Raw genomic sequence first — 72,089 nt, 5'->3', positions numbered from 1 at the left:
CCGGCATAGTACCCAATTTTCCTGCATTAAATTAAATTCACATGTTAACATAATATTAACAACAATAAATACCCATGTCAAAAGAAAAACTCGTTCATTCCTAATTTATGTGACACAATTCGAATTTCGATAATCAAATTTCTTTATTTTAACCGTGCATCTAAACATATAAAACCTTCAAGGTTTCTAAAAAATAATTTGGATATTAAAAACTACATAAAAAGTAGTACTCAAATCATACTGCTCCCTCCGTCCCCTTTTTTATGTGAGTGTTTTGACCGGAAATAAAATTTAAGAAATAAAAGAAAATTTTTAAAACTTATAATCTAAAATAAATCATATGGCTAGAAATCATTTCACTAAAGATAAAAAGATAAATTTAAAGTTTAATTGTTACTATAGAAAAATGTCTTTTTTGGGGACGGACTAAAAAAAGAGGGTCATGTAAATTTAGACGGATCACTAATAATTAACAATTTAAAATATTCAAAAGGCATAGAATAAATCGTCAAAAATTTTCTTGTTTGGCTCACAAAATAAACTCTCAAAAAGAAAAGTATCACGTAAATCAGGAGAGAACTGGGTATGCATAATTCAAGCTTAAGTTTACCTGGGTAGGAACATTTTTGGCATTGGTTTCAAGATTAGCAAGACGATACTCATGCATAATCCAATCAGTTCTACAACCATGTGGAGGCTTTCCTTTATAGAAAACAAGAGTTTTCTTCATACCAACAAGTTGTTTTTGGCCTCTAGAACTCACAATTTGCTTGTCAAGTCCAGTTGCTTTCCAATACCCTGAGTTAGTTGCTCTATTTGACCTGCTCCCGTTTCTATACTTCACTTCCCTAGTACTAAAAAAATACCTTTCTTGCTCCAAATTACCTGGAATAAATTTCAATAACATACAAACTTTAATTCCCCTACATAAAAAATAAAAAAAATAAAAATTGCTGTTTAAATTGTAATGGGAAATTGGGAATTGTAATGTAATGGTACCAGGTAAATCCCAAGGATCAGATTTGTGAAGGTCGATGTCAGGTATAATAGAAGCTGGCAAAGGACAGGAGAAGACCTTGCGCTTTAAATATTGTACCACAAGTTCTTCATCAGTAGGATGAAATCTAAATCCAGGTGGCAATCTTAGTACACCGTCTTTCACAAAACTAAGCTTTTCCATACCCATAACTTAATTTAATGACAACTCAAAGTGTGACAAAATTAAGAAAAGCAAGAACAAGAGGGAACAATAACAACAATAAGAATAGAGAGAGAGATGTAGTAATAGTGGGGGATGGATAAATGAGAGGGAAAGTGAGGGTTCTTTATAGTAAATGGAGAGTTGAAGAATTTAGAAGGACAAGGGGAATAGAATAAGGACGAGCTATTTTGCGTAAAATAGACTCAATCTCCTTTGCTTTGACGCATCTCTTTCCAATTTAAAAACAACAACCCCCACAAAAAGAAATTAAAAAAAAAGGTGGGGTTTGGGGGAGCGGGCGGGGGGGGGGGGTGTTGTACAACTGCATTGCCTTGTTTCTCTTCGAAAAGGTTAACTTTTTTGCTAGGAAAAATAGAAAAAAGGTTGTGTCTTCACAAATTAGACAGTAATTAAAACAGCTAAAACTAAGCTTGGCTGTTTGTAATATGGGAATAACCGTAGCTGTTAATACCTTAACCTCTACCTATTCCTAATTTCTCCCCTGCAAATTTGCACTTCTTTTGTTGGCTTTTTTAAATGTCTGCAGTTTTGTTTGATTCCCTGTTTTACATTCTTTTGGGCTGATATTTTCAAAGTAGTTCTTACTCCATTAAGGGTAGGTTGGTTACCGATCAGGAAGTGGTCAATTCATGTATTAAATTATGTATGATTTATATTGGTAGTGTGTTTTTGCTATGTATAAAATTTAACATACCAAATATAATGTTTGGTTAGCGATTTAGAATCTCGTATAACTAATTACATCATTACATTTATAGGTTGTGAGAGAATCTATCTATTATTTTATGTAGAGTAAAAGATGGAATAATTAAAATCTGCATAATTAATTCGAGCATAACTCTAACCAGCAACCAAACAACACAGTTTCCCAATTATAGACGTAGCATTACTCTTATGTTAGATTTTCTATTTAGATCAGACACTACAAGAAAATATAGAAATCGCAACAAAAATTTTTATATTCGGCAACAACTTATAGCCTGTTTGGCCAATTAATTTAAAAAGTAATTTTGAGCAGCAATTAGTGTTTGATCAAGCTTTTAAAAAGTACTTTTATGTGTATTTTTCTCAAAAGTACTTTTTAAAAAAGTGCTTTTGGGCAAAAGCTATTTTTTTTAACTTCTAAAAAACTGTTTCTGCTACTCCCAAAAAGTATTTATTTTCTCCCAAAAGCTTGGCCAAACACCTCACTTTTTTAAAATAAGCACTTATTGAAAAAATAAGTACTTTTGGGGGGAAAATAAGCTTAGCCAAACAGGCTATTAGTTTTATTATTGGCAAATATTTTTTTTATTGCCAAAGAATTTAATTTTGTTGTCATAATATTGATTATTATTACAAAAAGTACTTTTGACAAAAAAAAAAAAATTGTTGCACATTGTTGCAATAACAGCCGTTAGAAAAAATTCATGCAACAATTTTTTTTTATTGTCAAAAACACTTTTTGCAATAATAATCAATTTATGACAATAAAAAAAAATATTGCCAAATATATTTTTTCTTGAGATGGTGAGATATGAGGCCTTAAATATACTAAAGATTCACATCAATTGTCATAGATAACATGATAGTTTTTTCTTGTTTGTGATTATAACCGATCAAGTTCTCTAGTTCAAGAATCTACACTTGTATTTAGAAAGTCGTTTCTAATTAAGGAGCCAGCAGCACACTGTCCAACAAGTTACGACTTAAATCGCTCTGGATAGTTGAAATTCTAGTTGTCATCAAGGTCACTGTCCTATTCAAATTAGGAGTCCGGAATCAAAATGACCCAAAAAAATATTTTGAACCAAAATATTCTAACAAAAAAAAATTATCAAAGTATCTTTAGCGTAGTAAAATATTGCGCTATAGCACTTCACAGAGACGGAGCCGTTAAGTGCTATAATGCAATATTTTACTGCGCTATACAAAAATTTCTCTCACCTATAACACAGTAAAATACTACGCTATAGGAGTCCGTCATTTTCAATAACATCACATTTTTACTCCTCTTTACGTAGTTTGTCTTTTTTACGTAGTTTAGCCGTATATTAATCATGCTTTGAGATTTCGGAACTTCAATATTTTATATAGAACTCTAGTTATATTTGTACAATTAATAAAATAGGCTCAACACATCAAGAATACGCAATACTTTAGATTGTCATTTAAGGCGAAGAAGATGATCAGAAAAGGGTATATTTATCATCTGGTTCGGATACAAGACTTGGAAGCAGAAGCACCGACTCTTCAGTCAGTCCCAGTGGTTAATGAATTTCCAGATGTATTCCCAGATGAGCTTCCAGGTCTTCCCCCGTTAGTGGTTGAAAAGTACTCGAAGTCCTTTTTTATTTAAAGATTTGTAGTCATTAGCTTTAAGTTATTTATCTTTTAGGGTTTCGTCTTAGTTTTAAATTAATGCTTAACTTTATTTCGAATGTGTCACGTTTTTCTTATTATCAAGTTAGGATGTGAAACTATAAAAAATAACAAAGACTAAGATAATGTTTATAAATATGCAAAAAATATATAATATTTACGATAAATTGTACAACACTAATGTATATACACTATCGAGGATGGGTCCCACATGTAGTATGCCGGAGACTATCCCTAGGCCTAAGGCTCATACCATCCCCACCGCCCTCGCCATCGTCTCCATCACCCTTTTTCCTTTTAATAACCGGGCGCTCCAAGTCATGATCATCTCCTTTTCCCCTAGCCCTTGCGCCCTTAACTAGAACGTGTTTCTTCTTGGGATCTAGTCCTGCTGGCACGCTCAGAACCTCAGGCTGAGCTGGGTCTGGAAACTCGACCTCTTCCTCGTCGGGAGTCGCCACCGCAGGCGTCGAAGGATGAACCTGAAAAGTATATAAATATTAGTACAAATTCTTATTTATATTGAATACATTAACATTATTTATTTAATTAAACCTGTGTGTCAACGGGCGCTTGAGTAGGCTCCTGAGATGGGTCTGTAGGCTCCTGAAATGGGTGTGGTGGTGAATATGAGGTAGTCTCCTGAACGAGATGATGTTCGAAGTCCAAGTAAAGGTTATAAAAATTAAATAAATATTTACCTTATATTGAATAAAATTAGTTTTAAGTAAAAAACTTACATGCGCCTCAGTAGTCTCATGAGAAGACACCTCTGCCTCAGCAGGCTGATTAGAATGCTCCGGAATGGGCAGCTCCTGTGGACCCACTGGCGCCGAATCCTAAAATATGAAAACAAATGAAATAATAAGTACTTTAAATGATCAAATATGTATATTAAATATTGACCTTATATTGAATAAAACTAATTTTAATTAACAGCTTACATGTGACTCGACAGTCACATGGGAAGACATCGCTGGCTCGGCAGACCCATGAGAAAATGCCTGAGTGGGTGGCTCTGGTGGACCCGCTGGCTCCGAATCCAAAAATATAAAATAGTACTAAATAATGAGTAACATATATATATATATATATATATATATATATATATATATATATATATATATATATATATATATATATTTAAAATAAATAATTTAAATGAACAAATAAGTATTTTAAATACTAACCGGGATCAAAAACTCATCGAAGTCAAGAATCCGGGCTCCCTCTAAATTCCTCACAAGCCGCTCATTAGCTAATGAAGCGCGTAACGCCGCCCAATCAACGTTATCACGCTCCTCCATGTATGCATTCTGGCTCGGCTGTGATGAAGACCCGGGTATCTCAGCAAGTAAGAGCGTCGTCGTCCTTTCAAGAGGTTTGTTGACAATAAAGGAACGCACACTTAAAATATTACCTGGAGAAGAGCAAAAATCCACACACATCTCTGAAAGCACCAATAGCTGCTCGGCACAAGCATCTATAAAGATACACCAAAACAGCACCGCCCCAGCTATAGTCTCCTAAGCGGTCCAGATGCTCCAAGAAAATCAAGTAACGTAAACTGACAAAGGCACCCGATGAATTCGGGAACAAGATGCCCCCGAATATAATAAGCAGGTACAAACGGGCATGACGATCAACATCGTCCTGCGGGGTGTCGTCCACAACCGGATCCAGACCCTCCAAATAAGTGCAGAGTGCACTAAGTTGAACCCGACTCTGTCCCGATATTTGGACCGGGCATCAGGCACGAAGTGGGTGAGCCTAGTCAACTCTGTCACCTACGTCTGGCCAGGAGGAGACTCGTACCGAGTGTACAGTGGCTCTCCATCTACCCGCAATTCAAAGAGGACCTCCACATCCTGAAATGTAATCGTGGCCTCACCAGTGCGAATATGGAAGGTATGTGTCTCTGGCCTCCACCGCTCAACCATGGCCGTGATGAGCGCCCAATCATGCTGTACCCGACTAACGGACACGCAACGGTAGATGCCGCCCAGAAACAATATCTCCAACAAGCGAGGGTGTGGGGGGTGCTCGTGCAAAAGAGCCCACGCTCTCTGCAGCCTATGGGGACGGAGCCTAGTAGATATCCCTATAGTACCGGCCCATAATAACTCTAACCTGTGATTGTCTTGCAAAGACAATATTGATCTATCAGCGGGCCCCAGGTGAACAGCGGGCCCCGGGTGAGCTTCGGGCGCCGGGGGAACATCGGGCCCAGCGGGAACATTCGGATCTATGAAAGAGTCCGGTCTGTACAAACTAAATTAGTCATTATTCTTGAAATGAAAGATAAATTATATTAACTAATTAATAATTTGTAGGGAATATGTGAATTATGTAGTATTATATCTTGTGAATAATTAACATGGGATATGCACTAAATTTAATATGTGATAGTAAGGACACATATGTGATGACAAAGATTTTTAAGTTAATTACTTTTGAATTATGTGATGGCAAAGACTTGTTAAGTTAATTAGTTTGGGAATCGAAATTCAGCAGTAATATTTGTTTGGAACTCTATTTTGAATATGTGATATATTTTTAGTTGACCAAATAGCCAACACAACTACGATAAAATTAAACTAATAGAGTATATTCGTCGACCACATATTTTCCTACAAACTTTACATTTTTTCGTTAGATTATGTATTTATGAAAGGAAAAACTTTGACTATTCTTTTTAAGATAATATTTTTTATTTAACATATATATTCACGCTTTTAAAATTATATAGATTAACATTTCATAATCATTTACAACGTGTTTGGATGGTTGTTACCTGTTGTATTATATTATGTTGTTAGTTTAAATAAAATGTTTGCTTTGATTGCTACTTTAATTTTATTGTTATGTAACGACGAAAGGTCCTATTTTATGTAACTACTGATTTGGTCCTATACAATACAACACAATACGATAAATGTCAAAACAATACATAACAATCATCCAAACAAAGTGTTAACAACATAATAATTCATTACCAATCAACTTCTTTCAATTCATAAAGAATGTTTAACAAATACTCAATTAACAAAATAATAAGTCATTAACAATTCATAAATAATTAACAAATTAACAACTCATAAACATATAACAAATTAACAATTCATAAACATTTAACAAATTAACAATTCATAAACATTTAACAAATAATGAATTAAAAAAAAAAACGGAACAGTGGCATAAGCCACTGCTCAGCCCGATCAAACAAAAAATAAATGAAATTTGATTATTTTTTTTGAAAATTAACGATGATTAAATGTTAAACATGCATGCAATATAATGTATATAAAAAAATAATAACAAAAGTTCATAGTAGAAAACCTTAATCGAAGATTTTTTGTAAAGTTATTTTAATCGAGTTGTACGTCGTTTTTTCTCAAAATTCGAACTTAGAATCTTGTTCCTTGACTTGAATATACCGAGAATCTAAACTTTCCGGACGAAATTTAATAGAAAACGACGTTTTTTGGATGTGGGGACCACCTTGGCTCGCCTCCAATGGCGTTTTCAATTTTTTTTTGCCACTAGAGGGACCAGTGGTGGAACCCGATGGGGTTTTAGTGGGGTGATATAGCGCAATATTTTATTGCGCTATAGGTGAGAGACAAAGTCCTATAGCGCAGTATTTTACTGCGTTATAGGTGAGAAATTTTTGTATAGCGCAGTAAAATACTGCGTTATAGCACTTAACGGCTCCGTCTCTGTGAAGTGCTATAGCGCAGTATTTTACTGCGCTAAAAGTACTTTGATAACTTTTTTTTTGTTGGGATATTTTGGTTCAAAATGTTTTTTTGGGGGGCACTTTGGTTTCGGACTCTTCAAATTAGTCAGTACCCTAATGTAGCTGTTACTTTCCGTTTAAAGTTTAAACATTTCAACAATTAGTTTAAATATTACAGCACTAACTGTGAGATTAATTTTATATAATATTTGGTAGAAGATATAAATTTATTCCGGGATAAATTTATACTTAGTACCAAACAAAGTATAAAGTGCATCTCAAATTTAAAGATGGGATATCCCATTAATCTTGGGATTATTTTATCCCATCTCCTAGATGGGATAAATTAGTCTCAAGAGATGGGATAAATTAATCCCAAAATTATAATTCTGGGATAATTTTATCGACGTACCAAACGACCACTGATCAGTTCCTATTAACTACAACAACAAGAAGCCTTGTCTAATCCCACAAGTGGAATCTAGAGAGAATAGAGTGTACGCAGATCTTACTTCTACCTTGATAGATAGATAAGTTGTTTCCGATAGACTATCAGCTTAAGTAAAGCAGAAATAGCGCGGTAATAATGGGATAGTAAGAAAAGTGAAGCAGAAGAGACAACAAGCAGTAATAGAAAACTAAGAATAAGGAATACCAGAATACTAAAAATAATAAAAATGACGAAAATAATAACAATCCTATTGGTAATGAAAAACAAAATGCATATCTACTAATTATTTGTCTTGTACCTTAATCATAGACCTCCACACCCTCGTATTTAGATTCATGTGCTTGAATAGGCTGAAAAAGAGTTCCTATTAACTATGGAAAATCATTATTTAGGTAAAAGAAAAATGTGGGGAGAAATTAGTGGACGGTGGAAGGGGTAATTTAGACTTTAACACAGGATAAGAAGTGTGGTTAATGTGAGTGAAATAAATTAGGCCAACCAAAAAAACGTGGGCCGGGGGAGTGGTGAAAGGAGAGTTGCGGCCTCGTAAGGGTGAAGTCACCATATGTCACGCCACTTACAGCTGGAGCTCATCCCACACGGACGTTTCATCTTAATTACACAACCCCTTAAATGTGCACTTTTGCCCTCTCATCTTTTGACTTGTTACTTTCAGACACCTTATAACTTACAATGGCAGAATATACATTAACATTCTCTTAAATTTGGTGCGTTTTATTAGATTCCTTTTAAATTATCCTTGGTCCTAGTTATCACCTTCAAAAGAAAAATGGTAAAAGAAGAAAAAATTGATAGTTCTACTTTAATGGAGTAAAAGATATAAGGAACGAGATAAGAAAGTAGCCGTTGGAATGACTATATATAAAAGTAAATGACATTTTATATATTTTTTACACATCAAATTAGTATGATGCAGTTATTATTTTAAACTATATGCATCAAATATCACTTGAAACACTTAGGGATCTTAGTAGTTCAGTTGGTTGGCTACCTGAAATTTCACCTTGCGTTGTAATCCCCTCTCCCATTTTCCCTTCCCCTAACCCCCTATGTAATAAAAAAAAGTTAAAAAAGAAAAATTATATAAAAAAAAAATCAAGTAAGGGAGGGGGGAGGGGTTACAAGGATAAGCTATTATTTGAGGGAGTAAAAAAAAAAAAAGTACAGGAGGGTAATTAAGACCAGACATAATTTAAGAGAGATTTGAATAAAACGAATCAAGTTTAGAGCTTTTTTAGGTATTCTGCCATTTTACAATTTCTAAATTTTAGATTTTATTCTGAGTTTCGGTGAGTACTGCTTAAATTTCTCTTGTAGTACTATATTAATTGCGGGGCTAGGTGGGATGAAAATTTAAAAATTGTGGGGTTAGGGGTACGGTTGCTAACTCGTACTCGTAGACTTGCTCTATGGAAGTAAATTTATTTTAAAATTTCATACCAACCATTTCAGACTCATAATAAAATTTGTTCACTCAAGTAGAGGTTTCCGTCTAATTCTTGACCTTGATTTCAATTTTTTCCAGCTACGTACTACTTAGTTTTTCTAATGAACTGTAGAGACGGAAGGACACAATTTTAATGAATTGCCTTCTAAAAGGTTATATAAATCAACGTAGTTGATTTGAGAAGTTTTTCTTTCTTTGTTCTTGCAATGAACATGTGAAATATATTAATTATCTGAAATCTAAGAGGAATCGTTACTTACCCCAGAAGACTCTGCGTACGAGACTGGTTTAATTTTATATGGTTTACATAATGGGCTAGCTAGTTAGATAGTTGGAAAGAGTCTATCATCAGGTTCATTAATAACAAATGCTTTGTATGAATGAGTAAAGCTAAATGACGGTGAAACAAGGCAGAAAAACAAAACGTTCACGAAATAGGTATTTACCAAAGGTAGCAAAATCGTGTCCATCTCTAAGGAACAGCTTTGGCAACAAAAAAAGTGGGAGAGGCAACGCAAACACCAACTTGTTCATTCATTCATTAATTATAAGAATCTTATTGGGTATCCATCTTTCCATGTCTTCTCCATCTCCATCTCCATCTCCATCCTTTTCTATATGTTTTTTTTTTATGATAGGGACCCGCAGTTGTTATTCTTTGGGTGCCTATAGGATAAACACCGGTCTTGTACAATAGGACTCAAATCACACAGGAAAGATAACACATACTAGGCAAAGTTCTTTGCGACCAGCTCGATCCAAAAAGAAATTCTCTGTTATTGTAGACATGGAATTTCAAACATGAAACCTTCATAATGGAAGTCTCATGCTCAACCACCTGAGTCACCCTTTTCCTATATGTTTTTTCTTTAGGAGGAAAGAAGTTTACTCGGATAATTAAATAGAAGATTTTGAATCTTTAGTTTGGGACCAGGCCAGGGATGGGGACACTCTATTCTTTTTTAATCTTCCTATACTGATCCCTTTGAGTTTCCAAGAGTTGGAAATACCACAAAAACTTCACATTAGCTAGCACACCAAACCAACTACTATTACGTTTTCATTAGGATATAATGAATCCTTTTGTTTTGTTCTACTCGATATCCACTTCCATTATTGCTTAGTGCTGCTCGCCTTTGCCTTTCATTCGTTTCACTTAATCAATTATTGTATTGAATGGTCATGACTCATTAGGAATCTTAAGTTGCATGTGGGGAGCCCGAAACAAAAGCCAATCAAATTCAAATATATTAAATACTGTACCATTTATATAAAGAGAATAAAGATTAATCTTAGTTATATACTTCTTTGATGTTAATATATAGTGGTTGTTAATAATTGCAAAAGAATTTTGATTTCTCCACTCTCTCTTTTCCTGATTAGAAAAAGTAACATGTATGATAGAGCCTTCTCTCTTTAGCCGGAATCATGTATACAATTGTATATAGAAATTTACTTCATCCAACAAGAATTGTAAGCAGCAGAATTTCAGTTCATAAAAACTTAGGGATATTTCAATTATAATCAAATAATTACCGAGATGTCACAACTGGGTAATAGGAACCTTCAAATGTGGATGCACGTCGTGTTGAAGAGTTGAGACATGCAACATGGTATATCATCTTTCTTTCTTGTTGATGGGACTCTCTAGTCTTTTCTCATGGATGCACATTTGGACCACGCAAATTTGTGGATAAGACTGCAAATGATCACTTCAATAACCGCTATAGTTCTTGCCTTTTGTTATGTATCAAGACAGAATTATATTAAACACTATTACAGCGATTAATACTTTTATAAAGTTTTTAACACTTCTGATGCAATTAATTAAATATTACATTTTCGATTAATCAAAAGATTTTCATTGAGTATTGACATAATTCAAGCGTTGTTATTTCTCTTTACAATCCAGTAAAGTGTCCCTCTACCACCTTAATTTCCTCCACTACCATAGAAATTTTACAACATTACAACGTTTGAGATAGGATCAAGATTTGGAATGGCATGGCGGAAATTGGAATAGAAGAAAATGATAGAGATTTTATTAAACGTACTAAATTGGTTGAGACAATAAAGTTATGGGGGAAAAGTAGGAGCTAAATATGCTGTAATAGGTTAAGTCAACTCAATAAACTAGAATTAATCATATGATTAAGATGTTTTGTAAGAGGCAAGCTAATGGGCGGATTTGACAATCTCTACACTTTTTTATGGATTCCATTGACACCTTTATAGTTGATGCCACACGGTTAAGATGCTAAATACCTTTTGAGGCATTGGTGGACTATGAACTGGCATTAAGTATTTAATTCGTAAAAGTAAACTTTAATGAGGGTAAGACCGAATCATTGTATAAATGTTAGCATTACTTCATGCAATGTTTCTTGATTAACAAAACTACTGAAGCTCAATATTGGTCTATCACGTAACTTACTGATACATTTCCTCAATAAACAACAACAACAACAAGCCCACTGAAATCCCACCATGTGGGGTATGGGGAGGGTAGAGTGTACGCAGACCTAACCCCCACCTTGAAAGGTAGGGCGCCTATTTCCTCAATATATATACACACACACGCGCTATTTTAAAAGCATAAATATAAATGCTGGTTGACCAAAATATCCTTCAAATATTGAACGACTTTTATACTCTTTTACTCTAATTCTATCATATCTCTAATAGCTATTTTAGTAAATAGAAAAATATGACAGTAAAAATAGAGTTTAAAACAAATACTACTTTTTAATAGATTTTTAAACCAATTATACTTTTGAGTTCCGATTCCCAAACTAATTATATAATTAAATAATCTTTGCTGAATTTAAACGGATTTGGACAAAAAAGAAACTAGAATTTCAGTGAAATCTAGAGTTATAAGGTAAACATAATTTGTTTGTTGGTATACTTACGAAAATGAGAATTTTAGAATTAAATTATGTAGGGGTCCGAACATTTATACAAATAGGCCACTATTCAATACTTCTTTTTTCTCTAAAAATTTTCTCGATCATCTTATGCGCTTGTGATTGACAATCTTTCAATTTTACTTTATTGTCTAATTTTAGTCCTTTTCTGCATATGTTGTGGTTGTAGGATTGGTTTTTTTAAATAGATTTTCTAAAATATGTTGTGATTGTAGAACGATACATAATAAAATATCCAAGACACTCAAATCAAATTTGGTTGCATCACACACTTGTGTGTGTTCTCTCTTCCCATCCGATCAGTAATTTTGAATTATTGGAAACAAACACTTTATATTTATGCATAAACACTATATTTTATCTTACTTTTCCAGTTTGTTATGTTTCAAAAATAACTAAATTAGATTATAAAGTGACTTCAAATTTTTATTTTTATTTTGTGCCCCTAATATATACACGTTACAAATGCAAAATAAAGACATTGTAGACATCGGATGGCAAAGCCTCACATTAAGGTACTCTTGACACCCTATCTGTTTTATTGAATTTCAATGCGAAAGGTTAGATTGACGAAAATAACTTATAATGCTAATAAAGTTCATATCTTTCAAAAATTAAGTTATTCCTGGAAATAGAGAATTCCCAAGTTGGATAAAAGTATATAACATGTAGGACTTTGAGTTCAGTTATGAATCTATCACTTCCAATTTAAGTGCAATATTTTAACGGTTTATAAATCAGCCATTATTGCAAATATTTTGAATTTTCATTTATGAAGTAATCCTAACCTATTTTGACATTAACAGAACAAGTATAAAATTCTAAAACGTAAAGGGTATATATCAAAAAGAACATTTAATGGAAGTATTAAGTGGTTATGATCAAATCATATTTTTGTATCTTATAAAATAAATAATATGTAATTGTAAATAATATTACCTTACATTTTTTATAATTGACAGGGAATAACGTGCGAGGCACATTCATTGTTTGAGGACATTGTTTTAATATAGTATATCTTAAAAACAAGGGAAGTGATTTGAGGACATTTATTTGGGATGGGACTAGTGTAAATATTTACCTCAAAATTAAGAAGCATGGAAAGCACAAGCAATTTAATTATAATACATTAAAACATGTAGACTTACTTGGAGAGGGACCATTTATATTGTTTCTCACAATACTAAGAAGCATAAGAATCGAAGCCTATTACAAAGCACTGTATAAGTCTTATATAATATTTTTACATAGTTAACAGGGAAAGGAGCTAATAGTGAAAAAATGTTTGGCTGTCAATAACATACCATTCGAGTTGTGATATCTAATGAATCATTTTTTTTTCTCGCACGAAATAAAATTATTACTGTTATAAGAAAAACATACTTAGCTGATTTTACGAGGACGATCAAATTCAGAGTATAACACTGCCGGTTAACTAACTAGACCTAACTATTTTAAGCTTAGTATTGTGAAGTTATCGCTAATACGATTGACGATTTTAATTACTCCCAACTACAAATACTTAAGGTTGAAATAGTTAGATCTAGTATCCTAATATACAAAATCCGCTGGGGATTCTTCAGAGAGAGAGACAGAGAGTATTGGTTCAGCACCACCCTCATAATTGTATAATCAGCGACTTCTGGTTATTTTTGTTTTTATGTAGAGTATCTCTTTTGCTCACTGGTGAAATTTAACTAACAATAGCGGTAACTATTTTTCAATTTGGCATACTTGTTATTATACGTCAACTTAGCCTAGTAATAATGTAAAAGATTTGTACCACAAAACTTAATCGTAGATTTAAGAGTGATTCTTCTTCACTTATAGTCTGTTTGGCCAAACTTATTTTTCTTCAAAAGTACTTATTTTTTTTTAATAAGTGCTTTTTCTTAAAAAAGTGAGGTGTTTGGTGTTTACACAGAAAATCGTTACAGTTGAATGTGTGTACGTGGTCAAGGACACATGAATCAATGTAACCAACATTATGAAATAGCAAGTAATAATTAACAAGACAAATGAAAGTAAAGCGTAGCTAGTTGTGTAGTTTGGACCTTGGAGAGGCTTTGAGCTAGAGTCTTCGAGCGGTGAATCACTTTAAACGCCACGGATTAAGCAAGAAAGAGCAAATGCTAAGAATAATATGAATACTCTGTATTGTTGTATATTGTTTCAGATGCCTTACAATAGAATGAGTACCTCTATTTATACTAGAGTTATGGGGTACAGATTCCATGAATCGTGCCGCCTCAATTACAAATATTAATGTTGCAATAAAGAGTAATAAAGGCTGGAAGAAACTTGGGGATTTTCTGTAACGGTTCTGCACTGAATGACGTTTGACCGGTGAGTTGGCACACTCCTCCGGACCATTTGTAGTTTCAGCCTCCGGAAGTGGGTTACCAAATTACTTATCCGGAGCTTCGTATGCTTTCGCGGAACCCCTCTTCGCTGACTCAGATCTGACATGTTGCCTCGCCACATGTCACCTTTTGATACGTCCACTTGGTGTCTATGGATTTTGCTCTATACATATAGTTCCCCCACTTTCTGGTTACTCGCTGAGATGTGACCGGGAAGTGAAAGATTTTTCCCTTCTTGCCTGGAAATCATGTAGTTACCCTCGCGACTGCCTCATTAGAAACCTTGCCAGAAAAACCCAATTGGAACAAAAACCGGGCGAAAGGAAAAAGAGTGCAGTACTTAGGGATTCATGTGATAACTCCGCCACTGGTTCTTCTCATCAACAGCCAGTTGGTGCTGAAAAAGTACCACCACCACAGAAAGCTTAATCTCGGGTCTATAGTGTTCACCCGGAACTTCTAATCTTTGAGTTTTGGCTCTTGGTTTTTAGTTTTCCCCAAAAAAAATTAGTGTTTGAATTTGACTCTTGAGTTTTTAGTTGTACGCGAAATTTTTAATTTTAGAGTTCATGACTCTAGGGCTTTTAATTATACCCAAAATTTTATGTCCTCGCAACCTTAGAGGCTAGGGGTGTTAATGACCAGGAATTTAGATCTTCTTATTCTGGTAAAGTCCGAAATAACATGTCTGGTTAACTTTACGATCGGGAATCAAAGCATCCGACTTTGACCATTTGACTGGATGACTTTATAAGAGAGGGCCCTTTTATTTCGGTGCTTATGAAGAGGACGTCTCCTGTTCATTTAGGGACAATTGTTCGGATTCGTAATCCTTATTTGCTTTTAAGCGTGAGCAAATTTAAGAATGGTTTCGTTTCATTCGGACGTATATGAGAATATTTAGAAGGTGCAAAGTTTTGCTTCATTCCATTCCTTGAACGTACACAAGTGTTTACAACTTTACATATACGACAATTTATAAAAAAAAATGAACAAAAATAGATTGCAAGAGAACTATGGCAGGGCTGACATCTATTAGGTCTAGCCGGTTCCTTATCCTGGTTCCTTCTATTTTTTTCGGGATTGATCTGGCAACCCCCATTTCTTTTCTTTATTCCGGAGCCAATTCGGGCTATCTCCGGTATGATGTCCTTGTGGACAATGTTTTTTTTATTGTTCCAGAGCCATCTCCAAATGCTTCTGGTACTTATTGTTGTATTTGCTCTACTTTGACGTGGCATTCCCTAATGTTCGTAGACATTACTGTTCTTCAACTGAGTTGTTTTCTGGTGACTAGCTCCGAAAATGCTCGTGCCTTCTGTCAGTCCGTGGTCATGACGGGTATGGTTCAAACAGGTGTCTTGAATGCCTCAAATCAAAGTTCAGTTGACCTTGATTCCGGGTCGTCGAAGATGTCGATATATTTACCTAATCATCTTCTACGCGAATCTTCGATTTATACCGATTGTGAACATTTTCCAACAGTGTTGCCTGGAACTCTAGAAACTTTTCCTTGAGTTTTCGTGAAGCATCTGAACTCAAAGGGTTGAGACCCATAGTGAAAGCCTCAGCTTCCCATATCCGGAACCATGGGCAGCAACATCCTTTCCTTCTAGAACCGGGTGACAAAGTCACGAAGCAACTCGGTCTCCCCTTGCATTATGCGGAAGATGTCTACCTTTCACATTCGTACCTTCCGGGCTCCAGCATCTGCCTTGATAAACATATTTGTGAGCATAGCAAATGAATCAATAGAGTGTTCAGGCAAAAGAGAATACCAAGTTAAAGCCTCTTTAGCCAATGTCTCGCCAAATTTCTTGATCAAGACCGATTCGATCGCATTCCGGTTTAGGTCATTTCCCTTGACAACCATGGTGTAAGGCGTTATGTGCTCCTGCGGATCTGTCGTCCCGCTATACTTGGGGATGTCAGGCATCTTGAACCTCTTTGGGATCAATTCCGGGGCAACCTTTAGTTTGTAAGCTAACTAAGCGTACTTTTTTGCATCCGGACCCTCAAAGACCGGTGGAGCCCCCCGGATTCGATCCATATAGGCTTGAAGCTTCTTAGCGTTCTTTTCCGCTTCCTTAGCGCTTTTGTTCACCTTATCAGTGATGTCTTTCATAAATTGCAAGACTTGTGCCCGTAAGGAATCATCTGGGACGGACTCGCTCCCGAATGCGTCTTCAATCCTAACGGTTCTACCCTCCATTCGGTCTCTACTGGCTATATTTTTTTCGACAGTTGGTGTCGGAGGAGCCCCCGAGCCTTCTGACTGCGAAGTTTGGATTGCTAGAAAGTGCTGAGATAATCTGCCACATGAATTTTATCTCATCCATCATTGACCGATGTTGCTCCCTCATGATCTGCATTGCTTCTTGGGGGGTTTCATAGGGGTGGGCGTTCGGTTTTTCAGTTCGGTTTTATCAAACTTCGATTTGGCTATTTCGAGTTCGATTTTTTGAAGGTGGACACCGAACACCGAACCCAACTAGTTCGGTTCGGTTCTTTCGGTTTGGGTTTCGGTTTTTTCAATTCGTTTTTTTTGATATAATATTAGAAGCGATTTCATTGACACTAATTCATATTCTCAAAAGCAATAAAACAAAAAACTGATAAATTGAAATCAAAATCAAACAAATAGGATACACAAGAACAGAAAACTATAATCATGATATAGGATTACTAGGTGTTGTATACATACCGTAAGAATAATTAAGAAAACACATAAAGGACATACATTAATCCTAAAGACACATCCTAGTTACCTTTATGTTTTAAGGATATTTGATTTTCTCAATTGAAGTGGAAAATTAGGCATACAAATGCAAAAGAGGACTTATTACAATTGAGTTTTTTTTTGCTTTAAACTTAATGGGCCTGGACTATTTTTTTTTTTGGGTAATGTGTTAAATTTCGGTGCACGTTCGGTTTTTCGGTTCAGTTTTATCAAACTTCGGTTCGGCTATTTCAGTTTCGATTTTTTTACGGTGGACACCAAACACCGAACCAAACTAGTTCGGTTCGGTTCGGTTTGTTGAAGTTTCAGTTCGGTTTTTCGGTATTTATGCCCAGCCCTAGGTTTTATCAGTAGCGTTATTTCCTCTGTAATATGCTGATTTAGATCGTTTCCGGGGGGCAGTTGCTCCATCATTATTCCCGATAGTGAGATGAGTTTTGTTATCAGCAGCGTTTGTCATATTTGAAATATATGTTCCAACAAAAAAGACTTCAAGAGAATTAATATAAGAAAGTGGGTCACAATGATACCACGATTGTCATTGTTTACACGAAAAATAGCTACAACTGAATTTGTGTACGTGGTCAAGGACACATGGATCAATGTAACTAACATTATGAAATAGCAAGTAATAATTAACAAGACAAATGAAAGTAGTGTAGTCTGGACGTTGGAGAGGCTTCGAGCTAGAGTCTCCGGGCGGTGAATCACTATAAACACCACGGATTAAGCAAGAAAGAGCAAATGCTAAGAATAATATGAATACTCTGTATTGTTGTATAATGTTTCAGATGTCTTACAATAGAATGAGTTACTCTATTTATATTAGAGTTATGGGGTACAGATTCCATGAATCGTGCCCCCTCAATTACCAATATTAATGTTGCAATAAAAGACAGTTAAGAGTAATAAATCCTAATAAAGGCTGGAGGAAACTTGGGATCTTCTGTAACGGTTGTGCACTGAATGGCGTTTGATTAGTAAGTTGGCACACTCCTCCGAATCCTTTGTAATTTCTGCCTCCGGAAGCGGGTTACCAAATTACTTATCCGGAGCTTTATATGCTTTCCCAGAACCCGTCGTTCGCTGACTCAGATTTGACATGTCGCCATCGACACGTGTCACCTTTTGATACGTCCACTTGGTGTATACGGATTTTGCCATATACATTTAGCCAAGCTTTTGGGAGAAAATAAGTGTTTCTGGGGAGTAGCAGAAGCAGTTTTTCAGATGTTAAAAAAATAGTTTCTGCCCAAAATCACTTTTGAGAAAAATACACTTAGAAACACTTTTTAAGAGCTTGGCCAAACACAAATTACTGTTTAAAAGTGCTTTTTAAATTAATTGGTCAAACACAAATTGTTTTTCGTCAAAAGTACTTTTTTTTATAAGTACTTTTAAAAAAATACTTTTCAAAATAAGTGATTTTAAAAGCTTGATCAAACATACTATTAGTTTCAAAACTTGTTTTAATTATGAGAGGTATACTCGATCTAGTTGTCTCCAAAATGATGGTTTCACACGTCAAATACACAAAGGGTCACTAACGAATAAGCCAACTTCAAGACATGTCCCATTTGGAGATTCCCAAAATCTTTGATTGTCTCACTATTATTACTCGCTCACAAGTACTAGTTTTGGAGAAATCGTCAAGCTTCATCTCACCTTAATTTACTCTTTTCTCCCTACTCCTTTTCTTCTTCACACGTCTCTTGCCTTGCGCTCATTTTTTTGCACACATTATAATTTAACAATTTTTCACTTCTTCTCGAATCAAAAGCTAAAGATTATATTTCTAAAGAACTAATCAACATATAATGAATACAGCAACAACATACCTAGTGAAATCTCACAAAGTGGGGTCTGTGAAGACAGAGTGTACGCAGACCTTTTCCCTATCTTAGGAGGTGGGGAGGTTGTCCGATAGACCCTCCGCACAAAAACAAGTAATTCAAATCGGTATAAAAAATCATGGCTATAGACTCCCTGTATTTTAAAATTGAACACTTACACCCATGTATTATGAAAATTTCTACACCTACGACTTCTTTGTTAGATTACTTTATTTATAAGCTGATAGCGCATATTTGCATCCCCCAATTTGATAAGAAAGGGAGTTGGGGTAATGTGGGAATTATATATCTGAGATTCTAGATATCGAGGGACCCCAAATATTGACAACTGAAGAAGCTGGATTGCGTAGGAAGAAGGGAAACTAGAAACTAATATTTCTTGAACTTGTCAAATTTCAACAAAAATAAAAGAAATGGTAGAAATTAGAGAAAAAAATAGTATTACAAAAAAAAAAAAAAAAGGAAAAGGAGAAGAGATTCCCACAAGCAAATGGCCTTAGCCAACTTGGGTTAAATGCTTTCGTAAGCCGAATTGCGGTTGTGGGTTTCCATTTTCTCTCTCAACTCTTTCTTTTTTTCTATTTTTTAATTAAAATATTCCTTTTATTTAATGTTTTTTTGGGCTGAGAGTCAAAATAGGAGTTTGCGTGTGAGTGTCGCAAAGGATATCATCAAGAAAGAAAGAAAGAAACGTCAAAAGTTGCAATTATTGTCTTTCCAGAAAAAATATGTTGTCCGCTTTAACATGTCTTTGTGCTATTTTTAGTCTAACAAAGTCCTCTCCAAGCACATCACCTCCTTCCTTCCACCTTCCCTCTCCTAACACCTTAATTCATTGTTTATATTAGCGGGCAGGTTAATGTTGATTGATTCTGCTTGTTTATCGCGAAAAGCTCGTTTAATGCTAAATTTAAGAGGTTAAAAGTGTGGTATGATTTTAAGTTAATACCTTGTCTATGTAAAATGTGCTTTCCTGTGGTTTTAGAACACAAATAATGTCTCTTTCACTTTGATATGATTTGACAAACTTGTTTGTATATTGGCATAGTTGTCTTTCGGTGATTTGAACAATTTTCACCTTAAAGTTACTTTTTAGGATAGTTATAAGGCTCAACGTTTGTTTTTTACGTGGTAGTAGTCATATACATTGTTATTCTTGATTTACTAAATGCAGACCGTGTTGTTCTCGCTCCAGATGTTTTTGGACGTGAGGGGGAGTTGTTATATGATTTTGAATAATTTTTATTTTTTTTGGGCTTGTATCAAATGAGTGGATTAGGCTGAATTTGAATGGATCAAAATATGTTGATCAATGGAGCAGGTCGATCATTAGCACGCCAAAATGATTACTTGGGTTGAGATAGACTAGTCAAGAGCTAACTAATGGATCATAATCCAACCCCCAACTCTTCTCAAGTTTTAATTTCTTTGTTTGTTTTATTATAATTCATTTTTAATTAAAATAACTATAAACTTTGTATTATTATTATTACTATACAGACCATCTCAAACAAAGAAAAAAAATCTTTTTAAAATTTTGACAAGATTTCTCATAAGTCAATTTGAGCCACATATTTAGTCGAAATCAGTGGCGGAGTCAGAATTTTCACTAAGGGGTGTCAAAATATAAAGAAGTAAATTCACGAAGAAGCCAAACAGTGTCAATATGTAATATATATACATAAGAATAAAAAATTTACCTAACCACATAATGTAATTTTTTGACGAAGGGGTGTCCCCTCAACTATATGTGGCTCCGCCACTGGTCGAAATCAGCCTAACTTTTAGATGAACCTAAATGGGTTGAGTTAATAAATGAATTAATTAACCTAAACATGGAGGATCGTATTTTCATGAACTAATTTTCTTATCCCTCCGTTTTAAGTGATTTCTAGCCTTTTAAATTTTGTCCAAAATAAGTAGAGTACGAGTAATATTTTAAGAAACCAGAAAGGAGTAATATGGTTAATCCAAATTACCCTTATCTAATAAAAAATTGAACAAATTTCTAGTAAATCTCTCAAAGATAAAGTGTCTTTTAGTCAAATATTTCACTTAATTAATATTATTAATTGATTTTCTTAATCGGTGTGTCAATCCATTAAACATCCCTTAAATGGGAGGAGGTAGTATTAGATTTGAGGACGTAAAGACGTCTTTTTTTAAGTATAATTAGTCTAGCAATTCAAATTGTTAAGCTTAACAATCTGAACTTGGTATAATCTAATTAAATTACAGGTTTTCTTTGATACTTAAGGAATCGTAGAAATGGTTACAACTACTGATATACGGGTAAGTAGAGTAAAATTCTAACACATAGCAAATGACCAGATTAAGGACGAATAGTGTTTGCCGTAAGATTTCAAAAAAGAATTGCCAACCACTTACTATTAAAAAAATAATAGCAGCAATATCAACATCCTACATTCTTAGTGTTTTATCTTAAGATAAAGAAGTAATATACTGATTGTCCACTAATTAAGTTAGAAATGGATGCTACTTGGGGGAAATAATTAAGTAAAAAGATCATACAAGTAAAAGAGAAAATGATGTTGAACAAGGAAAGCTCTTCGTATTTGTCAATCATTTATGCATTATATCCTCTTTTTTCTCCTCATTCCATCATTACTTTTTGTTCCAACTTTCAAATGCTGTCTTTATAAACATCATGATTCATGAGTATCATTTCCATGTCAATGGTTTCACTAACAAGCAACCATGGACTTTCTTAAGAGAGATATCATATATATACATTGAGTATCAAACATCCTAAAACAATTTAATGTTATTAGTTTAGCCCCTAAATCTCATCTTCTTATTATGCATGTAAATACTTACAAGAAAAAATATATATACTATTTTTAATACGTTTGCGTAGAAATTAATTGATCATTCATCGCTGGAAGACATTAATATTGCTATACGTAGACATTTATGTGGTTAAGTAAAATCATATTTTAAGAGGATTTCTAGAAAGAGGCATAAAATGTCAAAAGTGGCAATGAAATTCAAAGTTGACCATGAAATTCATTGTTGTGGACAGACATTATGCCTTTTAAGGTTTATAGCTCGATTCATATCATTTGGAATATTAAAAGCTACTTTTCTTTGTTTTAACGCTATTTCTATTGATTGTTGACTAGCAATACAAAGAACTCTTTTAGTGTGAGGTAAATATATATTTTCTACTAAATAAATAATTCAAGGATAAAGTTGAGACGTTTTCTTCATTTATCGGTGATTCAAGTTTTGAGAATACTATCAAATGTAATTATGTAAGTAAGACAATATCCATATAAGATGTTTGAGTATTGAGGAGAGCAGATTTCTTGGAAGAAATGTTGATTAACTCAGACACATGTGCTAACAGAACAAGGAAAGGTTTTCATTGCACAATTTTCGTTTCTTCATATATCGATCGGTTATGTACCAATAAAAAGAAATATATCGATCGGTTCCCAGTTATAATTAGGAAATGAATGATTAGACCCTCATATTCCCAAGTAAAAGAAAATCAAATCAAAAAGAGAATGTCTTGAATCTCATTAACATGTTTATCAGTCTAGTTCTAGATATCAACTTGATTGTTAAGCTTTGTTAAAAAAGTTAAAGTAATATGTAACTATAGAAAATTATTCTTGAATATCAAGCTTGCATCCAGAGACGAATTTAGGAATTTAAGTGACTGCAACATATCATATGCATTTACTTATTTCTGTGAACATAGATGTAAACTAAAATAAAAGATTTCCAACTTTGTATATATAATTCTAGCCAAAGTGGTTGTGTTCCCACTCAATTGTAAAGAAGTGGATCGCCCATGCCCCATGCTTTCACCCGGCCTGTACCACAAACACAGAGATATTTTATGTAAAATATATGATGTATTATATGTGAACCGATGTTATTAGTCATGGCTAGTGAGTTGAGTTATCACATTTTGTGAAAGAATATGTTCATGATATTACTTAACGTGTACCACAAAATCATACATCTTCAATATTATATACGACGTTAATTAAGTTGAGTATCTTCAAACAATATGTTTAGCATTCAACATATATGAGCTCTTTATGTAATAAAAAGAGATCTGGCGCTTGATGTAACCAAAGTTTTTTGAAATTTATGATTACCACAACTGAAAATAATCACGGAAAAGATGATTTCCCCTTAAATTTACAAGTAAAAGAAACTTGTAAATAATAATTGGATATTAGCCTGTTGTTCTTTTCCCTCTTTGTTGAACCTTAGTATGTTCCCTTAAATGGATGCTTGTACGAATTAGAAAGTGTAAGGTATCGTACGTACGTTAGCAAAATGCGTACTATTTTTCTTATAAGAAGTTGAAACAAACATACCCGAAACAACTAATCCACAAGCCAAGTTAAAGGACGGCCATTTCGTACTTTAATAGAAGTGTGAAATCTCAAAGCCCACAATATGAAGAAACTTCCTCAAAAAGCAAAGAAGAAAATATAGGCATCTTTGGGCATGTGAAATAAAACTAGTAATCTTTCCGTCCCAAAAAGATTGTCTTATTTTCTTTATTAGTTTATCAAAAGATTGATACATTTTTATATTTATAAATAATTTAATTGTATGAGATGATTTACAGTTACACAAATGTGTAAGACTTGCTTTGGACAATACATTTCAAAAGTTTTCGTTTATTTCTTAAACTCCGTGTCAAGTCAAATTAAGACAATCTTTTTGGGACGGAGGGAGTTCTGCTTAACATATTCACACCAAAAGATAGAATGCCAAAAAGGAACGCATCTTTGCCTCATTCTTCCTAACTTGCTTTCTTAAAGGTTCATCCATCCAAACAAAACAAAGTTAAGTCTTTTTCCTGACTTTAATTGGTGTACTGTGACTTTGAAAAAAATGGATGTTTCTCTGAAAATGGGAGTCTTCTTTTCTTTTGGCATTTTAAGTTGATTTTGTCTTTCGTGGGCACAACGTGTTATCTTTCATCCAATTGGTATACAAAGTTTATCGCGTGTATCAAATTTGTTTATGTAGAGTTTGGCGTTTAACTAACAACACTAGCACTATTCAAGATTAATTCAACAAATAATTAAATAAAACACATTTTTCGTGTTCATTGAACTGTTATAGACTGGCTAGGTAAAAAGTAGAAAAGTAGAATGCTGGTCGACCTTGGCTTTTGATTGACTCGGATTAAATTCATCTAAGATTTGTTTATAGATGAACTGATCGGATTTGAATTTTGATGTGGATCCAGTTTATATATATATAAACAGTGGTATGCACCCTTTATCTTTGTAGTCGCACTATATATATATATTGAAAGAGTATTTATATGAATTAAGAGGAGTATCATTCCCTTTAAATTTGAACTTGCTTCTACGACCAAAATTCAAGTTTACGAACAACCCCCCCCCCCCCCCCCCCCCCCGGGAACCCCCAACCCAACAAACAAACAAACCGAAAAAAAAAAAAACAAAAGCTCGAAAGGGCTTTAGACTACCATATGAATATACCCTCTAGGCCCAATAATAATTAAGATTTAATCCAAGAACGATTTAAGCAGCAAAAAAAAAAATTATGCTACCATTTAGATTTTGTTCGTACTTTAAAAGTTGTAAAAATATAACCCTCGAGAGTTGAGACAGATAAGACATTAGACTATCATCTAATATCTACAAGTTTTAAACCATAGTCTAACGTTTTTCCATAAAAAATTTAATTTATCCAAAAGATTATTTAGATCATAATCTAAAAGGTACATCAATTGCAAGAAAAATAAAATAAAAAAAATATTTTCTAAACAGTTGTTTCAAATAGGGACAATGGCGAAAAACTCTGCCCAAAAACTAGGCCCTTTTCTCTATTCCTTTCCTTATTTGAACACCAGGGTGGCCCATAAGCAGGAAGGATAATGTTGGGCTCTTCTTCCTACTGAAATGAACAAGAGAAAGAATAAAGTGTCTTTTACAAAAATGCTCATGTGGAGCATATTATTTAGAGCCTGTTTGGATGGACTTATTTTAAATTTTTGGCTTTTAAGCTCTTTTCTATTTTTTGTCGTGTTTGAGAAAGATAAAAAGTACTTATAAGCACTTACTTTTAGGCCAAAAAAGTACAAAATTAACCCACCAATAGACTTTTGACTTTTAGCTTATAAGCTATTTTTAAAAAGTCAATTCAAACACTCTCATACTTCTTGTTGCCTCCTGTCTTACAATTTAAAACAACCATAAAACTTTCGAGCTCCATGAAGATAGAGCGGGTTGGAAGGGAAGAAGAATCTAGGGAGTTTTAGCCCCGAAAATAGGCATTTTACTTTTCCAGAAAATCCTTTGAAGAACTAGACCACTCACTCAACATTTTGAAACTAAATAAGTAGTATGAGAACAAAAGGAAAATGTTTGAATCCAAAATAATTAATTTACCATTACATGTGAAATCAGAGTGCTTTGCTTTTTGAGAAAGAAAGAGTTGCGACCGTAAGTTCTAAGCTTCTCAACTAAATCGTTTTCACAATATACTAATCGTATATCGATATGTTGTGTAGTATCCCATAATTACTGTTGAATAGGATATATTATGATTACCAATATCTTAATGATATTCACAATATACTAATCGTATATCAATATATTATGTAGTATATACCATAATTACTGTTGAATATGATATGTTATGATTACCAATATCTTAAATGATGTTCACAACATATTAAATATGTTGTGTAGTATATCATGATATACTATTGAACCATGGGATAATATAGTTATTGGAATATTAAAAGATATTCACAATATACAAGTATATTGTATAGTATACCATGATTACTTTTAATTCGTGGTATACTGCGATTATTGGTATGTTAAAAATTTACACTATATCAAGTATATTGTCTGATATACCATGAATACTATCGAATAATAGTATATTGTAAATACTTATATTTTAATGATATTCATACACCAAGTATATTGTGTGATATCCATGTTTTATAATATTCACCATGTACTTACTATTCCTGCAGATGAAGTACTGATAAATAGAGGAGTTAATATACTCTATGGGTTAGATGAGTGCACTGTTATTATATAAAAGGAAGGCCAATATGAGAGTGCAATCCAACACAGCCTCTTGGGTTGGTTAGAAGATTTTGAAGATGAAGCTACACTTACAAGAAGTTGGTTTACAAGTGAGTGATCCATCAAATATGCCGAGTTTCTCAATTAGGAAGATATATGTCTTGTTGAGAGGCTATTTTTCACAAGTCTAGTGGAGTAGGATTAATTCTAACAATCCCGGATCCCCTAAGAGGATTTTTATATTCAGATTGGCTTCCCTTAGGAGACTACATACAAAAGACAAGACTGCTAAAATGGGGTGTAGTTGATGAACAACAGCGTGTGTTATGCAGCAGAGAGAATGACACTATTGAACACCTCTTCTATAGATGTGCTTACTCTTGTGAAATCTGGAATAGGCTCCTTCAATGGCAAGGCATCAATAGGATGTCCATGAACTGGCAGGATGAACTGACTAGATGTCCATTCATGCCAATGGTCATGGTCCAACAACTACCATTCTCAGGATGAGCCTTGTTGCAGCAGTGTATCAGGTATGGATCAAGAGGAATTAGAATACTTTTCAAATCAAACTATGTGAACCTAAGGTGGTGGTCAGGAGAATTGTGCAGGATATATTTCACAGAGGATCACTCAATAAGAAGCTCGCAAGAAAATTAGCTGCTCTTAACCTCTACCAATAGTTAGCTATAGTTTTCTACCAGCACTGAGGAGATTATGATGACATCGTTGTATGTTTTGCCCCTGTGAGGTTGCCATACCATCACAACTTTTTTAGACTCTCGTACAGTTTGCTACTTTGGTAATAAAAATGTTAGTTTAATTGCCAAAAAAAATAATTGAATCAAATGTTATTGCCGTGCAATTCCTTAACAGGAGACAGTGACACATATTTCTATAACCTCTCCTATAGCTATAAAATTATGTAGAATGTTTGCATATTTTACAGGATCACACACTAGAGGAAATCATCTTGTCCAGATGATTATTAGCTAGTGGAAAGGACCTTGCAAACTAATATTATCTACAGTACTAGCTATTATCAGATGCATACTATGAGAAAGGAGAAATACCATCAAACATTGAAGGAAAGTGAGCATATCCAATGTACAACAACAGTTACTAGAACCATTGAGAACATACTTCCTAAGACTCAAGCTGAAATGAGGATATGTATCTTTATTGATCATAAATTTGGAAAAATTCAAACTAATAATGAAGAACAAACTTGTTAGCTGGACACATCCACCATTGAGGCAACTCAAATGTAACACTGATGGAGCCAGCAGAGAAAATTCAGGAAAAAGTTCAAATGGTTTCTGTATAAGAAATCACTGGGGAAATTGAATATATACACAGGTTAAGGAGATAAATGGAAAATAAATGTAAAAGCTGATGCAATTACTATACAAGAATTCATTTATCACTGTGTGTCTTTTGGAATAGAGCCCATTATACTAGAAACAAATTCACATGTCGTAAAGAATAATCTGGAGGAAGCTTGGGAAACACCAAACAGATAGTCATTGTAGTTGAAGATTTAATGTCAGTGGTATTAGCAAAGGTTTGGAAAGGAACTTCTGGATATGAGTGATTATATCTAATTGGCTGTCATTTTCCTTGCAAAGACAACTTCCACCCAATTCTTGATCCTATGCTTCTTAGTTGGTGATCCAATGTTGGTCTTTGGTGCAAATACATGAGCATGCACATTCAATTACCTTTCAGGTGGATAATTATTAAATTGTTTTCCAGTGTTAGCTACAAAATCACCAACTAGCACTTCTTTCACTTGATTGTTCTCAGGTAAATCATTCTCTAAAATTGCAAATTTACTTGATGTTTGAATTTGAGCACCTACTCGTGTACCAACTGTTAATTTCTTACCAGTCACTCCTTGTCTCCCTTTACCAGAATCCTCAACCAGATGTTGTTAGTCAATTAAGTTAAACTGACGCTTTTTTTTTTTTGCCACTACCTATTACCTTATACCTTGCTTACTATCTTGCCACTGGATAAGATCTTACTCGAGCATTCTTAGCAATTTTGTCGTTTTCAATAACCAACTGTTTTGTCACATATACCTGCATTGTCCCCTTAATCATCAGTGGTTCCATTTTTCACATTATAATCATTTTTATCTTGATTAATAGGAATCAACTCTTGATGCAATATTTTACAACCTTCCTCATTATGTCCTTGCAAACAATAATGTTTGTAATACTTTGACATATAATCATATTTAATTTTAGTTCATTTAGCTAGTTGTTCACCCGTGACAGAGTTTACATACTGAATTTGGACGCTATTAGAAAATTCTGCAACAAGTCTACCTTCACCTTCATCCTAGCACAACTAGGTTTAGTTTAATTCTGATTAGCCATATCAATATGAAGAGACTTCCCTACAGTTGCTTCCATCAAGAACAAGAACCCTATCACAAAAAACTTAGAATCGCTAACCTAGGAAAATATACCTATGCAATCACAATTAATGTTTCTTCCTCTAGATTGAACTAGGGATTTCATATATGTCACATCCGATGATATACATTTATTGACTTGATGTAGTATGCTGACTTTACCAACATATGTACATAAAATTCCAATAGACTCAAACGAATAAGAACATTGATTACATAAGAATCCCACTTGACATTCACCTTGATCTCGCATTGCATAGAGATTGCCTTGCGTAATTCTGGTAAGTCTGGCAAAATATATGAGAATTTGCCAATGATCGCATATTGAAGCTTCTCATGTATTATCACGCGATCAACTTCCTCCTTAACACTAGAAAATTGATATTTTCATGATGATACAGTATAAGTTTTGTAAGAAAGGGTTCGATCGAGGTGTATGGGTTGATTTTTAGTGACTAGATTGAGCATAGTAGCACAGGAGAGGGTACAGAAAGTTGGACAACCTCACCAGAAGGCTATACAGAGGATGGAATGGCCATGTGCGAGCTGTGATTGGTTCTCGCCTACTTGTGGCCAAGAATAGACTGTTAGGTTCATAGGTCCAAGGTTTCACCTATTAATTTTAATGATAACAAACCAACATAAATTTTAATAAAAAAACATTTACTTGCGGTAAATTTATTTTTGATACAGGTTTGTTTGATGAAGACAGATCTGGTGAAGATCCAAGCAAATATGGAAAAGAAGATATTACGAGATGGAATTATGGAAGAAGATGTGAAAGAAAGACTTACACAAATCAAGGTGCAGGAATTATGGGAAAAACATTTACAACGATCCTATGGAAGGAAAATATTCTACAAAAGGAAGAGATCAAGATCGATTTGGTATTTAAGGAAGGTCCAAAATCTATGGAGTATCAACACATGCCAGAAGTATCAGGTTTATAAAAGAGTCCACATTCAGAGTGATCAAAATCCAATTTCAAGAAGATGAATGTGACTGCATTCAAAATAATAGAAATCAAGATCCTAGGTGAAATGAAGAGGATCTTGAAATTCTCTTGGGTTGCCTAAATAAGAGCTCTTGCTTGTACAAGCCAGAAGAAAAGTGCAGAGAAATTATTAGGGAGAATATCAGTTATTTTAGAAAGAAAAATATTCAAATTTGAATACACTTGCTACAACTCTGAAAGGAAGGTGTTGGATTTACACTACAAAATTATGGAAACATGAGATGCTGGAGAATATATTTTTGGTGCTCAAAAGAAAGAAAATTTTCAAGGCTATTATTGAGTCCAAGGCTGGACGATATAATATACAAGTATATTTTCAAATATGACTTAGATACTGCATTCTCAAGGAATTAATGGAAGGTGTAAGAATGGTCAAAGATACCCAAAAGGGAAAAGTAGCAAAATCCATTAAATGTGCCAAAATCAGATTTGCATATTATCACTTCCAATGACTAAAAGACAAGAGAGATTCTTTAGATCAATTAAGGGAAAGATCTGTAGAATCTTCAAGAATCTATATAGTGACTCATACAGTTGTGAAAAGTAATTCCACTAAGGAGCAGTGTGAAGATATCATGTGCACAAAAGGAAAAGTCAAGAAAACCTTCAACTTGTATATTCATCTACGTACTGCATTTATGGGGAGCAACGGCTAGAATATTCACAGACCAAGTATAAAAGGAGAAGACTCTACAACAGTCAAAGCACGCAGCTACTTATACTTTCGTCTCAACCTTCTCAAGTTCTTTGCTCTACTTTTCATAAGCATTGTAATCCTGAGTGACTTACTGTGTAAACAAAAAAGAGATGAGAGATATAGTATAGTTGGTGAGGCTTTGTATTGAGAGGTTGTGTCATTGTTCGTTTCTTTGGTGAGCGAGTGAAAACCAAAGAGTCGTTGTTGGTGAGCGAGTGAAAAAACCAACTTTGTGCGTTGTTGGTGAGCGTGTCAAAACCAACCCTTGTTCGTTGTTGATGAGCGAGTGAAAACCAACCTTGTAAACGTTGGTGGTGAACAAGGAAAACCACAAAGGTTGTACTCAATTCAAACTACAAAGAGCTTAAAGAGATAACCTCCTTGCAACCCAAGGGGACTGGATTAGGATACCACATTGGTTCCGAACCAGTATAAAAATTCCTAGAGTCATTTATTTTATTACTCTAATATTATATTCTGCACCCTTACTATTTATTGTGGTTTATACTTGGGCAAATCGAAGGACTAATAATTTTGTGCAGGCTGTCTCGCTATCAGTCGACTGGCACCGAACAGTAGTCGACTAGATTTTTTTAACAGACTTACAATTCATCCCCCCCCCCCCCCCCCCCCCCTCTTGTACTTTCATAGACTGTCGTCAGAGCTCAACTAATACCATATTTGGCAGCTTCTAGTTGCTTTGTATAAAATTCAACATTCCAAGTGTAGTGTTTGATTATTATTTTACAATCCCACATAAATAAAATATGTATAACTTATGAGTTAATTAATATATTACTTTATGTGGGGTTGAAGGTAAAATAACTAATACTGAGATTAGTAACACATGGAGAAAAATACTAAAATGATAAATTTACCCTTTGGAGAGCAAGAATGGAGATATAGCTCACTGCTAGACTCTTCCTCTTCTCAATCTATTAGAGACAAAATTAGTAAATGAAATATATTTCTCTCGAAATTCCAAATGTATAATTGTAAACAACTATTTATTTTAAAACTTATATGATGTATATTAATTTGTTACATAGCAAATCAAACATCCGAAGGAATACTTTATGCATTGTAATCCGTGCATTACTTATTCTTGCATAACTAAACCTTGCATCTTGAATCCCTATATTATAATATCTGCATAACTCTAATGAACAACCAAACAACCCTTAATGAACAATATTGTGGATGTTGTTATAAAGTGAGAACGATAGATCCTTAATTTACAGAAGCCCAAAACATCTTTCTTCAAGAAAAGATTATTTTTCCTTATAGAAAAAAAAAACATATATGATAAATATTTGCCCTTCCTTTAAAATAAATCCAAACAAAATATGAAAACCAAGGCAAACAATAACCTGAATAGCATTGCTAAAAAGATTTTTTTCGTTGGTAAAAGAACATTAAAATTTGAAGTCGTAAGTATTCGAATAATCTTATGTCGACCGTTTAAAAGACACTAGCACTAATTAGAAGTGGTTGTTTCCCGTGGTTCATTATTGTATAGTTTCTTATGAAACTATGTTTGTTTCATTATTTTAAAATTACGTTGTATGGTACTTTAAATCCATTGTAATTCCGTAATTATATTATTACTATATATAAGGGAGAACACCATTTTTTTGTAGTCTTCACATAAATTTTTTGTCTCTTTTTATCCATAATTAAAGTTTTTATTACTTTGTGAACTCTTACAAATTTTGGTAAATTTTGAGAACCTTAAGGCCTTTTTTTATGCCACTAAAAATGATGCTTACATGGAAAAGATTAGTGGTCCCCACAAAACATGCTTATACATAATTGAGTCTTTTATGAGAAATATATTAAATTTGTTTAAAATTATATATTTCCTTAAGAATTTATTATAGACACTTAAAGAATATAATTATCATGTCAATCAAATTCTATAATATAGGCTTAATTATTGAATTAAAATATTATTTTTATAATACTATTTATTATTTGTTGATGTTAATTACCAATTATCATTTGCTATTTAAAATTTTTATTTGTCCGATTATAGATAAAGTTTTTTATTTTCTCCTGTAATTTTGTGTCGTACATGCTGGCAAAAATAAGTAATTAACAAAGATTTCACTTAAGGTAAGATAAGGTTTTAAATCAAAAGAATAAATACAAATAGACTATCATTGTTAAATATAATTAAAAATGAATCAAAATTGTAAATTATAGCCCGAAGTACGTTAATTAACTAATCAAATTTTATGTGCACACGCTTTCAACAGAAAACTTATCTAATAAATTACTATATTAAAAGAGGAACTATAAAATATTATAGTTATAAAAACACTGTAGTTAAAGAAACCAAACAGTAATAATACTAAACAATTGCAAAAAATGAAGTTTATTTTTTACCTTTTTAATATTAAAATATTTTTCAAAATACCTTATAATCAAAGACAAAATAGTTAAATTCAACATTAAAAAGTTATTACAATGTGAATTTCATAAAATGATTAACTAAATTAAGAAAAAGAAAAAGATGTTATTTCTTAACATGCATCTTTTGGAAGGAAAATGAAAGCTTAAAGTAATAAAAATAAATTTAATTTTATGGACTTTCCAATATTTTTTTCGTTTAATTTGAGAAAACATCTATAAAAATATCTTGTAATATCAAAGGTTTTAATTATTTATATTTATTTATAAGTTAACGTTATTGATTTCATCATACAACAATATTTTTTCGTAGTAAATATTTTTGACATTAATTGAATATCGTAATATTTTTTGGATAAAAAATAGATAAGTTTAATTCAAAAAACAAATGAAATTAATTTAACACATGAAAAGCCGAATTTGGTTCATCGGAGATTTTAGTCAAAAATATTTAAGTAAAATAGCAATTAGAAAAGTCAATGCTTGATTTTTTTTTTTTTAAAATCTAATATATAAACTAAAAACATGTTTTCTCTTAACTTTCGGATAGAAGTCTATTGAACGTATCAAATTGATGTTAGAAAAAACAAAGAAATAATAGCAAAACATTTATAAAATATCTACAAATTGAATTTTATAAGATCGCTAAGCCCGGGCCAAATGACACTAGTAATCATGAAAAGCCCAATTTGTATGGATTTTGATTCCCTCCAGTAGGGGTCTCTCAAGTTTCTCCAGTGGTACCCTATATAGTTTACATGTTGGGAAAAGGATATTGTGTGTCCACTCAGTCAAACTAATCCCACATTTAATTACTGTTTGGGCTTAATTCCACTAGGTGTCCGTTCGGCCCAAAATAATGCCAAGGCTGGCCGGCCCAACAGCCCAGGCTCTTAAAAAAGAAAAAGGAAAAAAAAAGACTTTTTGTGGCGACTAAGTCGCCACAAAAAGTGGTCATTAAAGGGTTGCTACAACATATATATATATATATATACATATGTTGGAATTATATATACATTTTATATACAAGAATTATATATTTTATATACATATGCTGGAATTAATCATACATTTATTATAAATAAATTATACGTTAATTATACATTTATTATACACATATTATACAATAATGATATGATATTTATATTTAACATATACAATAGTGATACATATTATATACCACAATGATACGGTTTCTATGATACATTTTTTATACGTAGAACACACTTTCTATACAAGACTGATATAGTTTATATACATATGCTGAAATTATATATACACTTTCTATACAAAAATAATACATATTATATACAAAAATGATACAATTTTCTATTCTATAATACACATTATATACACAAATGATACATATTATATAATAAAATGATACATACCTTAGTGATTCATATTTTATACAGTTTCTATACATTACAGATAGGTACTGATTCATATTTTTATACACAAACGATACATATTATATACAAAAATAGCCTCAGAATTTTGTGGGATATATTTCTTACTAATATACACATATTATACATGTTTTGGGATATTTAACCTTTAGTGGTGACTTTTTTAATTGCCGCCTAAAAAACCTGATTTTTTTGACAGCCCTTTAGTGGCGACTTTTAGTCGCCACAAAAAGTCTAATTTTATTTTTTTATTTTTTTAAAAAGCGATGGGGTTGTTGGACCACCCAGCCTTTATTGGCGACTTTTTAAGTCTTTTGTGGCGACTAGGCTTGCTACAGATTTTGGCTACCGGATGAGAATAATTTTTGGTTTTCGAAATAGATGGACCAGCGCATGACATTATTTATGGCCCAGCGGCCATTTGCGTCCTTTCACCTTACACGTTTCTCATTATTAATCTAATGGACCAGATTCATTTTGTTAACTAAAGAATCTTAACCATAGTTGCCAAAAGTTTTCTATCGTCTCTCTTTCTCTTTTCTTTCACCACCTTCAAAGACCCTCCCTCGGTCTCAAATTTCTCCATAGTTTAGAGCAATTAGATGAAACGGTTAGTTGTGTAAACCAAATCTGGAAAACTAAAAATTCATAATATTCCCTAATTTTGTGAAGAATCTCAAAGAGGAATGTTGAAATGGAGAGAGTAGCCTCAATTGAAGATAGTAGGAGTAATTATAAGAACAACAAGAGAAAAATACCCAAGAAAAAAGTTAGTGAAGTCCATACAAAAATACCATATCGACATCTAACTATCCACCATTTTTATCTCCTTTACTGGGTCTTTATAGTTTTAAAGAAACCCCAAATTGAAAAGTTTTTTTGTTCTGGTCTTCTTATTGAGAGACTTGGATGAGATGTATTTTCCTCTTTTTCTTGGTCCGATAATAGTGGTAAAAAAAAAAGAATGATTTTGTTGTTTTTGTTATAAAATGAAGCTAAAAGAGTAATAATATTAAAGGATGAAAACTATAAACATAGAGTGACAAAGAGGAGAGATTTTATTATTCTTCCAAAATGTGTTTCAAGTACATTACATATGAAAAATTATGCCTCTATTTATAGTGCTACATATGCATTCAATATATGAGATAATGGAAGAACCATTAATATGGTGGAAGATAATGGAAGAACCATTAATATGGTGTAAGATAATGGAAGAGGCATTATATTTGTGTAGTGGACATCCATTCTATATTTCATAACACTCCCCCTTGGATGTCCATAGATGATGTGTATCGTTAAAAACCTTATTAGGAAAAACCCTGTGGGAAAAAGCCTCAATGAAGGAAAAAGAGTACACATATCTAGTAATACGCTTTGAGAGCTGCCTCATTAAAAACCTTACCAAGAAAACCCAATGGGACAAAACTTGGTTAAGGAAAAAAGAGTACAACGCGTATTTCACTCCCCCTGACGAAGACCAATATTCAGATGTCAGAGTCTTCGCATTCCAATCTTGAATATCATCTTCTCAAGAGTTGAAGTTGGCAAAGATTTGGTGAACAAATCTGCAGGATTGTCACTTGAACGAATTTGTTGCACATCAATATCACCTTTCTTCTGGAGATCATGTGTGAAAAATAACTTTGGTGAAATGTGCTTCGTTCTATCTCCTTTTATAAATCCTCCTTTTAATTGAGCTATGCATTCAGCATTATTTTCATATAATACTGTGGGTAATTTTGTATCACACTTCAAGCCACATCTTTCTCTGATGAAATGTATCACTGATTTCAACCACACACATTCTCTACTTGCTTCATGAATAGCTATTATCTCAGCATGATTCGAAGAAGTAGCAACAATGGACTGCTTTGTGGATCGCCATGATATAGCAGTACCTCCGCATGTAAACAGATAGCCTGTTTGAGATCGAGCTTTATGTGGATCAGATAAATAACCTGCATCTGCATAACCAACAAGATCTGTACTACCTTTGTTAGTATAAAACATACCCATATCGCTAGTTCCCTTCAGATATCGCAATATATGCTTAACTCCGATCTAATGTCTTCGTGTAGGAGAAGAGCTATATCTTGCTAGAAAATTAACAGAGAATGCTATGTCAGGTCTTGTAGCGTTAGCAAGATACATAAGTGCACCAATTGCACTAAGATATGGTACTTCAGGACCAAGAAGCTCTTCATTTTCTTCTTAAGGTCGGAATGGATCTTTACTCACTTCAAGTGAGCGAACAATCATTGGAGTACTTAAAGGATGCGCATTGTCCATGTAAAATCGTTTTAAAACCTTTTCGGTATAAGCAGATTGATGGATAAAGATCCCATCTGTCAAATGTTCAATCTGCAAACCAAGACAAAGTTTTGCTTTTCCCATATCTTTCATCTCAAATTCTTTCTTTAAATATTCAATCGCCTTTTGGAGCTCTTCTGGAGTTCCAATTAGGTTTATGTCATCAACATAAACAGCGATTATAACGAACTCTGATTTTGGTTTCTTAATAAAAACACATGGACAAATGGCATCATTTATATAACCTTCTTTTACCAAGTATTCACTGAGGCGATTGTACCACATGCGCCCTGATTGTTTTAGACCATATAACGATCTTTGTAATCTGATTGAATACATCTCCCGAGACTTTGAGTTAATTGCTTCAGGCATTTTAAATCCTTCAGGAATTTTCATATAGACTTCATTATCAAGTGAGCCATAAAGGTAAGCTGTAACCACATCCATCAGATGTATTTCAAGGTTTTCATGTACAGCTAAACTGATGAGATATCGAAATGTTATGCCATCCATAACGGGTGAATATGTTTCTTCATAGTCGATACCGGGTCGTTGAGAGAATCCTTGTGCAACAAGGCGTGCCTTGTATCTCACAATTTCATTTCTCTCATTCCTTTTTTGCACAAAAACACATTTATGGCCAATTGGTTTTACACCATTAGGCGTTTGGACTACAGGTCCAAAAACCTCACGTTTGGCAAGTGAATTCAATTCTGATTGAACTGCCTCTTGCCATTTTGGCCAATGATGAGTCGTGAAATTACGCGATATTCGACGCTAATTCCTTAAGCTTTTGTGACTCCTTAAGCACTTTTGTTGTTACTTTTTGTGTTTTTATGTTGTTTTGTAGGAAAAGATGCCCGGAGAGCATAACGGAGCAAAACGGATCAAAATAGAGCAAAAATAGAACAAATCAACGTTTCTGGCACCACATGCTAATAGCATGTGGTGCAGCATGTTGAACATGCTAGCAGCATCTGCTGCCAGTGAAAATGGCACCATATGCTACTCGCAGAGTGCAGCATATGGTGCAGCATGTGCAACATGCGAGCAGCATGTGGTGCAGCATGTGGTGACAGAGGAAATTGTCACCACATGCTACGGTTTTGGCACCACATGCGATTAGCATGTTGAACATGCGAATAGCATGTTGAACATGCGAATAGCATGTGGTGCAGCATGTTGTGCAAGAGGGTATTTTGGTCCAGATTTTGTTCCCGTTTTTTGGAATGATATAAATACTCTTTTAGGGTTTGTAATATTTATCTTTGGCAGTTTTTCATCAAGTTTGGAGACTAGGTTTCTACACCACACTTTGGGGTTGAAGATTTGAAGATTTGGTTGAGTATTTCTTAAACCTTTAATTCATTTCTTCAATTCCTTACTTTGTATTGTATATCTAAGTGTGTAGCTTTCTATTCCATAACTTGAATCTCGTTTATTAAAGTATTCTTGATTAAAGTTTGGTTTGAAACTCTTGTTATGCTTATGTATTGAATGATTCTTATTGCTATTGAAGTGGGTCTTTGTTGATTTAATTAATCTCGTTCTTGAATGTTTCCAAAGGGATTAGCTAACCCTAGGACTCACCCATTTACTTAGATTGAGCTCGGAAGAGGAAATTTAGGTTGGGAAAGATTAATTAACAAGAATTTGGATCATTAAACTCATCTAATAACTTGAGCTCGGAAGAGGATAGTTACTTGAGGTTAAATTGATTGTGCCTAATATCACACTCTAAGGCTTGGAAAAGCTTAGAGTAAAATTCATTGATTTGGTTGGAAGACTTTCAATGAGATTTTAGATATCATTATCTATCAACACAAACCCGCTCTTAGTTGTAAAATCGTAAAATACGTTGGATCATTACTTGAGTATAATATCCGATTATCCATGCTTGTGGCCATTGATCATTTTACTCGCTTTCTAGGTTAGTTTACATTTCCGCATTAGTTAGAATCTTTCTCAAAAACCCAAAATATTATCTATCGTTTGGCTTTAGCTTAGTTGGTGAAAGTTCCTTACTTTCTTAATCGCCTAGCATATTGTTCCCTGTGGGATCGACCCCGACTCATAGTTGGGTAAATATATTGCATACGACCGTGTACACTTTCTCTTTGAGGAGTGTATTTGGACGTTATCAGCCAATCATATCTTCGTCGACATTCTTCGACAGATTGGGGTTCCTGATCGTCAATGTCTTTCATAATATTTAGTGCAACATTATATGCAAAAACATTATCCACCATAATCTTCGATCGATTCAAATTTATCCCATCACCAGAAGAATTCAATGATAGTTCTTTATTTACTTGAGTCTCGGGTTCCCTAATATCTTCAGGAGTATCAGGATTAGTCAGATCTTGAATATCTTCATGATATTCTTTCATAGTGTCATTTTGATCATTCTTCGTGTTTCTTTTTCTAGTATTTTTATCCTTAGAACCCAATGGCCTATCACGCTTCAGGCGTGCATGAGATTCAGAGGCTATGACACTAGTAGATTTTCCCTTTGGGACATCAATTCGGATAGGCACATTCTCTGCAGGGATATGTGACTTAGTTATCCTTTTCAAATCAGTAAATGCGTCTGGCATTTGATTTGCTATTTTTTGCAAGTGAATGATCTTCTGGATCTCCTGTTCACATATGGGGGTACGTGGATCAAAATGAGATAGTGATGGAACTTTCCACACAATTTCTCTTTTGATTTCTTTTCTCTCTCCCCCTAATTGTGGAAAATTTATTTCATCAAATCGACAATCTGCAAATCGGGCAGTGAATAAATCTCCCGTCAATGGCTCAAGATAGCGAATAATAGAGGGTGATTCAAACCCAACATATATACCTAACCTTCTTTGGGGGCCCATCTTAGTACGATGTGGTGGTGCTACAGGCACATATACAGCACAGCCAAAGATTCGGAGATGAGCAATATTTGGTTCATGACCAAATACTAATTGTGACGGGGAGTATTTATTATAATGAGTCGGTCTGAGACGAATAAGAGATGCTGCATGTAAGATAGCATGTCCCCAGACGGTAGTGGGCAACCGTGTTATCATAAGTAGTGGTCTTGCTATCAATTGTAGTCGTTTAATAAATGACTCAGCAAGGCCATTTTGGGTATGAACATGTGCTACAGGATGTTCAACTTTTATCCCAACTGATAAACAATAATCATCAAAAGATTGAGACGTAAATTCTCCGGCATTATCGAGGCGTATAGCCTTAATGGGATAATCCGGACACTGTGTCCTTAAGCGTATTATTTGTGCCAATAATTTCGCAAACGCCAGGTTTCGAGACGATAGGAGGCACACATGAGACCATCTTGAAGATGTGTCTATTAGGACCATAAAATATCTGAATGACCCACAAGGTGGATGAATAGGTCCACATATATCCCCATGTATACGTTCTAGAAAAGCAGGGAATTCAATGTCAACTTTCATTGGTGATGGCTTAGCTATCAACTTACCTTGATAACAAGCAGCACATGAAAATTCACCACTTTTAAGAATCTTCAGGTTCTTAAGTGGATGCCCATTTGAATTTTCAATAATTCGTCTCATCATTATTGATCCAGGGTGACCTATTCGGTCATGCCAAAGCACAAAAGTACTTGAATCATTAAACTTTTGGTTTACGATCGAGTGTGCTTCAATTGTACTAATTTTTGCATAATACAGACTAGAAGACAAAGTTGGCAATTTCTCCAAAACATATTTCTGGCCGGATACATTCTTTGTAATGGCAAGATATTCATCATTTATTTCGTTTAATGTCTCAGCGTGATATCCATTACGGCGGATATCTTTGAAACTTAACAAGTTTCTTGGGGATTTAGTAGAGAATAATGCATCTTCTATAACAAGTTTCGTCCCCTTAGTCAGAAATATAGTAGCTCTTCCGGAGCCTTCAATCAATTTCGAATTGCCAGAAATTGTATTAATATTTCCCCGTTTTCTACGCAAGTGAGAAAAGTATTTCTCATATTTGAATATGGCATGTGTTGTTCCACTATCCATCACACAAATATCTTCATGATTGGTCATTGATCCAAATAAAATTTGAGGAATTTCCATAGATTCTTCAAAATGAAATAATAGATAAAGTGAATATCGAAGTAGATATTATGATTAGGCAAAGCATTATACACATTTTATTATATATATTACTATTTAAACAAAGCATTACACACACTTCATTTACATAAACATGGAAACATAACCACATACAAACGACACGTATGAAATATCTAAGTTTTTACAGATCCATCACCGATCAAATGATCTATTTTTCCTTCAGGGAGTTCAAAGAAATCTGTCACATATAGATGCATGGGCTCAACATTATCTTCAGAAATAAAATTTGCTTCGGCATCCTTTTCTGCCCTTTTGAGAGAGGCTTGATACAGCACAATTAGGTGCTTTGGCGTACGACAACTGTAGTAGCAGCCTCAGTCCCACCCAAGGATTCATCAAGACCAGCAGCCTCTTCAAACCCTAAGCCTTCACTACCCCCAAATGTTTGACTACCTTCACCTGCCCCAACCTTTTCATTTATATCTTCACATATGGGGTTATCAAAAGCAGTAAAAGATTCCCCACCCACAGGGGTAATAGGTGGAAGAGCAGGGGGGACCACAATAAGTTCCTCAACAAGATGAGTCACAAAAATTACAACAATATCTCCGTTTTTTAATTGAGGTGAAATACCAATAATGTCCCTATCACTTTTAACTTCTACTACAAATCGACATTTAGGTGGTACATACACAACAAGATGAAACATTATAACCGATTTCTTTAACATAGTAAACAAACTCAAAATAAGAGAATTTATCAAGATCAACATCAAAATAATCTGTCACAATACCTCCAACATACTTAATACGAGGGGTTTTTTCTAAATTACCTCTGTGGTTAAACCTCAAAGTCATAAACACATCGCCCATTTTCTTCACAAAACCTAAAATTAAAAACAAATGAAAACGAGATTCAGTTACCATTTGCACCAAACAAGTGAAAAAACAAGATTCAGAGCCTGTTTGGATGGGCTTATGCCTATAAGCTGCAAACAGCTTATAAGCTAAAAAAAATAAGTTGGAATAGTCTAACTTTTTTTTTTTTTGGCTTATAAGTTGTTTTCAGCTTATAAGCTGCTTTAGATAAGCTAAGTCAAATGGGCCTAATTATTTTTTTGAGCTTATTTTAAGCAGAAAATGACTTTAAACTGGCCAGCCAAACACTCAAAAAAGCTGAAAACAGCTTATAAGCAACTTATAAGCCAATCCAAACGGGCTCTCAGTTACCATTTACACCAAAAAAAAGAAAACGAAGTTAAAGATAAAAATTTTACAACTGAAAAACAGTAAAATCAAAATCTATCGAAATCTAGACAAACCCTAACACGAACAACAAGAATCGTGTACCTTTGTGGCTAACTAATCTTCAATATCACTCAGAAACGACAAGATTTACGTATATTTTGGATTTTTAACTTTGCAATGATCGGTTTGTGTAGAGTGAAAGTTTGGTTGAGGAGTGAAAAGGGAAAAAGTGTCGATTGGAACCGACGATGGGTATTTTGTTTGGGATGGGTCGGGTTAATTGGGGCTGGGTCGGGTTTTTATGTGGGGACGGGTAAAAATAAGTTGGGGAATTAAATAATGACGTGGACCAATTACCTCGCGCGTGTCTAACACTACCCAGCCCTCAACTGGTCTGGGCCGCTAGAAGGGGAAAATAATTAAAACGTAAGTTGTTAAGGGGGGTAAATAAATATAAGTTAAGTATAGTTTCCAAACTGAGTTTTCGTGCCAAATTCAGGGGCTAAAACATGTCTTTAATGTAGTATTTTAGGCCCTTTTCGGTAAATGAAATCACGAGTCCGGTAAAAATAAGGGTATTTTAAGCCCCAAAGATTAACATGGAAGGTATTTTACTCAGATATTTTTGCATCAAATCTAATTGCATCAAATCTAAGGATATTTTAGGTCCTTTTCCGTTTAAAAAACAATAGAAATAAACACGGGTTCGTAAAAACAATACAATAATGAGCCACGGGAAACAGCCATCCAAAAACAGGGGGTTAAAAGGAAGCCGAATTGAATTTTCCATTTGTAAGTAGAAATTAAACCCAGTGAGCAGGAGTTACCTTTAGCAGGAAACAATGGAGGAGGAATACAAATCACTTCAAATCATCCAAAACTGCCCAAATTCTCGGGTCTACCACTTATACCTAAACGGACCGAACCACGTCAACGCACTATCCCAAGACTTCTTCACTGAATTCCCAAGAGCCCTCACCACACTCGATCAAAACCCCGATGTCGGCGTCATAATCCTAGCCGGCTCCGGCAAGCACTTCTGTTCCGGCATCGACTTGCAAACCCTAGCCGATGGCTTCAAGCAAACCGATTGCGGCCGCAAAGTGGAGAGGCTCAGGCGACATATCAAGTTCCTGCAAGAGGCTATTACTGCCTTAGAGTGTTGCCGTAAGCCGGTGATTGCGAGTGTACATGGCGCGTGTATTGGTGGTGCTATTGATATAATTACTGCTTGTGATATTAGGTTTTGTTCTTCTGATGCTTTTTTCTCTGTCAAAGAGGTGGATTTAGCTATTCCCGCCGATTTAGGGACGCTTCAGAGGCTTCCCACTATTGTAGGTATAGCTCTCAAATCAGCTGATTTAATAAATAATCGGGTTTTGCACGGATTGTCCTTTTCGGGTGGTCTTTAATTTTTACCCTTTGCCTAATATGCAGAGATTTTGAATTCGAATCCAGCTCAGTAAAAAATAGATGGTAGAAGTTTGGATTCGCAAGACAGAATTTTGGCCAAAACTCTACACCTTAAGGTAGAGTTTGAAATTCTGTCTCAAGCATGTCCAAACACATATTCACTTTTTTGGAATTTTTGAAGTTGGAGTTGGAGTTGTAAAAAGTAAAAAAATTTTGAAAAACAAGTTTTTCTTGTTTTTGGTATTCCGGAATACTAACTTCAAGTTGTATTCCGAATATTTATGGCCAAACGCCCAAAAGTAAAAAAAGTGAAAAAAAATTCCGGAAAAAAGTGAATAATTTTTATGGCCAAACGGCACCTTAATTTTTGATTGAGCAGAGTTTCAAACCCGAAACTGATTTTTAGTGTTTGGCAAAAATTAAATACCACCAATTTGGGGGACAAAAATTAAAGACCACCCCCAAGGGCAATCTTGCAAATTGTCCTTTAATAAATGATGTCAAAAGTTAATTGGGCTAAAATGCGGGTCATAGCCCAATCTACTCAATTCTTATTAAGTTTTAATTGCTTTATTTGTTCTTTTATAATATTTTGTACCTTATGAAATTATTATTTTTCTTTATAATAGCTATATATATAACATGTCAAATAAAAAAATTGAAAACATTTTCACAAGATTACTCACGAGTCAATTTGGGCTTGGGCTGAGCTGAAATGGGCTGAGCTAATAAATAGATGGTAAGCATGGATGGGTTGGGTGGATTATGTTTTCATGGGCTAATTTTGGCACCTCTAATTGTAGGGTTTGGAAATGCGATGGAACTGGCTTTAACTGGGAGGAGGTTTAATGGTGATGAAGCTAAAAGTTTGGGATTGGTGTCTAGGGTTTTTAGTTCTAAGGAGGCTTTGGAGGAAGGTGTCAAAGTTGTTGCTGAGGGTAAGGCTGTCATTTCCCTTATTATTTTTTTTTTTTCTACTCCCTCCGTTCACTTTTACTTTGTTCACTTTGGACTTTGCAGCCTCCTTTTAAGATTTACTCCCCCCGTCCCATATTAGTTATCCACATCAATAAAAATATCCTTCCCAAAATACTTGTCAATTTCCTATTTTGTCCTTAACATTAGTTGTTTTTAAAAGTAACCAATAGAATGTAATTTATTGGAGAGATAAGGGTAATGTAGTAAAAATCCATTTTTATTTATGGTTTGTGAACAAGTAATATTGGATTGAGAGAGTAATAATGAAGTATGCATTTTACCATAATACTCATATTAATTGGTGTAGAGTTTCAATAGATTTGAGAAATGATTTGAAAATGAGTAATTTAATGTTAAGGGAAAAAACAAGAAAAAATAAGTTTGCCTTTTTCTTGATATGCTGAAGTGGACAAGTAAAAGTAAAATTTATTTTTTGTATAATGGACAAGTAATGAACGGAGGGAGTACTCCCTGTCCCAATTTGACTGTTTTACTTTTTTTTTTTTTTTTGTCTGTCCCAAAAAGAGTGTTTAGTAAGTTGACAATTCCAACATTATACTCCCTCCTTTCATTTTTACTTGTCCAGTATACTAAAAATAGAAGACTATTTTTACTTGTCCAGTCAAGGAAACCAAGAGATAATTTTACCATTTCATACCTATTTTACCCTTGTTATTCTTTATTGGGTTGGAAACTTTGAGAGAATTGTTAGTGGCTACAATGCTACACAACTTTTAATGTTAATGTATATTTGATTGATTGCTCCTTAAGAGGTGTGCCAAGTCAAACATGACAAGTAAAAATGGACAGAGTGAGCACGTGACAAGTTTAAGACCACAAGATTTAAAGGACTACACATTGTTAATTTAAGACCACAAAATTCAAAAGTCTCCCTCTTTTTCTTGAACTCCGTGCCCAGTCAAATTGGGACGGAAGGAGTAGTAAAGTTCCATTTTTTTTTAATTTACATCTTCACTTCTATATTTCTTGGTTGAAAAACTAATACATTGTTCTTGTTCTATGTTGATGGCTAATTAAGTTATTTTAGAAGATTGTACACTAAGCAAGTTCTAGTGAAGTAGCATGTCAAGAAACAGCTTAGAATTTGAATTTAAGTGCATCATGATATCCTGTGAAAAGCTTTCATACTAAGTTTTGAAAGGATGTTATGAAATCTATAAAGTGAAAATCACAGAATACTTGGTAGACCATGTACCATTTAACATCTAGGCATCTACAGTATTAGCTAATATGTAAATTTACTTTGCTTCTCAATAGTGATATATTATATGTTAACTAATGACTAGTGAGTATGAACTTTGGGTTGTCAGCTATTGAGTACTGACACTAGAAACCATCTATAATTTCATTACCTGAGGATTTTCAAGGCTATGGTGGGAATTGCACTTTGCCCATCTTATCGCCTTCATGTAGAAATGGTGCTAAATCTCACTTGGCATTCATATTCCCTCCTCCATGGCTTCTTCACATATAGGCCTTTTTTTGTCCTCCATGCTTTAGAAGGACCTAATGGATGTTGGTGCAAAGCAATAAGGCAAAAGTATTGCTCATCTGAAGTTCTCTACTCTTTAATTGCTTCCCCCATCATGATAAACATAGCTACTTGACCATGAATTGATAATTCTCGACTCTTTCAACTTTACAAAAAATTTATTAGCAAGATTTCATCTTTGGCTTGTTGGCATGATATATGAGCTGCTGTCCTGGAACTTTGGAGCAAATGTCAACGTAATAAGTACCCCAGCAGATGTTGGAATATTCCCTTCCATTAATTGAAGCATTTTTTTACCTTTTATTAGCTTTGTTTATGCATGGATTTTATAGTCAGTGATAGGATTTTAATAAAACAGATTTATTTTATCGTCTCTTAATTTAGACTTCTTTTTGCCATTTTTCTTCTTGTACTCTAGTCTTTGACTTATACAATATAAACATACATCTCTTACGGTTGAGGGCTTAAAGTAGTCCTTGACTTTTTTTTTTTTTTGGTAAAGTAATAAAATTCATTAGTAAAACATCAAGAAGATGCAAGGTTACAAATGGGAAAAGCTGGCAAGCTTGGCAAAACCTGTAGAACAATCTAAAGATATCCTATCTCTACTGAACTAGAGAAAAGGAGCTGATAAAATCTAGAAAGTTACCCACATTGTTTACAGGGGCAAAAAAATGCCGACTAAAAAGACTAACTAAACACCTAGACTTTAGAGAGCAAATAGGAGTTGAGATTCCTTCAAAGCATCTGTTATTTCTCTCCTTCCATAGGGTCCAAAAAATTACTGCTGGGATCATTCTCCAAATTCTTTTAATGGATTTGTCAACTCTCCAGAGTATCCAGCTAGCATATGCATCTTTGATGTTGAAGGGCATTACCCATTGTAGACCAAGCATAGAGTAGAAGAAAAACCAGAGGCTAGCTGCTGCAGGGCAGTGCAAAAATAGATGGTTGACACTTTCATTGGTCTGCTTGCACATGGTACACATGTTAACAACTATTACACCTCTCCTTCTAAGATTGTCTTGTGTTAGGCATGCTTCCTTCAGTGCAGTCCAAGTGAAGCAAGTAACTCTGAGAGGCTGTCTGGTTCTCCATACAAGCTTCCAAGGCCAAACCTCTAAAAGGCTATTTTGAGAGCACCAGTTGTTGTAACATTCCTTCACAGTGAAAATCTTTTCCTTAGAATTGCCCCAGAGTATTCTGTCCTGAAAATCTGCCACCAAAGTACTTTGTCCCAAACTTTCTAATAGAGAAAGAAAATCATCAACTTCCCAATCCTGTAAGTTTCTCCTTAAAATTGGTGTCCAACAGTTGTTAACTCTATATTGAGCTAATGTTGCTTCTTTGTTAGAAGCTATCAGAAATAGTGAGGGAAATAAATCTTTTACTAAAGTGTCCCCAAGCCATTTGTCCTGCCAAAATCTGATCTTGAGCCCATTTCCAGCCTTGAATGAGACAGCCTGGAAGAATTCCTCTTGGAGACTACTGATGTGTTTCCATACGCCAACACCATGTGGTTCATTGCTTTTCTTTGCAGTCCAGTGGTCTTGAATACCATATTTAGCTTTGATGAACTAGAAAAAGCATCAGATGGAGGCTATGGAGGAGAGTGAAAAAGCTGTAGATGGAGGCTATGGAGGAGAGAGAGAAAAAGCTGTAGATGGAGGCTATGGAGGAGAGAGAGAGCTGGAGTCATGCTGGAGTGAGGGCTGTGATGGTGGTTTGAGGAGAGAGAATCAGATCTGGATCTATTTTGCTTACCTGGGAATCTGTGTCTGGGAGCATTTTTCCTTTGTACCTTAAAGTAGTCCTTGACTTATACAATATAAACATACATCTCTTACGGTTGAGGGCTTAAAGTAGTTTCTCACTATCCTAAAGGCATGACCTTAGGTTCTCTTCCTGCAAGTTGGAATGGCATAGTTCTCTATGATCAGTATTTTGAATGTTTGAAGAGAGATACACGAAAAAGTGCCATCTTTTTCTTCATCAAAAAAATAAAATAAATAAGTGCAATCTTTTCCGTTTCTCTTTATCTGTGGAGCTAATTGCACTTCAGTTTTCTAGCATCTTACACATGCTAACTCCTTACGAGGACCTCGTGTTACCATCTATGTTGCTTGTGCTCGGGTGTGGGTACCTAATACGGTTGCATCTAGAGAACGGATACTTCATCACATAAATTTTAGGAGTCAGGGGTATGGATTGAGTGCGGCTAATAGATGTATATAAGTGTATATTTAGCCACACACATAGAGAGAGACACACACGACATAAAAACACGACATAAAACCAGGTTCAACCATAGTTTTAACCTATGCAGCACAATGAAAGCATGTGTGTCTTGTTCCCTCCTAGAGGGAACCTGATTTTGAAGAACTATGTGACAAATCATATCTATGTCGATGGCTTATTATTCACGATATGTTTGACTTGAATTCACATCTAAAGAGCACAAAAAGTATGTATACATGCTGGAATTCTTAGGTCATAAAACTGTGTGCTCCCTCCATTCCAATTTTATGGTAAATTTCCTTTTCCGTCTCAAAAAGGATGAATCTTTTCTAAATTTGGAAACAATTTGACTCAAACTTCACATTTTACCCATAATGACAATATTTTAGATGTGTAAGACCACAAGTTTCAAAAGCCTTATAGCCACACAAATCTTATGACATGTTTAACACTAGTTGTTTCAAAAGTCCTTCCTCCTTTGTTAACGTCCGTGCCCAGTCAAATAGGTTCACGTGAATTGAAATCGATAAATTAATTGTTATTTTGGCGGAGGCTCACTTTATATCAGCTTTAACTACTTAGGATTAACTTCATCTTCCCCTCCTTCCCCGAGAGCCTTTTACAAGTTTATGAGTACAACTTAGCAACTCTTATATAACATCAGGCGGGGATAAGCTTAAATAGAGTAATATGATAGTGATGATTTATATAGCTAACTCTTAACTTATTTCATGTTGATGCATAGTTGTTGATTCTAGGGGTGTCAAATCCGTGGATGGGGCTGAAATTGGAGAGGTTAAAATGAGCTGAAGTAATAAATGGGCGGGTCATTTACTTGGGCTATAATGGGCTAAAGCCCGGGTTGGGTCATGACCGGCCCAATTTGTAACCAACTTGTTTTGGGATTGAAGCATATTTATTGTTGTCGTAGTTGTTTTGTCCCCTCGAATTATTGTCATAAATGTGTAATATATTATATATTAAAATCATTTTAATCACGTATGTAAAACTGAAAAACCATAACCTGAAACAAGAAAATTGACAGCATATCAATCACACTCTTCGCGTTGTAATTGCACAATTTGCACTATAGCCCACCATACTAACAAGAAATTGATTCAATATGGGGATAATTAGCTGTCCCAAGTGACGACCAAAATACACTCTTTCTTCAGGTCTTCAACATTCAACAATATCTCTAATACTTGGTATAGAAGTTAATAATTCATCAATATATTGTAGAAATAGTCCACACTCCTAAATATCTTCATATAGAAAAGAAAATATCAGAATACAAAGTTTGAAGGAGTTGAGTTGATTTTCTGCCATGGATCGTGAGCACTAGGTACCGGTGAAAAATATTTGGGCAAAGCCTGGAAGGAGTTTAGCGAAGTGGTTAAATAGTGGGTTGAATTGGGCATAGGAACTTGGGCTAAGTTGGAGATTGTTTAAAATGGGTTATGATTAAACGGGTCAAAGGGTAGCCCATTATTAAATTATCTTGTGCCCAACCCATAAAATTCTGGGCGCACTAATATTTGGGTCACATTTGACACCCAGTTGTTGTGCTACGTGTACAACTTGGCCCTCCATCTCTCAGTTGGGAAATAGGCAGTGGAACTTATGATTCACTTTCTCTATTTTATGTTGTGCTTGAGAGATGAGAGTCAATACTGACACATGTATGTTGAGGGGAGCATCCCGGAGTGAAACGTTGAAAAAGGCATGTAGGTAAGGCTCGATCCAACATGTCTTCGATTATTTAACAAGTGTCAACCCAAAAACATTGACTTCTGAATGATCCTTTCTTTTGTTATGTTGGTTTATCTTTGCCCAAGAAAGGAATTTGAAATTAACTTTTGCATGTTTTTGTGAGATAAAAATAGTAAGACACAGGGAGGCAAAAATGTTATTCACGATGTCCTCTTTATGTAAGAAAATTCTTGAAAGGGGGATTTGAAGATTAAATATGTTGAAGACGAAGAAACTAGAGCTCCAAGGCGGTTCAGATCTTCTATCCTACCCGTTTCCTACTGCACGTGCAGTACTAACATTGATTTATTATGGTAGTCTGTGTCCGTTAGTTTATGCCTTTTTCAAATCTAGTGAGGCCGTCTTCAGTTAAAAATCACTGAAGGCCGGAATCACACTGCCTTCTTTCCCTGCAATGGAAGATGTAGGACCTTATCTTCCATGGTTTGGGACCGAAGTTTGAACTGATGTCATTAAAGTATATCTTTTAAAATCTCGTGTGGTTCCCTGCTGAGTAAAATGTATGTGGTCCATCAATCTCACTTGTAGATTCTTTTCCGCTCATTGCTTCTAACATGAGTTTTCTGGTAACTTACCAGGCCTTTTTACTAGCTTGCTTCTTGTTCCTCCTCAGTTCTCTCTGGCATTAGTGAATAAATCATCTTTTAGCAAGCTTAGTCCTTAAGTTCTTGAATGTTGTTATTTTATGTAATTACTTAGACCTAGCTAATAAGTTTGTTGATGTTTTTTCATTAAAATGCAGAAATAGCTACAAAGTCTCCACTTGCTGTTATTGGAACAAAAGCTGTGTTGCTGAAAAGTAGGGATTTGACAGTGGAACAAGGCCTAGATTATGTTGCCACATGGAATTCTGGTACCCTGTTATCAGATGACTTGAAAGAAGCAATTTCAGCATATCGTCAGAAGAGAAAACCTAAATTTGCCAAACTCTAGATTGGTAAATGATGGCATTGATGGAATTTGAAAGGGTTAATAGATCTGCATGTGAACGAATAAGTCTGTCGGACGAGTGACGAGATTGAGAAGACACGCAATGATGCATAATTGTTGTCTTACTTTATGTAACTTTAGCTGTAGCGTCTAGTATGCTTAAGGTCGACACGAATATTTCTGTCTTGTGAAATTGTACTAGTTCTAAGCCTGAGATATGATATCATATGGAAAAATAACCCACTTTTCTTACCTTCTACTGCATTGCCAAAATGTTGCAGCATATGTGTTGTCATTATATGATGAGTTCACATGAAACTTACGGAACTTGCGAAAACTGACATCTCAACCACACCAGTCACCAGTGTCCAGCTTTAAATCACATGCATAGTCCGGCTTGCAATTAACGGTCAAATGCACTTGCCTAGTGTGGCAAGAAGTCTCATGTGGTTGACAACTGAGTTGTCCTGTTCTTTTTTTATCAATGCCTAAGTGAAGAGGTGGTGTGTCATCTTTTGGATCGTCTATGAATTATGCTAGTCTTTTAATAATACTTTTTTCGGTTGTGTCCAGATATGTGCTTCCTTTAGTACATCATCATGGTACAATCCTGCCAAATCTTTCTGCTGAAATTGCGGTCTCTCTAGTCAGCTAAGATTTAGAGTACACAACTTGTCACTTTTTCTCCCAAAATCAAAGAAAGTAATCATTTTTATATTTGGACAAAATGAGCATTTGCTTCAAAAGAGCAAAATAACAGGAAGGAGAAGAGACAAGAGGAGGGTGGGTGATGGGACAGAGCAATGAGTTTGCGTTTTATAACATGTTAATGCATTTGTTACTGTCATAAGAATGTAAAACAGGATTAGACAGGAAACCATCCATACAGATTGCACAGTGATTACCCTAATCTTGATGATTTGCTCCATTAGATTAGTTTCCCTCCCTTGTATGTTGTTATTTCAGGAATGCCTCGTGTGTATCTAGTCTAGAACAATAAATATGAGAGGATTAACAGTACGTAACTCTTCAGTTCAAATTGTTCCCTTTTTATTAGTAAGTCGTTTCTTGTAACAAAAAAGCAAGATGTTTTTTCATGTTCTATTAGTAAGTCGTTTCTTGTAAACAAAAAAGCGAATGTTGTGCGTTCCAAGAGCCCAATACGCTACCACAGGCTCGAACTAAAAAATATATAAAGGTTTGCGAATTGCCCTTCTTTTTGGGGTGGTCTTTAAATTTTGCCCCACCTATTTGAAATTTTTAAATTTTGTGCTTCGGCTAAAACCCATGAGTTTCAGGTTCGAATCCCCATTCAGTCAAAAATTTTAAAAAAATTTGCAAGGCAGAGTTTAAATTTCGCTATGCCCCCACCGGCATAAACTTGTGAAGGAATTACCAAAGTTATGCCGGGCCCGACATACTTAAGCCTTATGGGCAGACTTGACATAAGTATGCCGGGTCCGGCATAACTTTGGTAATTCCTTCACAAGTTTATGCCAGGTCCGGCATACTCATGGGTAAACTTTTAGTTATGTATTAAGGAAAAGTGAGGCTTTATGGGCATACTTTTAGTTATGCCTTATGGGGCATACTTTTAGTTGTGCCTTAACTAAAATTCTGTCCCATAAGACATAACTAGGAAAAGACTTTTAGTTAAGGCTTAACTAAAAGTTTGCCCATAAGTATGCCGGACCCGACTTGTTAAGGAATTACCAAAGTTATGTCGAACCCGGCATACTTATGCCAAGTCTGCCCATAAGGCATGAGTATGTCGGACGCGACCCAAACCTTGCCTTGCAATTTTTTTTTTTAATTTATGCTTGAGCGGGGGTTCGAACCCAGAACCTCATGATTTCTGCGTGAACGCTAAGGGTTGCAACGCGAAGGGCAAAAATTAAAGACCAGCAATATGAGGGGCATAATTTAAAGACCACAAATATGAGGGGCATAATTTAAAGACCACAAATATGAGGGGTAAAATTTAAAGACCACACTAAAAGAAGGGCAATCCGCGCAAAAAAATGAAGGTTTAACTTATATAAGTTGATAGTGTAAAATTAATTTTGCACTATTAGCTAGGTAACCAGGGGTGGCTCAACAATATTTGTGGCCTAAAGCCAAATTTCGATGAGAGGCCTTAATTATTACTATTATTATTTAAAATGCATACATATTTTTAGCTTTTTTGAGATGCAAAATTATTGAAGTTGTTATACAATTGATTTATTCTAATAATTCTTTTTCAATTGATCATATAGCTAATCAATTTGATCTCGTTTGAGAAAGAGAGGCATTGTTGATCTTAGACAAGATTTTATCAATTTTAATTTTGAAATACTTCTTTGTTTTAATTTTTTTAATTCAGAAATAAGTATAAACCATCAATATCAGAATGACCATAATGTTTTAAGGAATTTTCAAAATTTAGGCAATACTTTTTACATTTTCATCATTTAGTGATCTCAAATTTTTACCATTGAAGAGGAAATTGAATTATTTCCATACACTTAAATAGGGCAAATCTGTTTTGAAGTGAAAAAATGACTTGATTTACCAGTTTTCTAGTTGATATATTTAAATTTTAATACATAAATAATTAAAAAAACAATATACCTGTTAATAAGAACTTCAAAATTAACAAAATTTTAGATGAAAAATAATATTTAAAAAGTTAGATTAACAAAACCTGATTCAAAAGGTTAATAAGTTGATGCCAATATAACGTTGCGTTGGTTCAAGTACTTGATGCAATATTTGAACATTCGAAGAGAAACTCAAAAGAATTGAATTTACTTTGTTCTTGATCCTTATTTTTTACAGAGGAAGTTAAAAATTCAAGTGACTCTTGTCTCTTCTCCTCTTTGCAGGGAAGGAGTAAAAAAATAACCAAAAGGTAAACAAGTGAAAATGTGGGTCATTTGTCAAAATAATAGAAAATAAATCATTTTCATATGGGAAGATCTCCAAAGTGACTCTTGTCTCCTCCTTTTTGTAGGGAAGGAGTAAAAAAATAACCAAAAGGTGAACAAGTGAAAATGTGGATTATTTGTCAAAATAGTAGAAAATAAATTCACTTTCATATGGCAAGATCTCCAAAAAATATTTTCTTGTACAGTTGTACCTAAAAGACTATTCATATTCCCTTAAGTAATACTCAATCTTTGAAATTATCATTAAAGAAAAATTTATTTTCCTTCTTTATAAAAAATATGATGCTATTTCATTTAAAGTGCTCAAATTATCAAAGAATAACTAATTCATAACTATTAAAAAATGGGGCCCTTATTAACGTGGGGCCTAAGGCCTGTGCTTTAACTGTTTTGTGCTAAAGCCGGCCTATAGGTAACCTAAAAGATATCTATAGTAAACCTATTCGAAAAATAAATCAGGTTACTTGCTATAAAAGCTACGTGATAATATAAATAGTTTTTATAAGTTTAATATGAAAATATCCCCTCATAGATGTTTCATTGTTTCAAATTTGGAATCCTGAGCCTTTCTACAAGGTAGCTACAGTCGCCTTTACACTATCACAATAGTTGTCTTGATTTTTTCTGAAAGCGTAGCTACGATTATCTTTACGCTTTCATAATTGTTGCCATGAGTCTTTCCATAAACATAACCATGGATTAGTCCACGGAACCAAAATGCCTAAAATTTTGCGATTCTAGAATTTGCTACGAATTGGATTTTCATAGCCACAAATTTCACTTCCGTCCTGTCGGACACCTTCTAGTAAAACGGACATACCATTCTATAGAAAACTCCAAACTCCAAATGGTTTGGTGAGTTAGAACTAAGCTTAAAGAGCGTTATTTTGATTCCTTATCTAGACCTAACTCATTATGAATTGGATAAGGTGATTATAGCCTGTTTGACCAAGCTTCTAAAATCAGTTTATTTTAAAAAATGTTTTTTTTCAAAAACATTTTTGGCTAAAAACAATGTGTTGGGCCAATTAATTTAAAAAGTACTTTTGAGCAGTAATAACAGTTTGACTAAGTTTTTAAAAAGTGCTTCTGAGTGTATTTTTCTCAAAAGTATTTTTCAAAAAAGTGTTTTTGAGCAAAAGCTAATTTTTTTTAGCTCTTGAAAAATTGCTTCTGCTATTCTCCAAAAACACTTATTTTCTCCTAAAAGCTTAGCCAAACACCTCACTTTTTAAAAATAAGTATTTTTGAGGGAAAAATAAGCTTGGCCAAACAGGATATCAGTTGAAGTTAGGTCTAGAGCCTGCTCATTTGAAACTTTAATCTGTCATGTAGTTTCCAACTTAACTTTTCCCTAGGTATCTCTGTAGACCCTAAATCACTCCCCATACACATAGTAACTTATTAGCACGTTATAGAGAATCCTCATATTATTAGTCCTCATTCGCATGCAAAATAGTGTAGTTAGTACGCGTCAAACCTTTTAATGACCTTTAAGCGCTTCAGATTTTTTTAAGGTGCTGTAACAACTTATTGTTTTAATTTATTACCAGATGAGATCCTTTATGGATCGATATGCCTAATATTTTGGATGACGATAATATAACTTTATGAAATAAGTAGTTGATAAAATCCGTATCTCGATTTAAAGTTGTGTATCTGAACTGAATTTAGACAACCCAAGGTGATAGAAACTTGATTAGTAACTTACTTACTCATCTTCAAACATGGTTTTATTTTCATTAATCAACTCCGTAACTTTGTCCTTAATTGATAAATCACTTCTTAAGAGGTAATCAACAAGCCGATGGTCTTGCAATAGTTTAGTTTGTTAGTCCTTCCAGCTTCATTAGGCTGGTTCATCTATGGTAACTCAATAAGTTTAGCTCAAGTAGTTCATCAAAAATTGCAGGGACATCTGAATCCCTTGAAGGAAGTCATTTTTACACTCTGTTTCTTGATCACCTTCTTAGTAAACTTCAAAGTCGATGCATTGACGTTCACGAACTCTCAGCTTCATTTTCATATGCAATCTTGCTCCATTTAATTATGGAGTTCTTCCGTGTCTTCACCTTTTTATTCTTATAGATGTTAGTCTTTTCTCTTCATTTGTAGTCATGCTTAGTTCCATATCATGCGTTTGGGTAGCCAACTTTTCAAATATATTTTACTTTATTCCTTGTATGATGTAGCGAAGACCCCAAATCACGACTTTAATGCACATTTCAATGTGAGAAGTTTCACTAAGGCGACTTTTGCAGTTGAGACTTAAGCTCCTCCGCGATTGATGAAGTCAACAACTGCTCACCTTTCTGTGGCGGGCTTTTGTACGTACAATCATACTAACAATACATATTATGCTATAAAAACGGTTGAGGAATTCCTTCTCCAACTGCTCCCAACTATCGATGGAATCAGATTCTAAATCTGTGTACCCAATCAAATGAATTTTCTTTGAGAGATCGAACAAACTGTTTGACGAGATAATGATCATAAGCCCCATCTTTTGTTATGCGTCTCGACGAAGTACGTTATATGTTGTAGATTTTCTTTGCCATCAAATTGTAGTGATTTAGGAGATTGATAGTCAACATGCATCTTCAAGTTATTAATCCTTTGCGTATATGACTTTGCATATGCAGTAGAAGATTTGGATGGGAACTCACAGTTATATTTGATGGATCCCATGATGAACTCCTTCGATTAGACAAGAAGAACCAAAGCTTTAGCTGAGACTTGGATCGTTTTGGTTGTTGTTGTTTGCTTTATGGAGGACTCTCCTTTCGCTTGAATTTTGGGAAATTTCTTAGGTGCTTGGCTTAATTCTCTTGTCGCGATGCTCTCCATCTTATTTGCCAACTTCAAATGTTTAGTATGTTGTTCTTGCGCGTGCTTTGTCAAGCCTTCAATTGCTTTAGTCAAATTTACAAGTTGTTCTTTTATGGTAGAAGCGTCAACCATCATGGCTTGCGTGACCATTACGGAGAATATAGAATGATGTGGATCACTACTTGAACAGAGCTTGGGTTGGGGAGTGACTTCATAGGAAATTGAATATGACCTAGGCAGAGCCACATGGAGCCGAAGGTGTTCATCCGAACTCATCGACTGAAAAAAATATTATTTTTATAAGGTTAAAATTATTTTGTGTATATATATATATAGTAGATGTTGAACCTCCTTAGATTTCTTCATATGTTTACTTTTTATATTTTGAACCCCTCGGCGGAAATCCTGATTCCACCACTCCCAGGCTCAAACATCATAATTATTTTTCCATTAAATTGTTGTTGGACGGGAATTGTCGGTTCTTTTGACATACTGAGTCGAGCCAAAATTCTTTTGATCAGCTCAGCAATGTCGTTTCCCTATTTTAGCATGCACGAAAAAGATCTCGCTTTGTAAAAAGAAAATGAACCAGAAATATGAATTGACTTGGACGGTATTTGAAACAGTTGTTGTTGACTTTTCTCCTTTGATTTGGTCAGCAATTTTCATGGTAACTTCTAGTCCACTTTTGAAGTCAGCAACCTCAATGATACCAGATTTTTGTGTTCAATTTAATTTTTTTTTTCCGAACTTCTCTTCTTTATATTTTCTCTAAGAGTACCTTATTATTTTCTGAATTTATTATCATTATTTAAATATTCTATTTTTTTCTGTTGCAATTGTCTCCTACTTCTTCACGTGAACCCCATCTTATCTAAATCTTTTAGTTTTATGACTTCTTTAGCGGTTTTTGTGTTCAATCTAAATGTTATTTCTTTTTTCTTGAATTTCTCTTCTTTAAATTTTCTCTAAGCGTACCTTTACTATTTTCTGAACTTATTATCATTATTTAAATGTTCCTTTTTCTTCTTCTTCATGTGGATCCCACCTTAGTTTTTTTTTTTTTTGCAATTATCTCCTAATTCTTCACGTGAATCTCGGCTTCATTTTTTTTATCTCTACTATTATGGAAGAGTGGGCCCACCTTAATTTTTTTAAAAAAATTTATACTATTATAGAAAAGTGGGCCTCGACTTAGTTTTTTTTTTTAAAAAAAAAAAAATCTACTATTATAGAAGAGTGGGCCCCACTTTTTTTTTTTTTTTTAATTTACTACTATTATAGAAGACCGTTTATATTTCGTCTTCTTGATGTTATTCCTCATTATTGGTGTTAGACGTATGATATAAGTTTTAAATCTTTTGGTTTTATGACTTCTTTAACAGTTTTTGCGTTCAATTTAAATCGTTATTTTTTTTCCCGAACTTCTCTTCTTTACATTTTCTCTAAGCGTACCTTTACCATTTTTTGAACTTATTATCATTATTTAAATATCCTATTTTTTTTCTGTTGCAATTGTCTCCTACTTCTTCACGTGGACCCCACCTTATTTAAATCTTTTGATTTTATGACTTCTTTAGCGGTTTTTGTATTCAATTTAAATCATTATTTCTTTTTTCCTGAATTTCTCTTCTTTAAATTTTCTGTAAGTGTACCTTTACCATTTTCTGAACTTATTATCATTATTTAAATGTCCTATTTTTTTTCTCCTAATTCTTCATATGGATCCCGCCTTAATTTTTTTTTTATCTCTACTATTATGGAAGAGTGGGTCCCACCTTAATTTTTTATTTATTTATACTAGTATAGAAAAATGGGCCCCAACTTAGTTTTTTTAAAAAAAAAAATCTACTATTATAGAAGAATGGACCCCATCTTATTTTTTTTTAAAAATTAATATTATAGAAGACCGTTTATATTTCGCCTTCTCGATGTTCTTCCTCATTATTGGTGTTAGACTTATGGTATAAGTTTTAAATCTTTTGGTTTTATGACTTCTTTAGCAGTTTTTGTGTTCAATTTAAATCGTTATTTCTTTTTTCCCGAACTTCTCGTCTTTACATTTTTTCTCTAAAGTACCATTTTCTGAACTTATTAGCATTATTTAAATATTCTATTTTTTTCTGTTACAATTGTCTCCTACTTCTTCACGTGGACCCCACCTTAATTTTTTTTCCTAGCAATTGTCTCCTACTTCTTCATGTGAACCCCATGTTAATTTTTTTTTCAATTGTCTCCTAATTCTCCACGCGGATCCCGCCTTAATTTTTTTTAATCTCTACTATTGTAGAAGAGTGGGTTCCACCTTAATTTTTTTTTTTCATTCCTACTATTATAGAAGATTGGCCCCACCTTAATTTTTTTTTCCACAATTTTTCTATTATTAATCATAGAAGATTGGGGCCCACCTTTTTTTTTTTTAAGTGACTGACCACGAAGGTAGAAATGTTCAAATTGTAGTGTTTTATTTCAATACAATGAATATAACCATCTCTACGATTTTTCTTTACAGAAGTAAATTCAAGGACCATTGAGCTTGATCTTCAACTTATTGAATTTGATCTTGACTTGTATTTGAATTCAAAGGCTTAAAGTTTGACCTTGAATTTGATAGGTTTGATCTTAATTTGTATTTGTATTGAAGGATTTGAATCTTGATCTTGAATTTTAATATTGAACTTGAATGTAGATTTGATTTATTAATTACTTACAAACTCTTTGATGTCCGCCAAACCAAGTAACTTTAATCTTAAATGCCTCGTATTTGATTTACATTTGTTCTTGATCTTGGAGTATTTGAAATTTGTAAAGAAATCTTGAGGCTTGTGGAGAAATGCGAAATGCTTCTTCTGTCCCCCCTGGCCCCTGCACTGCTAGTTTGATCGGGTCAATTGATTTGAGGATCAATTATAATATTGTTAAATTTTACTTTTTTGCCTAAAAGATTTGAAAAGATATAATTTATTTTGTAAAATTATTTTTCTATTTAAATTGTAAAAGTCTACGTTAAATCATTTTCTACCCTTGGCACTCCCTACATTTTAATTTATTTGTCTTATTTTTTTTAATCTATTTAAAAAAGAATGATTTTTTCTTGCTTTTGGTACTCTTTTAATTTCAACTTCTCATATGACGTATTTAAAATCACAAGATTAAAGAATACTTTTGTAAATTTAACATATTCTTTGTTTAAAATCGCAAGATTCAAAAGTTTAACTTACTTTTTCAAATTTCGTATTAATTTAAAATCAAACAAATAAATTGACACGGAAGGAGTTATTACATTAGCTAGGACAATACATGACAAATTGATCTAATGAGCTATAAAGACTACTATTGACGGACAAGATGTCCAGTCAAACCTAGATTTACTTTATACACCTAACATTGTGACAACACAATTTTTCTTTGTGAAAAGTACGATCTCAAGATTTTATAGACTGCCGCACACCTGTAACTCATTAGTGTTATCTGGTCTTTTCATGTGTAGTTGTCATATAATAATTGTTTCAGAGAATAAAAATAAAAAGGAAATGAAGGAAGTGAAAAATCCATCGACAATACTAGGGTTGGACATGGTACGGTAGATATGAATTATCATAATGAAATCAAAATTTTTTATACTGCAATTTTGGTATTATAATATTTGATATGCATTTTTAAAAAGTTTGGTATTCTATACGGTATTCGTATATTCATAAAAAAATATATCAAAATACTGAATACTATACCGAAATATATAATTACATATACAATTCATATATCTTAGTATTATAATACTAACAAATATATAAACTAGTATTATTAGAAAACTAATTATTTAAACGTTGAAACTTTGAATACTCTATCTTGATTTAAATGTCTTTTTGTGTAATTGATTTACAAAGGGGATTGCTTGTACTTTCTTTTGAATATTTTTACATGTGTAACGTGTTTAGTAAATAATAATTGAGACGTTTCTTAATGGAAGTCATTATTCCTCACAATATGAGTATATGTAAGTCGAAGTCGAACAAACTATGGTACCGATTTACAGTATCGTAAAATACCGAAACCAAACTTTAAAATACCGAATCATACCGAATTAATTTGGTACGATAATGGTATAGTATTTTTAAAAACCGAAATTACCGTACCGAAGTTTCAAATACCGTACCATACCATACCATGCTCACCCTTAGATAATACTACTAGACATTAACAAAAATCAGATAGAAATTTTCGAGGGAATAATTTTCTATTCAATACCTTGGGTTAATTAACAAATCAATGAACATGCCTATCTTTATAAGTGCATGGATCATAAGAAAGTGACCAAATGCCGTGGCTGCGCAGCATTTGATTGGAAACTTTTACTAGTAAAACATTAATTAGGTACTTAATTAACGTGACGGAATTAATCTCCTAAAGACATTAATCAGTAATTGTTGGTACCAAATCATCAGTGGTCTGTATTCATGTGATTGATTCCATACCTTGCAGCACACCAAATTCATTCTTGACTTTCTCAGGAGATCCACAAGATGGGTAGGTTTCAACTACTTCAAAAAATTCCGCACCTTCCCTCTAAGCAACTCTTACCTTTATATGATTGTTGAGATGACATATTGCGTTTACCTTCCTCACTTTCTTCCGTTTTTCCAGTAAATTTAAAATGTCCTCCTTCAATATTACCTGAATTAACCTCATTGTTCTTAAAGACTTCTTCCATTTTTCCTTCACACATGTTTTGTTCCATGTCATCTTTGTCCAATGTCTTGCTTGGTCTTTCCTCCAACGGGTCAATGGGTTTGGTTCTTAAAAATGGATTTTACTTATTCTGAAATTAAAATGTGTGACCAATTACAAAACGGAAAAGGGTCAAATATACCACTGTACTATCGAAAAAGGGCCAAATATACCCTTCGTTATACTTTGGGTCCAAATATACTCCTACTGTTATACTTTTAGCACAAATATACTCCTCCACCATTAAAGTTGACCAATGTGGGCATTCAGTCCTACGTGGCATTGACATTTGATGAGGTGGATGCCAAGTGGCATGTCACCTCAATATCCCTAACCCATTTTACCCCTAACCTCTATTTGTTCTTCCACATATAAAATTTCCTTCCCCTTCACCACCATATTAAAAATGGGGATAGCCAGCCTAAATTACATTTCTACATACATGAACTTCAACATTTCATTTCCCAATTAAATTATTTGTAGAAACTAATCAAGACTTCGACTATAAGTTAAAAATTAAACTATAGTAAGAAAATTTTAACTTCGCAGAGAAAACAAAAATTAGAACAAATTGAAAACGTAGAACAGTAACTATCATAGAACACGGTAACCTGAAACGACAAGACTATGAGAAGACCAGCTGCAATACCGACAATTTTTTGAATCGGTACCACGTCGACCGAATGATTCTCTTCCCCAAGAATACACATAATCATATACTACCATTTGCAAATTACAACATAGTCTTCAGATAATATTTCTGTATCATCAATGCGCGGATTAAACTAGTTAAGAGAATTTTCTTTTTTTTAACATGGTAGCGTTCCGGTGGAGGAAAAGGAAATTTTAGAGATGGAAGAACAAATAGAGGTTAGGGATGTTGAGGTGGCATGCCACGTGGCATCCACCTCATCAAATGTCAATTCCACATAGGATTGGATGTCCATATTGGTCAACTTTAATAGTGCAGGGGTATATTTGTGCCCAAAGTATAACAGTATTGGGACCCAAAGTATAACGAGGGGTATATTTAGCCCTTTTCCGATAGTAGAGAGGTATATTTGACCCTTTTCCGTAAATGTAATGTGGCTTTTTAAAAGAGTTAAATTTGACATGTTTGTTTGAGGGGTATGTTTGAGTCAAAAACAAATCTTAAAGAGTATTTTTAGACCTAAAAGGTGGATGGAAGGGTATTATTAGACCAAAAAGTAGAACGAGGGTATTTATGAATTTTTTTCACTAGGTTAGGGATATTTATGAACCTTTTCCCTCTTTTTAATAAGGAACAAATCCCAGAAGATGGGGCCCAACGCAATAATTATTTCTTGACTCTTAATGCATATTTTTACTAAAATATTTTCCTTCAATCAATGTAAATACCTCATTTACGGATAAAACCAACAAATATCACTGTGTTTGAACAATGAATCAAACTCGAAGAAAAAACAAAACATAACTGATTAACATGATTTAAATATAAGTACGGAGCTCGTTTAAAAAAAAAAGATTATTTATCCCGAATTTGGATAATTAATTAAATTTGTGAGTGATATATAGGATATGTGGTTATGCCTTGAATCTAGTTGATAGAGAAAAGAAATATATGAATAAACTATGAAGAAGCAATTGATACTCGGTGGTTTGCTATAGATTTGTGCGTTTGCTAATATATGAGTGTTACTTGATTGAATAAATTTAAGAGATGAACACAAGAGTGGACCGAAATCAGCTATTTAAGAGAGAGTTTATATAAATTTTGCTATTACAAGAGTTCTTGATATGAGAGAGCCAACCCCTTAAAAGTGGGCAATGACCCTTATTTATAGCGTTGCCTCATGGGCTCCATACAATAAGAGAAAACAAAAAATAAAGAAAAACTCTAACTTGGATTAGGTTGGGTTAGGTTGGCCGTACGGTCTGACACCCGTACGATTGGCAGTTGAGCATGGCAGGACGTTATCGACGCGTGGCAATCGCGCAACGGATCTCCCGGACCAACGGTCACGAATAAACGGACTAACGGCCACGACCAAACGGACCACGGCAACGGCCAACTCGGCCATGAGGAAACCGAATCAAATGATGCCCTTCCTTGGCTCCGGTCCAAGCGTTCCTCCGGTTCCGGGTCTCACCGGTTTAGCGCGTGTCCGATTTTTACCGTATACAGCTAGTCCCCACACTTCCCGGATCGTAGATTTATCGGAGTAACGGGAAGTGGATGCACCAAGAAATCGGCGACTCCGTTTGTCCGTTGTTATCTCCTCATTTTGGCGGGAAAAGTTGCGTCACGTCCCCTTTTCTTCAGCCACGTGTCGTATTCCGGATGGTCAACTCTGACAATCGCCGTAACGCACGTCGCTTCAGGTAATTCCTCATTAATTGTGGGACACATGACTCCCCCTGGTTGGCTGGCATCGGTAACCGTTCCATTCCCATGCCTATATAAGGCTTTTCACCTCTTCATTCAAACATTTTTACGATTCATTTCTCTTCATCTTCACTCTTCACTGCATTTCTTCATCTTCACCATATCTAATTGTCCTCCATATCAAGTTTGTTGCTAATTCATTGCTTATACCACGTGAAAGGAAGCAACTTTGCCACCATCTTTACTAGCTGCTCTTGTTTGAGTGTTGCTGCTTCTTACTCTGTCACTTCTTGAACCGTCTGTTCCCTTACTCTTTTTTAACTTTCTTTCTGAATCCACTGTACTTCTTCTTTTCATATTTTCAAATGTCTGAAACCACTTCTCATGATATTCCCTCGGTTTCATCTCAAGGAACCGAACCTGCATCTCCAACTAAAGCAAAGAGCACCTTCGAGCCCACTACCTCGAACATTATACCGGCCAAGCCTAACTTCAACAAAGATTTTGAGGTCGAAAAACCTTCTTCGATATCCGATAGGGGGTTTGATGTGAGGCGATATCCCTCATCCATTACTGAGAAAAAACTCGACTTAGTCCGGGCTGATTGCGGGTGGGACACCCGTTCGGTTCAAGTTTTTTCCCCTGGGCCAAGTGAATCAGTCACTGACCACCGGGAAGGTTTTTTATATGTGTATACTTACCCTTTCACTCTCAAGCTCGACCCTCCGGTCGATCCGGTCATCTTGGACATGTGCCGGACCTATGACTTGACCTTAGCACAAATTGGTCCGATCGTTTGGAGGGTCGTGGCATGCCTCCGGTTGTTGACCAGCAATGCCGGGAAGGAGCTCACGCTGGCCCACTTGATACGCTTATATTTCCCGAGGTTGTTCCGGGGTGGCGTAATAAAACTCGCAAAGCGTAGCCGGAATCCATTTTTCTCGAAAATGGACGAAGATAGAGACAGGGGCTGGTTGGAGCGATACTTCTGGGTGAGGACCTCGGACATCATTCCGGACAATTACATGCCTTTTCTGGAAACGTGGAACAACAAGCGTAAGCCTGAACTCTAAGTAACTGCTTTTGTATGTTTTATCGAACTTTGGTTCCACTTTCTCATCACTTTTCTTATTTATATTAGCCAATGGATGGATTCCCCTGGTCGTCCGGAATCTGAACGAATGGGTTACTGCACTCCTTAGCCAGCATGTCCACGACGACCGGACATTGGGCCACCTGTCACGCGGCCGATGGGTCGCCCAGAACCACGGTAATACTCTGTTGCTACCCGTGTTCACTGCATTTTCTACTTCCCGTATTCATTGCGTCTTCGATTTTCAGGTTTGCCTAAGGGCTCCGTGGATCCCAGACCGAAGTCGGCAGTCGGACCCGCAACGTCGGTACCCGAGTTTGATTCGGCGGGTGCATCTCGCATCCTTGCTGCCGCCAAGAGAAAAAGGCCCTCGGACAAAGGGCAGAAAACAAAGAAAAGGCCGAGGAGCGTCGTTAGGACTTTACGGGATGAAGCAGAGCCCGAGCTCCTCATCTGGAGTATCCGTGCGGCCCCTTCCGTGGCTCCTGTTCCAGAAGAAGGTATCACCGCTTCACCCCTTCCTTCAGCCGTAGAAGGACCTTTGGTTCCGGCGTTACCCACAGGTGCGGAAGAAATTCTTTACCCGACTTCTCTAAGGTCGATTTATTTCGTCGACATTTCAGGTGAAGTTTCTTCCGAAGAAACCCCCCTGCAAAAGACAAGTAGATCTGGGGGGGCGGCAGCTGCCGAAGCTGATCAAAGAACCGAGCCTGCCCCCGAGAGCGAAGCTCCAACCGTCACTGGCCCGTTGCCCAACTATGAGACTGCTGCAACTACGGAGCCCCCTGTTTTTGTTGAAGCTTCTGAGGCCGCTCCGGGTTCTACAACTCCGGCTTCGAGGCCGGATGAGTTTGAGGACATGTTCTCGAGCACTCCTCCTGCAACCTGGGAAGCCGCGGGTTTTGGACATCTCCAGATCCCTCGAGCCACGAGGGCGGTTGGTCGGGCCACCGAGTCCGGTGCTTGGGATAGCTTGGTCCGAACCTTTCCAGCCCCAAGTGTGGAGCCGAAGAGGACGAAGTCGGCTATGATCACAGTTCCCGAGGATTGCAGCTTTCTCTCTCGCCCGGTGGGCGTGGCGAGCTTCCTGAGGCCCCTTATCTCGGACTCGGATAAACGAAAGATGAACGGGGTCTCTTGGCAGTGCCTCATCAATGAGGGTATGCACGCGGGCAATCGGGTAAGTTTTGTCAACTGTCCCTGCATGCTTTTCTTGAGAATTTTTGTCTCGTTTTATGAAAAGTTTTTGACTTGCTTCTTTTTGCAGAGTGTGGTGCTTGTTAACGAAGCCTTCGTCCATGCCCAGCAAGAGGTGGACGATCTGAAGGGCCAACTGGATGCCTAAGGCCGGGAAACGGAGAAATATCTGCACCTTCTTCGGGAGAAGGAGGAGGAGCTGAACCGAGCAGTTGCTCTTTCCAACCTCCGACCCGAGCTCGATGCAACAAAGGCTGAAAATCGTCGATTGAAGGGTGAGCTAGCCGAGATGGTTGAATACAACCGGAGTCTCGAAGCGGACAAGATCGGTCTTAACCGAGATAACGCTCAATTTTCTTCGAGGCTTGATGAGCTCGAAACCACCCTTTCTCAACTCTGGGGGGAGCTGGATTCGGTGAAGTCTGATGCTGCGAGCTTAGTCGAGAGGAACCGGCTGCTCGAATCTGAGAGTGCCCGGTACAAAGAGCACATGAGGGTGTTCGAGGAGAAGGCGGAGAAGAGGGCCCGGATATGCGATGATCTGAAAGTCGAGCTTAAGGAGACGGCAGATGCTAATGACGTCCTCAAGGCCGAGCTCGAGTCGGCCATCCATATGCAAGATGTCCTCGGAGAGGCTCAGGATGATCTGGCGGCACAGTTAGCCCAGGCCGAGGCTGATTTAGGGGAGGCTCTGAAGAGCGTGGAGGCCGCCGAGGTTCATGCCACCATCGCTGCCGAGTACGAAAAATGGAAGTCTCGGAGAATCACTCTTGAGCAAGCCAAACATGGCTTTACGGATCTTCCGGCCCTTATTCTCGAGGCTAAAAGAGTCGAGGAGGAGGCTAAGGGTGCCCTCGGGGATGACTCCGACGACTCTGAGCGGATAGTGTCCGAACACTCCGGCTCCGGCCATTCCGGATAGGCTAGGGCCTGTACTTAGCCTTTTTATTTTTTGCCTTCATAGTGGGCTCCGATGTAAAATTCTTTGTATAAATAGAACATGTATTTTCCTTGATTCTTTTCTTCGAATGAATGTTTGTTATGATTTCCGCCCGAATTATCGGTTCGTTTTTAAGGAGTCACTATTTCTGACTGTGCCTATTTATCGGCTTTTCTCCTCCTCCGGTATATGTCATCCGGGAATTTTATGGAGGGTTTGTCCATGGGACTTATCTTACGCTTTTGTGAATTTGGACGTCTCCAAATCACGACGGGCGTTGTTAGGGCCGGTATTTTCGGCTATTTTTAGGGCCGGTATATTTCGAACACCTGAGTCTCAGCCTTAGCCAGATTTTGATGTAAAAGTCCCTGTTTGTGGAGTTAACGATTTTGGCTCGGTTCGCTATGACCTAATTGCCTTTGTCGAATTTCGACCGTAGTGCCCGGTATAGGGTGTATGAATGAAATAGTTTCGAAATACGGCGATTATCACCGGGGTGAACTGTTTTAACATGAAGACATCCGAGATATCGTTTATCCAAACTTTCGATAATTTTTGCATTGCAAGTGTTTGTGTACATGAGAATGAATTTTTCCCTTCCGTTTTTGCCGTAGCAAATACTAAATGGACACGATTCATTCTGATCGTTTGGTCCTTACATCGGAACCTAATGCAGAAGATCCGGTTCTTGGTTTTGCCGTAGCAAATGTTATGTGGACACGATTCATTTTGATCGTTTAGTCCTTACATCGGAACCTAATATTGAAGGTTCGGTTTTATTTTGTTGAGGGCGGCCTCCGGTTTCAGCTAGCCGGGGTAAACTTCGGAGAGGGTGTGATAGTCCCCTAGCTCTTATTCGAGCTGCAAGATCGGGTGAGTGCTATTAAGTCCCCACTCGTTGGGTGTGACCTCGAGTTTTCGGGCGTCTGTCTTCGTCTTCGTTGAGTAACACGTTCTACTTGTTGTATCATTAAAAACCTTGTCGGAAAGCCTATTTTGGGACACAACCGCACTAAGGAAAAGAGTGCAACAAGTGTTTTCAGGCCTAAATTCTAACTTTATCCGGCTCTCCATTTTTCTGCAAAAAGAGAGGTTAAATAGAAAACATAGGTAGTTCATACCTTAACAGTAGTATCTTTTCAGATGAGCCACGTTCCAATTGTTGCGCAACCGTTGCCCGTTCATGGACTCCAACTGATACGATCCTTTGCCCGTTGTCCCGGTTATCTTATACGGACCTTCCCTGTTATATCCCGTATTTTTGAACCTCGGAGCATCTGCTGGGGTGGGGCCCACATACCGAGATTTTTTTTGGAACATCTGAAACGTCATATGAATCACATATGTAAAGTTAAACACAACTCATGAAGTACCTTTGGACCAAATCAAAGTGGAAACCCTCCAAACGAATATTTTTAAGAAAACGTTTTCGGGTGACCTGACTTTGGGGGGCAAAAACTGTATTGTAAGTTTGGAATTTCGAAAATACCTTGAAATACAAGTTGTAGATAATTGAATTAGCTTTCCATCCATAGGTCGTGGGTTCCCAGGTGACGTCGGTACAAGGAGATATGAACGTTTTAAGGTCGAACGGTCAGTGGGCTAGGCCCAACTCGGGACCAACCGAGTTGGCCCAAAAATATGAAAAACAATTCAGGCCCAAGTGAGGAGCCATTCGGCCATGGTCCATAAAAAGGATCCAAGCCCATGGAATTAAGTCATGTGGTCAATGAATAAAAGACCACTTAATCATCCCAATTCCATAGAACTTTCAAGAGAAAGAATAGGAGGAAAAACAAGAGAAAAACAAGAACAAAAAGAGGGCATTTCGGGTTTGGCCATAGAAAAATCACCCCTCAAAATCTTGCCTCTAAAATTATTTTCTTGTTGAATTCCTACTAAATTAAGTGTCCTCTACAACTTGGTGTAATTGTTTTGGAAGAAGGAGCACTTATTTCTTCAAGTTGACAACTTGTTCAAGTGAAGAAGTTTGTAGAAAAAGGTAAGAATCAATTCCTTTTTCTTATGTTATGAAGGTTTGTTTATGTTGTGGTATGTGGAAATGAGTAGAAATTATGGAAATAAGGAAGTTTGCAAAGTGGGTATGTATATATATATGTAGCCATGGGTGTATATATGTTGTATACATATATGAGTTGAATTTTATGTTGCATTCTAGTTGTGGTTATGATGGAAATTATATTGGGAATGAAAGTTGAATGAATTTTGGTTGAAGTTGGAATGTAGATGATTATGTCACTTTAGAATAATTTTGTGATATTATGGAAATGAAGTTGTTAAGATGTGAATTATGATTATGGTTGATGAATTTGGAAGTTGGAAACTTGTTATGAAGTTGTATGCCAAAGATTTGATGTTTTGCATAAGTTATGATTTTGGCGGAAGATTGTATATCATGTATATCGAGTGTATATCTTAAGGAAAACGATATGAAATGTTTCTAGAACTATATGGTGATGATCATGATGGTTGTTGAATATGAAATTATTGATCTTAGTTGAAAGTTGGGTTGAATTGAAGATTATGTCAACTTGTGAGAAAAATGACTAGTTGAAGGATATTTGTGTTTTTAATGTTCATTGTTGATATTGTTGTTGTCGTTTGGGTTGTTGTTGATGATTTATAGCCGAGTTGAATTCTCGGGGTGTCATATGTATAGGGGAAGTGCTGCCGAAATTTCGGTAGCCAAATATGCTTAAAGTTGAAATAATGGCATTAATAATTCACAATTGGTAAACTTGACCAATTGCAGTTTTTCGACGAAACGCGAAGTGAGTTTGGAAAGGCTTAAGGAGCGCGAAAGGTATGTAAAGCAACCCCAATTCTTCCCTTGGCATGCCCCTAGTGTGTTAGGGTCGGATCCGGGCCTCGAAGGACCTCTTGGCCCTCGGAATCCGCAAGACAAAATTTCAGTTTTTCCTTCAGTAGAATTGAACCATTTTGATACGCTTTTTCTGAAATTATGCAATTTTGCTCTAAATTATTCAGAAAGTCATAGAATGTTTGTATAACCTTTTTAGGTGATACTATATGCTTAGAGGGCACAATTTGAGCCCGCCGCCTTGTTTGTCCCAAGGCGGGCCCGCTATTTACGGTTTTGCCCCTAATGTGTTAAAGCTTCCTTTTTAAGCGATTTTTGAAAGAAATGTTTTAATTACCCTACTAATCGCTTAACGGATATTATTTTAAATATTCTGTTAAATATTATAAATTATTTTGGCACTCGGAATGACTTCGGGAAAGTTATACTTCTGTAATTTATTATGATATCCGAAATACATTTATTATGATTCCGTCCGACCCCATTGGATTTGTTTGTCTTTGATACGATTCATCGAGTCTTTGAAAATATTTATTATATTTTTAAATTGCATTAGTCTCTCACTACTCCATTCGTGGATGTCCCAATGTTTCCCACACTGAGCCCGGGCCAGGATATGTTGTCAAGCGTAATTCTCTGCATTGTTCGCCGCGCCCCGATGTGAGGGGGCAGGTATACGCGTACATGGGTCTGTGGAGTATGATGTGCCATGTCCGCCTATTCTGATTTGATCTGTTATGGCCATTCTGATATGACATTTTATGATACGGGGCCACGCCCCCTTTTCTGATTCCTCTGTATGGTGGCACCAGTGTCGGGAGGGTGACCACGTTCTGTCTGCCGAGTCCCGTGGCAGGGATCGGATATGATATGACATATGTTTCTGTACACATTCTGTCTGATTTGGAAATATGCATTTGACACTCTGGATTTTATACCCATTTTCTGTAATCATTATGATTTGACTTCTGTGATTCCGCTTTACATATTCAGTACATATTTCGTACTGACCCCCTTTCTTCGGGGGTTGCGTTTTCATGCCGCGCAGGTACTGACGACAGGTTCGCTGATCCACACGTTTAGGATCCTATTTCTGCTATTTGGGGCGCTCTCTTCTACAGAGCCCATCTTTTGGTACAGTCTGTCACTGCTATCTGGATATGTACTTTTTTCAGGGTATGACGGGGCCCTGTCCCGTCTTATGATTATGATATGTTCTGTAGAGGTCTGTGGATACATCTGTGTGGGTTCTGTACATATGTTTGGGATATTCTGTTCTGTGATGGCCTTATCGGCCTATGTGTGCCAAGTCTGCTTTTCTGCTAAATTCTGTAGCGACCACTAATATTATTATTATATTATTATTTTGTTAATATGCTAATTTGGGGTATCGGGTACGTATAGGTGCCCAGCTCGGGCACTGGTCGCGGCCCACGGGGTTGGGTCGTGACATTCCTAGTTCGGACCCAGTTTTCCTTCGTTGGGATTCTTGGTGTTCAAGGTAACTTTTCGAAGTGCCAAGTCCCCAACTTGGAAATGCCGAAAATTGGCTCTTCGGTTATAGTACCTTTCCATTCTCTGTTTCTGGGCTGCAATACGGACTAACGCGTTTTCGCGAAGCTCATCCGTGAGGTCGAGTTTTGCGGCCATGGCCTCCTCGTTTGACTCCCCGGTAGTATAGCTGAACTGGAGAGTGGGTTCACCAACTTCTACGGAAATAAGGGCTTCAGCCCCGTAGACCAACGAGAAAGGAGTTTCTCCCGTACTTGATTTTGATGTGGTTCTGTATGCCCATAACACCTTCGGTAATATTTCCCTCCAGTGATGCTTTGACGCTTCATGTTTTTTCCTTAGATTTTGGATTATTGTCTTGTCCGTGGATTCCACCTGTCCGTTTGCACACGAGTGATACGGGGTTGATACAATTTTCTTGATCTTCAATCCCTCGAGAAAAAATCATTGACTTTGCCACCCATGAACTGGGGTCCGTTATCACAGGTTATCTCAGTAGGGATGCCGAAGCGACAGATGATGTGGTCCCATATGAAGTCAATGACTTCCTTCTCTCTGATTTTTTCAAAGGCCTGCGCTTCAACCCACTTAGAGAAATAATCAGTCATAAACAGAATGAAACGGGCTTTACCTGGTGCCCGTGGTAATGGACCGACAATGTTCATTCCCCACTTCATGAAAGGCCAAGGTGACACCACCGAATGCAGCAATTCCCCGGGTTGGTGAATCATCGGAGCATGTCTCTGACACCCGTCATATTTCCTGACGAAATATTTCAAGTCTTCGTCCATCCAGTTCCAGTAATAACCGGCCCTGATGATCTTCCGGACCAGCGCTTCAGCACCGAAGTGGTCGCCACAGGTTCCTTCATGTACCTCTCTCAATACATACTCCGTCTCTCCGGGACCCAAACACCTAGCCAGGGGGCCGAAGAAAGATCGTCGATACAATTGGACGTCTACCAAGCAGAAACGGGCAGCTTTGGTCCTTAATGACCGTGATTCTTTT

General features: G+C 35.5%; 2 protein-coding genes across 2 annotated transcripts in view; one reads left to right on the top strand and one right to left on the bottom strand.

Moving 5' to 3' along the window:
* The window catches only part of LOC132641320 (NAC domain-containing protein 83-like), a 1,841-nt gene extending 515 nt beyond the window's left edge, over positions 1–1,326 (bottom strand). The window contains exons 1-3 of the mRNA XM_060358267.1: positions 1,000–1,326; positions 611–885; positions 1–21 (exon numbers count right to left, since the gene is read on the bottom strand). The exon at positions 1–21 is cut by the window's left edge and continues 515 nt beyond it. Coding sequence (XP_060214250.1) covers positions 1–21; positions 611–885; positions 1,000–1,186 — 483 coding nt within the window. The 5' untranslated portion in view covers positions 1,187–1,326. The remainder of the gene's footprint in view (positions 22–610; positions 886–999) is intronic.
* A 41,183-nt stretch (positions 1,327–42,509) lies between these two features.
* LOC132641319 (delta(3,5)-Delta(2,4)-dienoyl-CoA isomerase, peroxisomal) lies at positions 42,510–50,899 on the top strand. The gene is made up of 3 exons (XM_060358266.1): positions 42,510–43,135; positions 44,014–44,148; positions 50,455–50,899. The coding sequence occupies exons 1-3, from the start codon at positions 42,640–42,642 to the stop codon at positions 50,643–50,645; spliced, it is 822 nt and encodes a 273-aa protein (XP_060214249.1). The 5' UTR covers positions 42,510–42,639; the 3' UTR covers positions 50,646–50,899.
* The last annotated feature ends 21,190 nt before the right edge of the window (positions 50,900–72,089 follow it).

The sequence above is a fragment of the Lycium barbarum genome, chromosome 5, assembly GCF_019175385.1.
Source record: "Lycium barbarum isolate Lr01 chromosome 5, ASM1917538v2, whole genome shotgun sequence".
Lineage (NCBI taxonomy): Eukaryota > Viridiplantae > Streptophyta > Magnoliopsida > Solanales > Solanaceae > Lycium > Lycium barbarum.
The sequence above is the reverse complement of the archived record's forward strand: the minus strand, read 5'-3'. Positions and strand labels throughout refer to the sequence as shown.

Excerpts from the sequence above, each read along its gene's own strand:
- LOC132641319 (XM_060358266.1), top strand. The coding sequence starts at position 42,640 with ATGGAGGAGGAATACAAATCACTTCAAATCATCCAAAACTGCCCAAAT. Across the intron at positions 43,136-44,013 it reads GAGGCTTCCCACTATTGTAG|GGTTTGGAAATGCGATGGAA; the intron begins GTATAGCTCTCA and ends CTCTAATTGTAG. Across the intron at positions 44,149-50,454 it reads TGTCAAAGTTGTTGCTGAGG|AAATAGCTACAAAGTCTCCA; the intron begins GTAAGGCTGTCA and ends ATTAAAATGCAG.